The 63,227-nt window shown below is 42.0% G+C and overlaps 1 protein-coding gene across 3 annotated transcripts; it reads right to left on the reverse strand.

Annotated features, from left to right (window-relative positions):
- Positions 1-25,061: 25,061 nt before the first annotated feature.
- Positions 25,062-51,176, reverse strand: LOC123157340 (GDSL esterase/lipase At3g43570). 3 transcript variants are annotated; one of them, XM_044575603.1, is made up of 5 exons: positions 50,843-51,175; positions 42,027-42,157; positions 41,677-41,910; positions 39,963-40,153; positions 25,062-25,366 (listed from the first exon to the last, which is right to left on the reverse strand). In XM_044575603.1, the coding sequence occupies exons 1-5, from the start codon at positions 51,096-51,098 to the stop codon at positions 25,348-25,350; spliced, it is 831 nt and encodes a 276-aa protein (XP_044431538.1). In that variant the 5' UTR covers positions 51,099-51,175; the 3' UTR covers positions 25,062-25,347. The 3 variants fall into 3 exon arrangements, with proteins under 3 accessions (XP_044431538.1, XP_044431537.1, XP_044431539.1); XM_044575602.1 differs by having other exon boundaries at positions 39,901-40,153; positions 50,843-51,174; XM_044575604.1 differs by lacking the exon at positions 39,963-40,153 and having other exon boundaries at positions 50,843-51,176.
- Between the last annotated feature and the right edge of the window lie 12,051 nt (positions 51,177-63,227).

Raw genomic sequence — 63,227 nt, forward strand, 5'->3', positions numbered from 1 at the left:
AAGATGATTTGAGCAGATATGGGTATATCTACTTGATGAAACATAAGTCTGAAATAGTTGAAAGGTTCAAAGAATTTCAGAGTGAAGTAAAAAAAATCATCGTAACAAGAAAATAAAGTTTCTGCGATCTGATCGCGGAGACGAATATTTGAGTTACGAGTTTGGTCTTCAACTAAAACAATGTGAAATAGTTTCACAGTTCACGCCAACGGAACACCACAACATTATGGTGTGTCCGAACGTCGTAATCGTACTTTATTGGATATGGTGCGATCTATGATGTTTCTTGCTGATTTACCATTGTCGTTTTGGGGTTATGCATTAGAGACAGCTGCATTCACGTTTAAAATAGGGCACCATCTAAATCCGTTGAGACGACACCGCATGAACTATGGTTTAGCAGTAAACCTAAGCTGTTGTTTCTTAAAGTTTGGAGTTGCGATGCTTATATGAAAAAGGGTTTTTCAACTTGATAAGCTCGAACCCAAATCGGAGAAGTGCGTCTTCATAGAATACCCAAAGGAAATTGTTGGGTACACCTTCTATCACAGATCCGAAGGCAAATTTGTTGCTGATAATAGATCCTTTCTAGAGAAGGAGTTTCTCTCGAAAGAAGTGAGTGGGAGGAAAGTAGAGCTTGATAAGGTAATTTGTACCTTCTCCCGAATTGGAAAATAGTTCATCACTGAAATCAGTTCCAGTGATTCCTACACCAATTAGTGAGGAAGCTAATGATGATGATCATGAAACTTCAGATCAAGTTACTACAGAACCTCGTAGGTCTTCCAAAGTACGGTCCGCACCAGTGTGGTACGGTAATCCTGTTCTGAAAGTCATGTTACTAGACCATGATAAACCTACGAACTATGAGGAAGCGATGATGAGCCCAGATTCCGCGAAATGGCTTAAGGCCATAAAATCTGAGATATGATCCATGTATGAAAACAAAGTATGGACTTTGATTGACTTGCTCGATGATCAGCAAGCCATGTTAAATAAATGGATCTTCAAGAGGAAGACGGACACTGATAGTAGTGTTACTATCCACTAAGCTCGACTTGTTGCAAAAGGTTTTTCAACAAGTTCAAGGGGTTGAATACGATGAGATTTTCTCACTCGTATCGATGCTTAAGTCTGTCTGAATCATGTTAGCAATTGCCACATTTTATGAAATCTGGCAAATGGATGTCAAAACTGCATTCCTTAATGGATTTACTAAAGAAGAGTTGTATATGATACAACCAAAAAGGTTTTGTCAATCCTAAAGGTGCTAACAAAATGTGCAAGCTCCAGCGATCCATCTATGGACTGGTGCAAGCATCTCGGAGTTGGAATATACGCTTTGATAAATTGATCAAAGCATATAGTTTTATATGGACTTACGATGAAGCCTGTATTTACAATAAAGTGAGTGGGAGCACTACAGCCTTTCTGATTAGTATATGTGAGTGACATATTGTTGATCAGAAATGATGTAGAATTTTTCTGCAAAGCATAAAGGAGTGTTTTAAAGGAGTTCTTTAAAAAGAAAAGACCTCAGTAAAAGCTACTTACATATTGAGCATCAAGATCTATTGAGATAGATCAAGACGCTTGATAAGATTTTCAATGAGTACATACCTTGGCAAGATTTTGAAATAGTTCAAAATGGAACAGTCAAAGAAAGAGTTCTTGCCTGTGTTGCAAAGGTATTGAGTAAGACTCAAATCCCGACCACAGCAGAAAATAGAAAGAGAATGAAAAGTCATTCCCTATGCCTCAGTCATAGGTTCTATAAAGTATGCTATGTACCAGACCTATTGTATACCTTGCTCTGAATTTGGCAAGGGAGTACAATAGTGATCTAGGAGTAGATCACTGGACATTGGTCAAGAATATCCTTAGTAAGGACTAAGGAGATGTTTCTCGATTATGGAGGTGATAAAAGAGTTTATTGTAAAAGTTACATCAGTGCAAACTTTTACACTGATCCAGATGACTCTAAGTCTCAACCTGAATACATATTAAAAGTGGGAGCAATTAGCTAGAGTAGCTCCGTGCAGAGCATTGTGGACATAAAATATTTGCAAAATACATACGGCTCTGAATGTGACAGACCCGTTGACTAAGCTTCTCTCACGAGCAAAACATGATCACACCTTAGTACTCTTTGGGTGATAATCACATAGCGATGTGAACTAGATTATTGACTCTAGTAAACCCTTTGGGTGTTGGTCACATGATGATGTGAACTATGGGTGTTAATCATATACAGATATGAATATTGGTGTTAAATCACATGGTGATGTGAACTAGATTATTGACTCTAGTGCAAGTGGGAGACTGAAGGAAATATGCCCTAGAGGCAATAATAAAGTTATTATTTATTTCCTTATTTCATGATAAATGTTTATTATTCATGCTAGAATTGTATTAACCGGAAACATAATACATGTGTGAATACATAGACAAACATAGTGTCACTAGTATGCCTCTACTTGACTAGCTCGTTTATCAGAGATGGTTATGTTTCCTAGCCATGGACAAAAGAGTTGTCATTTGATTAACGGGGTCACATCATTAGGAGAATGATGTGATTGACTTGACCCATTCCGTTAGCCTAGCACTTGATCGTTTAGTATGTTGCTATTGCTTTCTTCATGACTTATACATGTTCCTGTAACTATGAGAATTGTGTAACTCCCGTTTACCGGAGGAACACTTTGGGTACTACCAAACGTCACAACGTAACTGGGTGATTATAAAGGAGTACTACAGGTGTCTCCAAAGGTACATGTTGAGTTAGCATAATTTAAGATTAGGTTTTGTCACTCCGATTGTCGGAGAGGTATCTCTGGGCCCTCTCGGTAATGCTCATCACCTAAGCCTTGCAAGCATGTAACTAATGAGTTAGTTATGAGATGAAGTATTACAGAACGAGTAAAGAGACTTGTCAGTAACGAGATTGAACTAGGTATTGGATACCGACGATCGAATCTCGGACAAGTAACATACCAATGACAAAGGGAACAACATATGTTGTTATGCGGTTTGACCGATAAAGATCTTCGTAGAATATGTAGGAACCAATATGGGCATCCAGGTCCCGCTATTGGTTATTGACCAGAGATGTGTCTCAGTCATGTCTACATCGTTCTCGAACCGTAGGGTCCGCACGCTTAAGGTTTCGATGACAGTTATATTATGAGTTTATGTATTTTGATGTACCGAAGGTTGTTCGGAGTCCCGGATATGATTACGGACATGACGAGGAGTCTCGAAATGGTCGAGACATAAAGATTGATATATTGGACGGATATATTTGGACACCGGAAAGGTTCCGGAGAAGTTTGGAGCCCCGGGAGGTTACCGGAACCCCCCGGGAGGTATATGGGCCTTATTGGGCCCATGTAGGAGGAAGAGAGAAGGAGCAAGGGAGGGGGGCGCGCCCCCCCAAGCCCAATCCGAATTGGGGAGGGGGGCCGGCCCCCCCTTTCCTTTCTCCTTCCCCCTCTTCCTATTACTACTACTAGTACTACTTCCTAATACTAGTACTCTTTCCTTCCCCCTCCAAATAAGATAAGGAAAAGAGAGGGAAACCTACTTGGAGTAGGTTTCCCCCTCCTCATGGCGCGCCCCCCTAGGGCCGGCCACCTCCTCCCTCCCTCCTTTATATACGGGGGTAGGGGGGCACCCTAGAACACACAAGTTGATCATTGATCGTTCCTTAGCCGTGTGCGGTGCCCCCCTCCACGATATTACACCTCGGTCATATTGTAGCGGTGCTTAGGCGAAGCCCTACAACAGGAGAACATCAAGATCGTCACCATGCCGTCATGCTGACGGAACTCCCCCTCGGCGCCTCTGCTGGATCGGAGATCGAGGGTGCGTCATCGAGCTGTACGCGTGTCAAGAACTCGGAGGTGCCGGAGTAACGGTACTTGGATCGGTTGAACCAGAGGACGTACGACTACTTCCTCTACGTTGCGTCAACGCTTCCGCTTCGGTCTACGAGGGTACGTAGACAACACTCTCCCCTCGTTGCTATATCATCACCATGATCTTGCGTGTGCGTAGGAAATTTTTTGAAATTACTACGTTCCCCAACAGAAGTTACATCCTACTTGTGGTGCATTATTCAGTGTTAGTTATGTTTAGTGCGTGTTTATAATCTTTTTTGTTTTTTGGTTGGTCGCTTCTCAATCTATTTGCTAGCCTTCATTTGTACTAAGAGGGAATGCCGCTTGTGCATCCAAATCCCTAAACCAAAGTTGTACCAAATGAGTCCACAATACCTACCTATATGCGATATTTCCATGCCGTTCCAAATAAATTTGTATATGCCAACTCTAATATTCAAAATGAATTTCCATTTTGTGTGCGTGTACCGATCATGAAGCGGCAAGGGGTGGCCAATATTTTGCATCCTAGGTATGTTGTTCTCAAGATGAGTGTTTATTCACTTATCATTGCACGAGAGTGTGGCAAGTAATAGGGATGCCTAGTCCCAAAATGATTTTTTAACATATGTTGTTCATAATAAATTCCTTGGGCAACATTGGTATGGAAGGCACCCGTGGATACGGCTAGCCATGGATTGTGTAAGAATGGTGGAAAGAAAATAAACTTTATTTTATGTTTGGGAACTGCCTATGATTTATCTAGCATGGAAGATATTGGGAATTCTTGGTCGTTTTTGTTGATAGCAAAAAGCATACTTCTCAAAATAATTTTACCTCTCAATTTAAGCTATGAGCTCTGGCACCTCTACAAATCTTTGCTTCCCTCTGCGAAGGGTCTTTCTATTTATTTTTATGAAACTTTTATTTTTATTGAGTCTTCATCTTCTCTTATAAAGCACCAACTAGGGAACACTATTGTCATACTTGTGCATTGGATGTAGTTAATATTTGAGTGTGTTTCATGAATGGATCAATGATTGAGCATAATGGGCTAGGAACAACCTTCTTTAGCATTGATATTTTGAAAAACATGGTTGCTTGTTGATATGCTTGATTATTGATGTCTTCATGTCAAATTATAGACTATTGCTTTGAATCATTTAAAGTCCAAATATCCATGCTACTAAAGAAAAGAATATGTGTTGAACATGTTAGGTAGCATTCCACATCAAAAGTTCAGTTTTCATAATTTACCTACTCGAGGACGAGCATGAATTAAGCTTGGGGATGCTTGATATGCCTCCAACATATTATTTTTTGATTGTTCCATGCTATTATATTCAATCTTGGATGTTTTATATACATTTACATGCAACTTTATATCATTTTTGGGACTAACCTATTAACTCAGTGCGCAGTGCCAGTTGTTGTTTTTTGCTTGTTTTTGGTTTCGCAGAATATCAGTACCAAATGAAGTCCAAATCCCAAGAAACCTTTTGGAGATTTTTTCTGGACATAAGGGACACTAGAAGCTTCGGGAAAAGATCAAATGTGGGAGCATGGGCCCACCACCCACCAGGGCGTGCCTGGGGGGCCAGGCATGCCCTGATGGGTGGTGGGGCCCACGTGGCTCCATTTGACCTAACTCCGCCTCTATGAATACCCAAAAATCAGAAAACCCTCGACGACGTCCATGATATACTTTTTTCGCCGCCGTAAGCCTCTATTCTCGGAGATCCCATCTGGAGGCCTTCCCCGGTACTCCGTCGGAGGGGGAATCAATCACGGAGGGGTTCTTCATCAACCTGTTGCCCCTCATATGATGTGTGAGTAGTTTACCATAGACCTACGGGTCCATAGTTAGTAGCTAGAAGGCTTCTTCTCTCTTGATATTTCTCAATACAATGTTCTCCTTATTGTTCTTGGAGATCTATTTGATGTAATGACTTTTTGTGGTGTGTTTGTTGAGATCCGATGAATTGCAAGTTTATGATCATATCTATCCATGAATATTATTTGAGTTTTCTCTGAACTCTTTTATTCATGATTAATATAGTTTCGTATTTCTTCTCCGATTTATTGGTTTGGTTTGGCCAACTAGATTGATTTATCTTGCCATGGGAAGAGGTGCTTTGTGATGGGTTCAATCTTGCGGTGCTCAATCCCAGTGACAGAAGGGGACATGACACGTATGTATTAGTGCTATTAAGGGTAAAAAGATGAGGTTTATTCATACGTGAGTTTATCTTGTCTACATCATGTCATCTTGCTTATTTTCCCATGAACTTAATACACCAGATGCATGCTGGATAGTGGTCGATGTTTGGAGTAATAGTAGTAGATGTAGAATCGTTTCGGTCTACTAATCTTGGACGTGATGCCTATATGTTTGATCACTTCCTTGGATATCGTCATAATTATTTGCTTTTCTATCAATTTCTCAACAGTAATTTGTCTACCCATCGCATGTTATTTTCTCGAGAGAAGCCTCTAGTGAAAACTATGGCCCCCGGGTCTATTTTTTATCATATAAAAATCCTAAAGATACCTTGCTGCAATTTCTTTTATTTCTTTTATTTTGTATTTTAGTTTGATCTATCTATCAAAAACTATACCATTTAATCTTGCTCGTAACCGTTGAGGGATTGACAACCCCTTTACGTGTTGGGTTGAAAGTATTTGTTGTTTGTGTGTGCAGGTGTTGTTTACGTAGTGTTGCTTGGTTCTCCTACTGGATTGATAACCTTGGCTTAATAACTAAGGGAAATACTTATCTCTACTATACCGCATCATCCTCTCCTCTTCGAGGAAATCCCAACGTAGTCAAAAATAGCAATGGTGTTGTGGCCAAAGGTGCCTGCTGGAAGGGAAAAATAACCTCATCAAAGTAAACATGCCGCGAGACGAACACACGATGGGACACGGGATCATAGTAGCGGAAACCTTTGGTGTTAGTTGGTATCCAAGAAAGACTTAGGCAAGAGACCGAGGCGCGAGTTTGTGTGATGCGGTGGCTATGATGTTAGGGTAACATAGGCAACCGAAAACATGAAGATTGTCATAGGACGGAGGAGAACCAAATAGAAGATGATGAGGTGTGTAGTTCCACCGCAGGTTGCAAGGCCGAATGTTGAGAAAGAGAGGCAGTGGCAAGAGCATCCAATCAAAACCGTGCAGGCATATGTGCGTGGAAAAACAAAGCACACACACTCTGATTAATTGTGCGAAGAACACGTTTGGAACAACCGTTTTGTTGTGATGTATAAGGACATGTTAGATGAAAAATGGTGCCGTGGGTGGATAAAAGGTTGCGAATAACGAGGTTATCAAATTCTTTTCCATTGTCCGCTTGAAGATGAGCAATGGTGTGATGAAAATGGGTGGCGACAAAGGCATAAAATGCATGAAGTGTCGAGGCGACGTCGGATTTATGGCGTAACAGAAAAGTCCAAGTGAAGTGAGAGAAATCATCCAAAATCACAAGGTAATATGAAAGACCCGAATTGCTAGGCACCAGAGAGGTCCAAACATCAAGTGAATAACATGAAATGGAAAAGTGGCAATTGATGATGATGATTAAAATTACAAACGAACATGTTTTCCTATGCGGTAGGCATGACAAGTATGACCCTCCGATTTATTACAGAAAAAGGGAACGCAAAATTTTATTAAGAGCATCAGTGTCGGGATGACCAAGGCGAGCATGCCAAAGGGATATGTCAGTGTGAAGGGTGACTGGACCGCTGCTCGCAGTTGGACCGCATGGGTGAAGATCGCTAGGGGAATCACATCGGTGTAGAACCTTCCGGGAGTAAGCGTACTTAACAGAAAAACCCAGTTTGTCAAACTCAATTATAACAGGGTGTTCACGAGTGAGAGTACGAACAAAACATCAGTTTTCGATCAAGGATGGAGAAGCAAGCACACTGTTAAGAGGTAATGACGAAGATGGAAGAGGAAGGGAGGAGGTGCCGTGGTGGGTGATGGGAAGATTGGTGCCATCACCGATGATGATGCGAGAACAAGGGATAGGGAGAGGCATGAGAGAGGATACCGGGGGTGAGATGCCATATGAGAGCTAGCTCTTGTGTCCATGTACCAGTCGTCGCCGCCATTGTAGTTGCTCAGGAAAGGGGCAATGGGGAGGGCGGCGAGGAGCCGGGTCCCAAGAGAACCACCAGGCGCAATACCATACGCGAGGCCGTGGGATCGCCATACATCGGAGGGCCGTCGTAGACTAGACCGCCATGCGCTGGATGACCAAGGGCAGGCGCGGTCAGGAGGGCCTGATGGCGGCTGTTCGTGGGCCGAGGAGGCTCGGAGCGGGGGCTTGTAGGACCGACATGGAATATGCATGGACCACACTGGTCCAGGGGTTGTACCCCATGAGCCAGGGAGGCGGAGACTCCACGACAGATGTAGTGGACGGGGCAGTGGCTTGGCGCGACGTGGAGCTCGGGTTGCAGGCCCACCCGTCACGCCCCTCCCTAAAGTGTGCTTCCTCTGGTGGCGACGATGGAGTGCGGCGGGGGCTGGGAGCAGGTGCGCGGGGAGTCGTCGGTGGTGCCGACATGGAGGGCTGCGTGAGTCTCCTGCTGGGCTGAGCGGCGGAGGCATTTTGCCTCCATTCGAAGGTAGGTGACCGCCTTGGCGAAGGTGGGCGTGATGGGGGAGAGGTTGACGGTGAACTGGCCGAGGTCGGGGTGGAGGTCGTAGAGGAGGTTGGTGAGGAGGATGGAGTCATCGATCACCATGCCGACGTCGCAAAGCTCATAAGAGAGTGCCTTCAGCTTCATGCAGTACTCATCGATCGTGAGATCATTTTACTGCAGTGTTAATAACTCGCCTTGGAGAAACACGCGACATTGGAGCTGGTTGTCGAGGAAGATGTCACATATGTGCATCCAGATGACCTGCGCGGAGGGGTCACAGATGTTCACCATGTCGAAGAGCCCTCACGATATCGTGAGGAACTACCACTTGACAATGCATGCGTTGATGGCAATCCACTCATCGTCGTCTTTCATGTCACGGATGTCGATGCTCCCATCATCATGATCGACGAGATGGTAGGAGAGAAAGAGCAACATGAAGTAGGTGCACCATGTGTTGTAGGAAGGGGAGCCGAGCTCGAGAATGATGGGAACATGATCCTTGTTGGGAATATCATTGATGCATTCAAAGGTGAAGACAAGGACGATGGTGGAGCTTGCATTGGAGAGGGAAGAGGATGACCCAACCATGATGATGGATGGGGGCAGCGGCGGCTTAGGGAAGAAGCAGCAGCGGCGTGGTAAAGTTTGGGTTCGGCGATGACGGCTTGGAAGAATAAGCAGCGGTGGCAGCAACGTCGGCAGGAGGGAAAGGGATGGCGGCTGTGTGGAGGGCGTGACGGCGGCCTAGGGCGGAAGTGATGGATATCGTTAGGAAACTGATACCATGTAGAAGACTATAGGATGCAACTCAATTGTATTCATCAAAGTCTGTGGCAATATATATATAGGTGATGTCTTGCGTGACAAGGCAACTAATCCCTACAATATCTCTAGTAGTTAGTCTATACGTGGCTAGAGATCATAGGAGAATTAATCGGAGATAAGTACAAACATGTCACCTTCAACAACAAGAAAGAGGGAAAGAACATACAAACCTTAGGTAGCTGGAAGGATGGCCAATGAAAGAGCTCACAGAACCCCTTACATTTCAGGGGAGCGAAGCGAAAGGAGGCTAGAGTGGTTTGCTAGATGTGAGATGGCGCGGACAAAGGAAAGCGACACATAGGTAAATACCCCCCGGGTGTTGTACCAACATTGAACAAAACAACCATAAATAAAACCCACACACAAACTGACGTGCGAACTAAGAAGATTACACCACAAACGCGTGGAGTAAGGCAATGCTAAATGAACAAGAAGACAACGTGCTTGTACCCACCGTATGAAACTGGAGATGCTAATAGATGGACCCGACGATAGCCCGGCGACAACAACCAGCCGGGTAAATCAAAAAAGTATGGAAGCAATAGTACAGAGAGCCACAAGGGAAGTTACATGTCCCATCCCACACCCACCTACCACGTATGGAGAAGAGAAGGTAGAAAATCCTATTCCCTCCACCGAATAAATAGCGCCTTGACAAACTGAAAAAGCACCCCTCCCAACTGGCTAGCCCCAATAGTGTGCAACATCCAAGCACACCGACAACAAGCGCTCTGCAAAACGGAAAGCCTTAGCATTCGGGTAACTGAAGAGAGAACAACCTCAAACGACCGACTAACCCCAGGATAATGAGTAGAACAACCGGCAGAGGAAGCCAGAACAGAAATACGATGGAATAAGCGACGAGGTAACCCTAGCCAGGGAAGCCAGAAGTTGGGTGTTCGGAAAGCCCGAGCAAGCACCTCTCTAACACGGGAAGAGTACCCCTCACAAACTGACCCACACATGCAAGGAGCCAGCTCGGCAGCACTAACAAGGTCTGACATTCAAGTACGCATGAAAAAAGTTGGGCAATAGTGACCCATACTATCCATCATAACCACCTCGACAACATCCACCATCCTACCATATGCAGAAAAGGCCACCGAGATACATGCAAAAAACAAAGTTAACAATGACCCATACTAGTGGTCGTGACTGCCCTGACAACATCCACCATCTGAGCATACACAAACTAGGATGGCAAGACAAGCACGCAGATAAGGCCTGTTAGACAAGCCCCTCACAACCACACATGCACACCCATACGAATGGCAAGGCCGGTCATGCAACGCTCACTGATGAGTGATATTTTCACACTCATTTCAACCTTGTTTAAACCGAGATATTCAATTCAAAGAGAGATATTCACTCCGATATTGCCACTAATGACTAATGAATGCAAAGGATTCCACAAATCCTCTCTTTAATATTTTTCCATAGGAAATGGGCTGAAAAGGGAAGATATCATGTGGGAAAAGGGAAATGAAGGAAAATGGAGAAGAAATAAATCACCAGGAGGCGTCAAGAGGCCTCAGGGCGAAAGATGATGTTCCATGCGACCACGCGCACTCGCATGAGTATTCGTTTGGCATGGAAACCGAGGTACGTCGTCCACCTGAACAACTTTTATTAAGGGGACCCCGTCAAAATGTCAACAGAACAAGCAGAGGAGGAGTGTTGAGCACAGCCACAACCCATTCATGACCATCTTCATCCACAAACCCTAGCCGCCGCCATTTTCACCTCCATAGCCATCTCCACCACCATATCCCTCTCTCATCTAGTTCATACTTGTAATCGTGCATCGCACGAGGCATCCATTGTAAGACATATTGCAATCAATCAATCTCAAGATGTGTTCTTCAATGTTTTCTTCTCGTGATCTGATCTCCATGTGTGAGTAGTCTGGTAAGGTATGGGGTGAGGCATGAGCTTTGCAACCCCAGGTATTTGGAGAAGGGATCAATGGAAGTCTTTGACACAACGTCTTGTATGTGTAAAATAAAATTCCATCGTGAAGTATCTCTTGTCTTGTCCATGATCTTCATCCATGCAGGTACCCAGGATCATGGAGATTGAGCACTGGTGAGGTTAGGAGCAAGGGGACCGTGAAGTGGTATACCGAACACCGGTGACAATAAGGTTTAGTAGGGTAACATGGATCCTATCCTTGGGGATTTAGGTCTAGTCATTGAACGCCCAAAGATTTTGTCTAATATTATTATCTTAATTATCGAGGCAACCCCACAAGATGGATAGGGCCTTCGGTAGGACAAATGATTCTTGATGTAGGACTCATGTCGGTCAAGATGTAATTTGGACACATCCCCCATTCCAAACGAAGCAAGCACCTCTTGATGGGTGACTTTCTGAGCATAAACTAATATCATTTTTGATCCTATCACCAATACATGGTTGTAAGCATTAAGACCTCATCCCCGTACCTTATTTTTATTGTAAGTGTTTGAATCAGTATTTGCTTGCTGATCCTGTCAAAAGCTGGATTTGACATTTGACATTCGACAAAATCTTACTAGAGACCATGGCTTCAAGGGAGTCTTTCTCTCGTGGGTTCGATACCCAAGGTCACCTCTCAGGAAATAGGTGCGGGATACCCTTTCTTGTTCCAATACTGGATCAATAAAAAGGAGATATCACTCACACCCAAAGCCTAGCGCATAGGGCATATTGTATGAACGCATATGAAGCAGCCAATAGGGGGCTAAGGACGCTGACAGGCCGTCCCGACCTCACCCAGCGCCAGCTGAGCAGCGTGTGACCCAACGCACACGGGCACGACAAAACCCCCATAGAGAAGTGGCCTCGCACACGCCCATGGCCCACCCATCATGGATCCCCGAGGAAAATCGACCAGGTGCGGGGCAGCTGCAGAGATTGGACGATGAAGAGCACAATAGAGAGCCATTGACGCGAGACAGACGAGATGCATGTCACAAAGGACACTCTCGCGCGCCGAAGCTCCCCAGGAGGCGGGTACTCTAGCAATGTTTATATAGGAGTAATACCTAAAATGGATATCTATAATTTGGTATTGTTGTTCTCTACTCCACAATTGTGTAAACATCCAAACAAACTATGACATGGTAATGAAACTTTGCAACATCACACCACACGTAGTCAACAACATTTCAAATCCAAGTTCAAATCCATAATATTTCATATTCCAATTTGAATTTAAGCCTAAAACCACAAGCATTATGCATGAAAAACACAACAAAAGTACAGAGAACATGAATGCATAGAGCTCTCAAATGTCATTGCCCCCATTGCGACCACTAGTGCTTGCATTCTCTTCGATTCCACCATTATTTCCATTTCCAAACATGCCTCACATGCAACCCATGACTCACATGCGGCCCAAGTATCACGTGCCTCCCTACCACCCATGCCCCCTGCCACTTCAAGGATTGGCATATTCATTTATTTTTTATAAATAAATTGAATATAGCAAATCTTGGTGACTCCATAAGAATGTGGTACAATTTAGACATCTAGATATGCATGCAAACATTAATTAAAGCACACATATATGAAAACCCTCTATTATTCCAAATAATAACTCTCATGTGTGCGGAAACTTGGGTTGGATTTTGTGTCAATTTTTAGGCTGGTAAACATGACTTCCCTGTGGACGTCCATGATTACCTGTCAGGTTGGTTAGGCTTCAAATGGGATTGTCTACCACCACATGGATGGCCAAGAGGCATCTTACTTGGGATACATACCACAACCATGGAATTCTTAGCTTTTTCAGTTGGTGAATTACATATCAAGTTTCACCTTCAAAATAGAGCTAATCATTTTACATGGAGCCTAGTTGCAACATATGGGTATGCCCAAGATGGGAATAAATCGGCCTTCCTTTGGGAGTTGGTGAAGCTTGCAAGGGATAACCCACATCCCGCTTATGGGTCGGGGGACTTTAATATCCCGAGGTACTAGGAAGAGAAAGATAATGATCCCTTTGATACTCACTAGACTCTCTTATTCAATGTTGTGATCGATAGCTTGAATCTACAGAAGCAAGTATGTCAACAGACAGTGCAATTGGGCTAATAATCATCGGTGCCAGACATAAGAGAAACTCGATCTTGTACTTATGGATACCGAATGGGAATTAAAATTTCATTGGGTAATCATGTGTTCCCTTGAGCATATCAAGATTCTTTCAGACTATGAGCCCGTCATTCTTGATTCTAACTCTCCTAGACCCACTACCACACCGCCGCCTATTCATATTAGAATTGGGATGGTCATAGCGGGATGACTTTGTAGACATATTAAGAATGCATGGGAGAGGCCCGCCACTAGTCATATATCGATTCAGAGATGGAAGTTAAGTTATATGACACAAAGAAATTCCGATCTGTTGGGCAAAACACACTAGTGGTATGCATAGAAAAGTAAAGCAACACCTTCCCACTATTATCGATGACCTTAGTAAGATTGCAGAGACTCACACTCGGTCTCAGTAGGAGATTGATATGAAAACTCAACCCAACAAGCAGAGTGCACCTGTATTGCTAGAAGAGAAAATTGAATGGTACCAAAGATCCAAATCCCAATTCATTTTGGAGGGATATAGAAATACATGATATTTCCACACAATGGACAATGAGCGGCACAAGCAGAAGTGTATTTTCGCCTACAACAAGATGAGTGATAGATTGAGGGTTAGGCAGATATCAAGAACTATATCAACATGTACTACAAGTCTCTGTCTAGGGCTCAAGACGAAGGGAACTACACCCTCAATGAGGCCCAAATGGATGATATTCCATAGGTCACAACTGAAGAGAATATTATCCTTACGACACCTTTATCTAAATATGAGGTGAGAGCCACTTTCTTCCAGAAGGAACATAACAAAGCTCCATGCCCTAATGGATTCTCCGAAGAGTTCTATTAGAACTTCTGGGATGTCATCAAGACTTTCCTAATGGAGTCACTCAATTTTCTTCACGCTGGCCAACTCGACGTATCTAGGCTTAATTTTGGGAAGTTGTTTTGTTGCCAAACATTAAGGAGGTTGAGTAGATGCAACAATACAAAATGATATGTCTCCTTAATGCCAGCTTAAAAAACTTTACCAAAGCTGCTAGCAATAGGCTCAATGCGGTTTCTAACCATGTTGTCCGGCCATCCCAAACAACTTTCATGCAAGGAGGAAACATACTCAATGGAATTGGTATCCTTCACGAGACCGTTCATGAGATGCACCTTAAAAACATGAGTGGGATAGAGCTCAAAATTTACTTTGAAAAGGCTTACGATAAAATCAAATGGTCGTTTCTCAAACTAACCTTGAGATTGAAAGGTTTCTTCGATAAATGGCAAGACCGGATCCAATTTTTTTACTAGAGGTAGTGTGGCTGTCAAAGTCAATGATGATGTAGATCATTACTTCCAGACAAAAATGTACTATGTCAGAGTGACCCTCTATCTCCAATGTTATTTAACATTGTCACTGGCATATTGGATATTATGATTGAATACCCCAAATAGGATGGTCACATTGTAGGAGTAGTGCCACATCTTGTGGATGGGGGTTCTTGATACGTCTCCAACGTATCTATAATTTATGAAGCATTCATGCTACTTTATTATCTGTTTTGAATGATTACGGGCTTTATTATACACTATTATATTACTTTTGGGACTAACCTATTAACTGGAGGCCCAGCCCATATTGTTGTCTTATTGCCTGTTTCAGTATTTCGAGGAAAAGGAATATCAAACGGAGTCCAAACGGAATGAAACCTTCGGCAGCGTGATTTTTTTGGAAGAATATGATCTTGGAGACTTGGAGTTCACGTTAGAAGATACTCGAGGCAGCCACAAGATAGGAGGGCCCCCCTGTAGGGTGCGCCACCCTGTCTCATGGGCCCCTCGAGCACCTCCCGACCGACTTCTTTCGCCTATATAAGCCTACGTACCCTAAAAACACCGAATATCAAGATATATCGGGAGTTCCGCCGCCGCAAGCCTCTGTAGCCACCAAAAACCTCTCGGGAGTCTGTTCCGGCACCCTGACGGAGGGAGAACCCATCATCGGTGGCCATCTTCATCATCCCAGCTCTATCCATGACGAGGAGGGAGTAGTTCACCCTCGGGGCTGAGGGTATGTACCAGTAGCTATGTGTTTGATCTCTCTCTCTCTCTCTCGTGTTCTCTCTCGTGTTCCCTCTATGGCACGATCTTTATGTATCGCGAGCTTTGCTATTATAGTTGGATCTTATGATGTTTCTCCCCCTCTACTCTCTTTGATGAATTGAGTTTCCCTCTTGAAGTTATCTTATTGGATTGAGTCTTTTATTTGAGAACACTTGATGTATGTCTTGTCGTGTTTATCTGTGGTGACAATGGGATATCACGTGCCACTTGATGTATGTTTTGGTGACCAACTTGCGGGTTCCGCTCATGAACCTATGCATAGGGATTAGCACACGTTTTCTTGACTCTCCGGTAGAAACTTTGGGGCACTCTTTGAAGTACTTTGTGTTGGTTGGATGAATCTGAGATTGTGTGATGCATATCATATAATCATGCCCACGGATACTTCAGGTGACAATGGAGTATCTAGGTGACATTAGGGTTTTGGTTGATTTGTGTCTTAAGGTGTTATTCTAGTACGAACTCTTTAATAGATCGATCCGAAAGAATAACTTTGAGGTGGTTTTGTACCCTACCATAATCTCTTCGTTTGTTCTCCGCTATTAGTGGCTTTGGAGTGACTCTTTGTTGCATGTTGAGGGATTGTTATATGATCTATCTATGTTATTATTGTTGAGAGAACTTGCACTAGTGAAAGTATGAACCCTAGGCCTTGTTTTCTATCATTGCAATACCATTTACGCTCACTTTTATCATTGTTACCTTGCTGTTTTTATATTTTCAGATTACAAAAACCTATATCTACTATCTATATTGCACTTGTATCACCATCTCTTCGCCGAACTAGTGCACCTATACAATTTACCATTGTATTGGGTGTGTTGGGGACAGAAGAGACTTTCTGTTATTTGGTTGCAGGGTTGTTTGAGAGAGACCATCTTCATCCTACGCCTCCCACGGATTGATAAACCTTAGGTCATCCACTTGAGGGAAATGTGCTACTGTCCTACAAACCTGTGCACTTGCAGGCCCAACAACATCTACAAGAAGAAGGTTGTGTAGTAGACATCAAGCTCTTTTCTGGCGCTGTTGCCGGGGAGGTGAGTGCTTGAAGGTATATCTTTAGATCTTGCAATCGAATCTTTTTCTTTCTTGTTTTATCACTAGTTTAGTTTATAAAAGAAAACTACAAAAAAATGGAGTTAAGTTTGTCTCATACGCTTCGTCTTTTTAATATCTTTCGTGAGTATGATGGAAAGGAAAATTGTGCTCAAGTGCTAGAAGAAGAGTGCATTAAAATGCTTGGTACTGAATCTTTGAATGATGAACATGATTACAATGTTGTTAGTATAAACTCCTTCAATATCCTTAGTACTAATGATGATTGCTCTAGTCATGATGAAAATATCTCTTATAAGCATGTCAACTTTTGTGGAGTGCATGTTTGCATGAACACACCAAATAGAGAAGATATTTATTGCAAGAGGCATAAGCATTTAGAAACTAAATGGTTGCAAGAAAGGCTAAATGTGAGTGCTGAAAATTTGAGTTTCCTTTGCCGTACTTGTGAACTTTGCAATGAACGTGGTCATTTACATCTCCGATGCAAATTGTTTCATGATCGAATCGTGTCCAAAAGTTGTGATGATTTGATCTCCCTTTCTCATTACAATGAACTTAGTTTGCTTTTGGGTTATGGAGAATTGAAACGTTTACTTAAGGACCTTCCAGAATTTGCCCAAAAGAAATTCCTTGATATTGATCTAGAGAAGATTTATTTGTATTGTGCGGAGAATTGGATTGAAAATCCTTATATTGCCAATTCCATAAAGAAAAGAAAGCAAATAGAGGAAGAAGAGAACACTAATGAAAGGGAAGAGATTTCCGAATATCCTCCTATTATTTCTTATGATGAATCAGGTAACGAGGAGGAGCTTTCTATTCAACCAATCTCGTCAATAAGGAGCTCAAAAAGGAAGGTTGAACCCACACATAATCTGAAGAAGAAAAGGAAAAGAAGGGGCAACAAAGGTAAAAAAGGTATCCCTTCCAAATGATGTTGCTCCTACAACTCATTGCGATGATGATAATTGCTATACTATTGGTGCTATCCATACTATTAATGATGAGAGTGATTATGCTTATGATATGAAAAGGCCCAAGCTTGGGGAAGCTATGTTTGATGAGGATGAAATATTTGAGAATATATTTGCTAAAATTAATGTTTGTCCCAAGCTTGGGGATGCTATGTTTAATGAAGATGATATTTTTAGCATCCCAAGTTTTGATATGCAAAGTTGTTATGATGATAGCATGCCTCCTACCTATGATGATTATATTGATGAAAGTGGGTTCGGAAGAGTGTCAACTTTAGGAAGTAGTGATCCCACTATTTTGGAGGATGGTGAATTTTATTGTGATGAATATGAAAGTGGATTTGGAAGAGTGTCAACTTTATTTAGTGATTCCACTATCTTGGGAGAGGTTTCAATCGATTATGATGAGAACAAAGTTGCTACTTATGATGATTATTGTGATGAAACTTATGCTATAAAAAGTAGTGATGATTATATTTATAAAACTTGTCATGATTATGATTATCCTTTTTCTGAACATTACTCTTTTAATGTGGAAACAATTTTTAGTGTTCAAGTCTCTTATGATACTCCCACTATTCCGAATGAGAAGAATTTTGCTTATGTGGAGAGTAGTAAATTTTGTATGCTAGTAGATCATGAAAAGAATGCTTTAGGTGCTGGTTATATTTTTGAATTCATTCATGATGCTACTGAAAATTATTATGAGGGAGGAACATATGCTTGTAGGAATTGCAATAATATCAAGTTTCCTCCCTATGTGCTTAAATTCTTGAAGCTATGCTTGTGTTACCTTCCTATGCTAGTTGATAATTGTTCCCATAGGTTGTTTGCTCACAAAATACCTATGCATAGAAAGTGGGTTAGACTTAAATGTGCTAGTCATATGCTTCATGATGCTCCCGTTACGTTTCAATTCTTATCTTTTTTGTGAGCATCATTGTCATCAGCATGCCTAGTTAGAAAGGCATTAAAGAAAAGCGCTTGTTGGGAGACAACCCAATATTTACCCTTACTATTTTTGTGTGTCCACATGATTATGCTACTGTAGTACTCATTTTTTATAGATTTTGTTTCAATAAAGTGCCAAGTAAGACCTTTAGGATAGCTTACGGTGATAGTTGTGTTGATCCTGCTGAAAATCAGAAACTTTTTCACCCAGTAAATTAGTTTTGTTAATTCACAGAAACGTGATCTTGATCTGATTCTTTTTGCTCTAGATTGGTACACAAATTCCTTAGGACTTGCTAATTTGGTAGGATATTTGGAGTTTCAGAAGTATACGTTTGATACAGATTACTACAGACTGTTCTGTTTTTGACAGATTCTGTGTTCTATGTGTTGTTTGCTTATTTTGATGAATCTATGAGTAGTATCGGAGGGTATGAACCATAGATAAGTTGTAATCCAGTAGATATTGCACCAATATGAATTTAGAATGAGTTCATTACAGTACCTAAGTGGTGGTTTTATTTCTTATACTAACGGAGCTTACGAGTTTTCTGTTGAGTTTTGTGTTGTGGAGTTTTCAAGTTTTGGGTAAAGATTCGATGGACTATGGAATAAGGAGTGGCAAGAGCCTAAGCTTGGGGATGCCCTGGAAGGCATCCCCTCTTTCGTCTTTGTTCATCAGTAACTTTACTTGGAGCTATATTTTTATTCGCCACATGATATGTGTTTTGCTTGGAGCGTCATTTTTCTTTTGTTAGTATTTGCTTGCTATTATTTATAATAATGTTTTGCATCTTTAGTTTCAATAAAAAAGTCAAGGATAGCCCTTGCCATGCTTATTTTGCTAGTATACATGTTGCTGTTTGAAAACAGAAAGTTTACCGCTGTTGCAAAAATTCCCTAGAAAAGTCAGAGCATGATATAATGTTGAAACTTTTTGCATAATGGGCTCTGATAAATTTACTACAGTGGGAATTTTATTTCATAATTTTTGGAGTTAGGGAAGTATTGATACTCTTGCATTCTTTATAGACTATACTGTTTTGACAGATTACTTTTATGGTTGCGTTGTTTGCATATGTTTGCTTGTTTAATGATTCTATTTGAGGATAGGAGTATTAAATATGCAGAGGCATTTAGTATGAAATGTTGAATAATAATTGTAGTGATTTGTTACAGTAGAATATGATAAGGTTTTGCATTGGTTTAAACTAACCTATCTCACGAGTTCTTGTTGAGTTTGGTGTGGATGAAGCTTTTGATAAAAAGAGAAACCATGATATGAGAGGAATTAAGGAGACACAAAAGTTCAAGCTTGGGGATGCCCAAGGCACCCCAAGATAATATTTCAAGAAGTGTCAAGCATCTAAGCTTGGGGATGCCCCGGTAGGCATCCCACCTTTCTTCTTCAACAAGTATTGGTTAGTATCGGTTGAGCCTAAGTTTTTGCTTCTTCACATAATTATTTAGCTACTCATTGATCTTCGCTTATATCTTTTTGGAGTAGTTTGCATTTACTCGTGTGCTTCACTTATATACTATGAGTAAATGGTTGAATAAGTTTAGTGTCATAAATCTAAAATTATATATGCTTCATTTGCTTATCCCATGGGGAGTAATGACTTCACATCTAAGAAGTAGAGGTTGTAAATTTATTGAAGGTTAGCAAACGTTGTATTGGTCATTTGAACAATTCATGTAATAATATTGAAGGAAGAGAGATTTCATATATAAATACACTATCCTAGACATCTTTTATAATTGCGAGCACTCATTAAGTATGACATGCTAAAGAGTTGATGTTGGACAAGGAAGACAATGTAATGGTTTATATTTTCTGACATCTCAATTAAAGTATATTGTCATGGATCATTCAAACATGTTGAGCTTGCCTTTCCCCCTCATGCTAGCCAAAATTCCTTGCACCAAGTAGAGATACTACTTGTGCTTCCAAACATCCTTAAACCCAATTTTGCCATGAGAGTCCACCATACCTACCTATGGATTGAGTAAGATCCTTCAAGTAAGTTGTCATCGGTGCAAGCAATAAAAATTTCTCTCTAAATATGCATGACTTATTAGTGCGGAGAAAATAAGCTTTGTACGATCTTGTTATGGAAGCAATAAAAGCGACGGACATCATAATAAAGGTCCATATACAAGGGGATATATAAAGTGACGTTCTTTCGCATTAAGATTTTGTGTATCCAACCCTAAAAGTGGATGACAACCTCTGCTTCCCTCTATGAAGGGCCTATCTTTTACTTTATGTCTTTAACTTTATGCAAGAGTCGAGGTGATCTTCACCTTTCCCTTTTTCATTTTATCCTTTGGCAAGCACTTTGTGTTGGGGTGATCCTGATATATATATCCAATTGGATGTAAGTTAGCATGAACTATTATTGTTGACATCACCCAAAGGTGAATATGTTGGGAGGCAACACTATAAGCCCCTATCTTTCTCAGTGTCTGATTGAAACTCCATAACCATTAGTATTGCGTGAGTGTTAGCAATTGTAGAAGACTATATGATAGTTGAGTATGTGGAGTTTGCTATTCCTGAAAATAAGATGAATTGCAATTGTTTGATGATTGAGAATGAAATTTGCTAGTTTTCAAGAAAGTTTATGGTCTATGCTTTGACATGTGAATTGCTTGTTACTTTATCGTGAGAAGTTTTATGAGATGAACTACTGTTATGACACTTATTATCATGCTAGAAAAGGTGATTGAAATTATCAATGATCAAACTTGTGCACCTTCTAGCATTCACACTTCATAAATTCTTTCTTTTATCATTTACCTACTCGAGGACGAGTAGGAATTAAGCTTGGGGATGATGATACGTCTCTAACGTATCTATAATTTATGAAGCATTCATGCTTCTTTATTATCTGTTTTGAATGATTACGGGCTTTATTATACACTTTTATATTACTTTTGGGACTAACCTATTAACCGGAGGCCCAACCCATATTGTTGTTTTATTGCCTGTTTCAGTATTTCGAGGAAAAGGAATATCAAACGGAGTCCAAACGGAATGAAACCTTTGGCAGCGTGATTTTTTGGAAGAATATGATCCTGGAGACTTGGAGTTCACGTCAGAAGATCCTCGAGGCAGCCACAAGATAGGAGGCTCCTCCCCCCTGTGGGGCGCGCCCCCTGTCTCGTGGGCCCCTCGAGCACCTCCCGACCAACTTCTTTCGCCTATATAAGCCTACGTACCCTAAAAACATCGAATATCAAGATATATCGGGAGTTCCGCTGCCGCAAGCCTCTGTAGACACGAAAAACCTCTCAGGAGTCCGTTCCGGCACCCTGCCGGAGGGGGAACCCATCACCGGTGGCCATCTTCATCATCCCGGCGCTATCCATGACGAGGAGGGAGTAGTTCACCCTCGGGGTTGAGGGTATGTACCAGTAGATATGTGTTTGATCTCTCTCTCTCTCTCTCGTGTTCTCTCTCGTGTTCCCTCTATGGCACGATCTTTATGTATCGCGAGCTTTGCTATTATAGTTGGATCTTATGATGTTTCTCCCCCTCTACTCTCTTGTGATGAATTGAGTTCCCCCCTTGAAGTTATCTTATCGGATTGAGTCTTTTATTTGAGAACACTTGATGTATGTCTTGCTGTGTTTATCTGTGGTGACAATGGGATATCATGTGCCACTTGATGTATGTTTTGGTGACCAACTTGCGGGTTCCGCTCATGAACCTATGCATAGGGGTTGGCACACGTTTTCTTGACTCTCCGGTAGAAACTTTGGGACACTCTTGGAAGTACTTTGTGTTGGTTGGATGAATCTGAGATTGTGTGATGCATATCATATAATCATGCCCACGGATACTTGAGGTGACAATGGAGTATCTAGGTTACATTAGGGTTTTGGTTGATTTGTGTCTTAAGGTGTTATTCTAGTACAAACTCTTTAATAGATCGATCTGAAAGAATAACTTTGAGGTGGTTTCGTACCCTACCATAATCTCTTCGTTTGTTCTCCGCTATTAGTGGCTTTGGAGTGACTCTTTGTTGCATGTTGAGGGATTGTTATATGATCTATCTATGTTATTATTTTTGAGAGAACTTGCACTAGTGAAAGTATGAACCCTAGGCCTTGTTTCCTATCATTGCAGTACCGTATACGCTCACTTTTAACATTAGTTACCTTGCTGTTTTATATTTTCAGATTAGAAAAACCTATATCTACTATCTATATTGCACTTGTATCACCATCTCTTCGCCGAACTAGTGCACCTATACAATTTACCATTGTATTGGGTGTGTTGGGGACAGAAGAGACTTTCTGTTATTTGGTTGCAGGGTTGTTTGAGAGAGACCATCTTCATCCTACGCCTCCCACGGATTGATAAACCTTAGGTCATCCACTTGAGGGAAATTTGCTACTGTCCTACAAACCTGTGCACTTGCAGGCCCAACAACATCTACGAGAAGAAGGTTGTGTAGTAGACATCAGTTCTCTATCTTCTAACACGCTGATCATACGATTCTTTTATGGAACATGACGTGGATAAGGTTAGATATTTGAAACTCTTACTTATAGATTTTTAGCAAATGTCAAGCCTTAAAATTAACTCCCATAAAAGTGAATTATTCTATTTCGGGGAAACCAAAGAAGTAACTGCACAATACACCAAACTATTTGGTTGTCCACAAGGACAATTCCCCGGTTAAATATCTAGGAATTCTGATTCATTATCAGCGTCTCACTAATGTTGAGTGGAAACAGGTCGAAGAGCGCTTAGAGAAAGATTAAGTAGTTGGAAAGTCAAGTTTCTCTCCATTGGAGGATGGATGGTTTTGATCAATTATGTTCCCACAAACATGGTTCTCTATATGCTCTCATTTTTCCAACTTCCAAAAGGGGTCATGCAAAGGCTATATTATTTTTGATCTAGATTATTCTGGCAAGGAGACAGTGAAAAGAAAAGGTATAGGCTAACCAAAGGGAGTGTGGTTTATCGACCTAAAGACCAAGGAGGTTTAGACATTCAGGGCCTCGAGGTCAAGAATGATGCCTTACTTAGTAAATGGTTGGTCAAGCTACTTACCGATGACGGCGTTTGGCAAACCTTGCTACACAATAAGTATCTAGGCTAAAATGTTGTGTCATGCACACATTGGAAGCCTACAAGACTCGCATTTTCGGGCTAGTTTGATGGTGGCAAAGAAACATCATTTCCTCTTTGGATCTTTTGGGGTAAAGGATGGCTCTGAGATACGTTCCTAGGAGGACAAGTGGCTTGGAAATAACACTCTCCCTAAATAGTACCCGACCTTTTACCACATGGTACATGATAAGAATGATACTCTTGCACAGGGCTTAGCTCCTCCCCACATGATATATCCTTTAGGTGGGATTTGATCGCCCCCTTCTTGTGTCATGGCAAAATCTTCTACCCCAATTGGATTTGATTTACCTAACACATGGACGAAAAGTGTTTAGCTGGATCTAACTACTAATGGGCCCTTTGTAGTCCAGTCTATGTACCGTGAAATCTCAACTCAAAGATTCCATCAGACAATAAAAAATAAATATGGAAATCGAAGATACCACTAAACTTAAGATTTTCATGTGGTATATTCGAAGGGGAATTTTGCTAACTAAAGACAACCTCGCTCGCCGCAACTGGCAAGAAAGCAAAAAGTTTTGCTTTTATAGTCACGAGATACAATCAAACACCTCTTCTTCTCATGCAAGTTTGTGCGTTCTACGTGGTTAGTCATCCAAATAGCATCCACTTTGCATCCCTCCACAAGTGTTGCCTATATAGATGCTCATTAGATTGACAGAATACCAAAAAAATTTAGTACGGTAATAAGGATGGGAGCGTCTACCTTACTATGGTCGCTTTGGATATGTAGAAATGATATTCTACTTGATGGAAAAATCTCTTCGTATGCATATGTGGTCTATGCTACATCAAATAGAGTACTAACCACTGCTAAAGGCAGTGTGTATGTGGTTGGAACGGGTGGCCATGGAGGTTTTTACCCAACATGGGTGGCGGCATAATCTCCAGATTGGTCCACCAACTCTTTCGACATAGGCATAGTTTCAATCTCATATGACTTTACTATTGCCAATATGTCATTCTTACTTTGTCATACTCTTCGTGTTGGTTGTGTTCATCTTTGTTATGTAGCGGAAAGGTGTTGCTCATCATGCTTGTATCTGCTTCATGATACATCTCGAGTTATTAGAAGTGCACTTTATCAAGAAAAAAGATTATAGTTAGGGTTTCTAAGACACTCTAACAACATGGAAACACAATGGGAAGATGTCACTACCATTTTGTTTAATTTTCCTCTACAACAACTAGAAAGGCTTCCCGCTCGCAACTCTAACTCCTCTTGTTGATCAAATCCCGAGTATGAACTTAATTGCTATAATATGCACATCGACACCCACATTAATGCATATAAATGTGATCAATTTGGTGGAATTTTTATTGCACAAATACGTTTTGGGGTAAATTATATGGAGATACAAAGATAGAATTGAAAGGGGCATCTTTCATATATGTCATAGTGCCAACATTCACACATTGTGGAAGGAGAAAAGTTTTACTTGCTATATTTGTTCAAACTTAGGTAGAGAGGATGAGAGTGTCTTCACATTAGGTAGTGTAGGTTTTGCTGGAAGATCTCATCAATCACAATGTTGTAGGCCTTTTCAGTACAATGAAAGCTATCCCAAAAAATATAGTCATAAGCGTTTGGACATGCAGGGTGGTATTGAATGAATATTGCCGCATTTAGCACATTGCTGCCACAACACCCCTCAGTTACCTCCTTGAAACCTACAAAATGGAAAGTTTCAAAATATTTAGTATTAAAATGTTATGATGATAACACATCCATATCACATATTCCTAAGCACAAAGATATGAACTATTGTGATTTCTTTAATACATCATATGGTCCACTATGCAAATTCTGTTACTTTAGTTCATATGAAGTTCAACCACACCACCGTAATGTATCCCCTACTAACCTGTGCTAGGAAAAGTGTTTATATCACTGACCAACCATTGGACGAGAAAATTCACGATAGTTGGTCAGGAAAACCTATGTACATTGACAAAATGTCGATCGGGAATGCATACATATTTGCTATCGAGCGGCCAATCAGGAATGCTTATATACCAATTGAAACTTTGGTTAGAAAATAACACCTACCAGCCGCTTGTGGTTAAATGGGCTAATGCACGTAGAGTAAGAGACTTAAACGCCAAATTTTGGCCCAGTCAGTGAAGCTTGCTAATCTTTCCCCACAACAATAATACATCAAAATCCCTAATTCTCCACCATGAAGCCACCACTCACGCCACACTATTTTGCCACCATGAAGCTTAGGGCATCTCCAATGACAATCAACAAATGGATGCCCGATCAATGATATTTTTGCGCTCATCACAGCCTTGTTTAAACCGGATAATCATAGAAAATCTAACAAAATCACTCTGATATCGCTACTAATGACTAATGAATGTGAGAGAACGTAAATACTTTCTTTAATTTGTTTTCATGGGTAAAGAGGCCAAATATGGAGGTAAATCATATTTTAGAAGTAAATAAGAACATGGAGAAAGAAGGAAGGCAATTAGAGGCGCAATGATCAAGTCGAAGTGCAAGACGACATCTGGTACACGCTAGTACCAACAGTCATATGACACGCTAGTGGTTTTGTAAGGTCCTACCCTCAAACTATTATAAAGGGGCCAACACCAGAATCGTAACAAAGGAGCATCGAGAAGACCATTCACGAACTGGAAGCCATATTCTAACCCTTGGCGCCGCCATTTTCCATCTCATCTCTATAACCACCACCATCACCATCACCATCGCCATAACTGCAGCAACTCTCCTCCAATTTAGCCATACTTGTAATCATGTGTCACATTCGGCAACCATTATAAGACATATTCTCAATAAAGCATTCATCTTTATGTCTTCTCCAATGATTTCTTCTTGCGATCCGATCACCATGTGTGGGTAATTCGGTAAGGCAATAGGTTGAGGCATAGCCATGCAACCTTATGAATTTTTATGAGGGATCGATGGAATGACTTTGAATTAATGCCATGTATGTGTTAGAATTACTATGTACTTGTCTCGTGTCTCTTTCTCGTTCTATGACCCTGTTGGTACCCAAGATCTTGGAGATCAATGAAGGAGGAGGTTAGGAGCAGGGAGGATGCGGAATGCTATTCTGAAAACCAGTGATAGAAAGGTTTAGTACTGTAGCGGAAATCCAATCCTTGGGGATACATGAATTATAGTGATTAAATACCCAATGCTTTTGTCCAAATTATATTCTTAACCACCAGAGCTTCTTAATAACCAAGGAAACCCCGTGCGATGGTAAGGGCCCACGGTTGGGAAACTGACTCTTGATGCAGGTCGTAGGATGGTCAGGATGTAATTTGGACACATCCCCAACTTCATCTTGTTGTACTTACATCTTAATGAGTGTCAGGACAAATTAAGATCATGGTGGTTCCTAGGGGAAATATATGGTTGTAAAAATCAAGTCCTCATACCCACACCTGTTTTAATTCTAAGTGCTTACACCCCTAAGGTTATGAAGGTCCGTTTACAAAACTAAAATTTCATTCTCTCGCAAAGACTTGGTAGAGCCTATGTCGTAGTGCACATCCTCTCGCGGGGTTGATAATTCAGGGCACTCCTCGGGTAAAGAAAGGGAAACATTCGCTATATAAAATGGATGTCAAAGGGCACATTGATGCCCCCAAATGTCCGCAGACACATCTGTACATGTCCATAGACATATGATTGGACACATCTCGCCCTCATGTGCAACTCTTGTCGTTTGATAGCTTTCAAGGTGCCCTTACAATTCTCTCCAGCCAACCTCTACGTCACACCATTATCCTCACACCCTGCTGCCACCCCACGAGCTCGAACCCTCCCCTCCGCCTAGATTCTCCTTTCCCACCCTATCACCAAGATCTGGTACCTTGTCGTCATCCTAGCATCAGTTAGATCTCATGGAAGACTAGGCTAAACTTGTACTAAAAGACTGTGTCAGCCTTGGCGGAGCTCTTCATGTGCCATCTTGCTTATCCATCGCCGCCTCCACGCCATCCAACCTCTTCAACAGTTCCGTATAAGGCCACATGCCGGAAATTCATCTTTAAAATACCATCCACTTTACATGCAACTACACTCCAGTGAGTTTTCCTACTCCGAGTCCCGACAATCTCCTATGCGGAGGTCAAAATATGTGTGTTGTTTTTGTACCATTCACAATCTGAAGAGACTAGGGTGAGTATGGGTTGAAGTATAGAGAAAATGAGATTAAAAACTCATAACTTAGTTATTCTTGCATTAGCTGAGTGTGTGTGATAGATTAGCTGGCTGTCGAGGTTTAGTTTCGGGAAAATGCATGAAGCATTCAATTATTATCCTACACTGCTGTAACTAAGATGCTCAAAGCTCCCTTGCATGGATCCATCACTGTAGATGATGTTTGTGGGCGCCACTAACCTCCTTGGAGGGCATCTTCATGGTCGTGGTCTCGTTGAGCTCCAAGGGAAACCTCAGGTTTGGCTTGCCAGACTGGACGGTGGTGGCATGTGGTGTCGTTTACCTCCTTCGAGGCACTATTTTGGAGCTTCACCAATGGGATCTCAGAGGCGTGGAGGTGTTCGACCACCACGGGGACTTGGCTGGAAGGTTCATTTGCTTCGAGGTATACCCTTGATCTCAGCCTTCCGGATCAGGCGATGGTGGCGTCTGGCTCTGCTCACCCTCATGGAGACATCATACTTGGAGCAAGTGCTAGCTAAAGGGGTCCAGAGGTGGAGTGATACGTCTCCAATGTATCTATAATTTTTAATTGTTTCATGCTATTATATTATCAATCTTGGATACTTTATATGCATTTTCATGCTATTTTATATCATTTTTGGGAACTAACCTATTAACCTAGTGCCTAGTGCCAGTTGTCGTTTTTTGCGTGTTCTTGTTTTCCAAAAAATCAGTACCAATGGAGTCCAAACGTTACAAAACTTTTGACGATTTTTCTGGACATAAGAGACCCTAGAAGCTTTGGGAGGAGTCCAGAGGACAAACAAGGAAACGACAAGACAACAGGGCGTGCCCTGTTACCTGGTGAGCCCCACAAGGCTCCGTATGATCTAATTCCACTTCTATAAATTCTCAAATATTGGGAAACCCCCACGGAGCCACCTGAAACACTTTTTCTGCCACCGCAAGCTTCTGTTCTTCTGCGATCCCATCTGGAGGCCTTTTCCGATACTCTGCCGAAGGGGGAATCGATCACGGAGTGCTTCTACATCATCCTTGTTGTCTTCCGATGATGCGTGTGTAGTTCACCACATACCTACGGGTCCATAGCTAGTATCTAGATGGCTTCTTCTCTCTCTTTGATCTTCGATACAATGTTCTCCTTGATCTTCTTGGAGTTCTATCCGATGTAATCTTCTTATGCGGTTTGTTTGTTGGGATTCGATGAATTATGGGTTTATGATCAGATTATTCATTGAAAGTAACTGAGTCTTTTCCGAACTTTATTATGCATGATTGTTGTAGCTTTGTATTTCTCTCCGACCTATCTGGTTGGTTTGGCCAACTAGATTGATGTACCTTTAGTGGGAGAGGTGCCTTGTTGTGGGTTCAATCTTGTGGTGTCCTCACCCAATTACAAAAGGGGTAGCGAGGCATGTATTGTATTGTTGTTACTAAGGATAAAACAACAGGGTTTATTCATATTTATTGGGTTTACTTTGTCTACATCATGTCATCTTGATTAAAGCGTTACTCTGTTTGTCATGAACTTAATACCATAGATGCATGATAGATAGCGGTCGATTAGTGGAGTAAATGTAGTAGATGCAGGAAAGAGTCGGTCTACTTGTCACGGACGTGATGTCTATATGTAGACCATTGCCATGGATCGTCATAACTATGCGCTTTTCTATCAATTGCCCAACAGTAATTTGTCTACCGACCGTATGCTATGTGTTTGAGAGAGAAGCCTCTATTGAAAACTATGGCCCCGGGTCTACTTTAATCATATTATAAATCCAAAAATACCTTGCTGAGATTTATTTAGTTTTATTTTATTTTGCAATTTATCTATCTACCTATACAAGATTTGATCCTTGCAAGTGACAAGTTCAAGGGGATTGACAACCCTCTTGCCTGCCTTGGGTGAGAGTATTTGCTTCTGTGTGTGCATGTGTTGTTCACGAGGCTTTACATGATTCTCCTATTGGGTCGATAAACCTTGCTTCTCACTGAGGGAAATGCTTATCTCTACTATACTGCATCTCCTCTCCTCTTTGGGGAAAATCCCAACGGAGCTCACAAGTAGCAGGAAGAATTTATGGCGCCATTGCCGGGGAGACATCATCAAGACCTATCAAGTACCTTCACACAAACTATCATCTACTTGCTCTACTTTTTATTTGCCTCTCTTTTTCATCTCCCCCACTTCTCATAAAAAACAAAAACACAAAAAATATTTTATTTTGTTGCTTCGCTCATTTGCTAGCTTTGTCGCTACGTCTCAAGAAAACACCAAGTTGTGTGATTTTTCAAACACTAATAATAATGATTTTATTAGTACTCCAATCACTCCTCCAGCTACTAGTATGGAGTCTTATGATATTAATGCTATTTTGCTAAATCTTGTTATGAAAGAACAATTTTCTGGAAATCCTAATATGGATGCTGCATCCATCTTAATACTTTCATTGAATTATGTGATATGCACAATAAAAAAGTGTGGATAATGATATTAAGTTGAAATTATTTCCTTTCTCGCTAAGAGATCGTGCTAAAACTTGGTTTTTATCCTTTCCTTGAAATAGTATTGATTCTTGGGATAAGTGTAAGTATGCTTTTCCCGCTAAGATTATTTCTCTTAGAAATCAAATCAAGAATTTTAGGCAACCTGAGCATGAACATGTTGCACAATCTTGGGAGAGAATGAAATTAGTGATTAGAAATTGTCCTACTCATGGTTTAAGCCTATGGATGATTATACAAAAAAATTATGCAGGACTAAAATTTGTTTCTAGAAATCTTCTAGACTCTGCTGCAGGTGGTACTTTTATGGAAATCACATTAGGAGAATCTACAGAACTCATTGGTAATATTATGACAAATTACTCTCAATGGCACACCAAATGAGCTCCAATTGGTAAGAAGGTAAATTCTGTTGAAGAAGTCTCTACGTTCGGTGTTAAAATGGATGCTCTTATGAAAATGCTTTCTAGTAAAAATACTCATGTTGATCCTAATGGTGTGCCACTATCTACTTTGATTGAGAAAAATAATGAGGCTATTGATGTGAATTTTGTCTCTAGAAATAATTTCAACAACAATGCTTATAGAGCCAATTTTAGTCCTAAACCGTATCCCGGAAATTCCTCTAATGATTATGGTAATTGCTATGGAAATTATTACAACAAAATAATAGGATACCTACTAATCATGAGAACAACACTAAAGAATTCATTAGTTCTCAAAATATTTTCAATGCTATGGTAGAAGAAAATTTGAATAAAGTTGATGATATGTTTAGAAACATGGATATGATTGCTCATGATGTGGAAACTCTTAAAATTAAAAAATTTCCACCCAAGAATGATATTAATGAGTCTATTAAATCTATCTATGTCTCCATTAATGAAAGTAAATAGAGAACCACTAGGTTGAGAGCTAAGAAAGAATTCCTAGAAAAAGCTATTCCACCCGGTTTTTATCGTAATCATGATGAAGATATTAAAATGATTGGTGTCACCTATTGAATCATTCTTTAGTAATATAAAACTTGATGAAAAAGGGACTGGAGATGAGTCAACTTTAGCTAGAAGGCATCGGGTGATGATCTTAATGATAAAAGTGGGTTTGGAGAGGTCAAGACTTTAAATAGTGATGTGCCCACTACTTTGGATTACAAGGACTTTAATTATGATAATTGTTCTTTGGTTGAATGTATTTCCTTGTTGCAATCCATGATAAATTCACCTAATGCTTACGGACAAAATAAAGCTTTCACTAAACATATTGTAGAAGCTATGATAAAATCTCATGAAGAAAAGCTAGAGCCGGAGGTTTCAATACCTAGGAAATTGCATGATGAATGGGAACCTACTATTAAAGTAAAAATTAAAGATTATGAATTTAATGCTTTCCGTGATCTAGGTGCTAGCATCTCTACTATACCAAAATCTTTATGTGATGTGCTAGGTCTCACCGATATGGATGCATGTTCCCTTAATTTGCACTTGGCAAATTGAACTATTAAGAAACCATTGGGTACAATAAAGAGGTGATCATACTCGCTAATAGAAATTATGTGCCCGTGGATTTCATTGTGCTTGATATTGAATGCAACCCGTCTTGTCCTATAATACTTGGTAGGCCTTTCGTACGAACCATATATAGGTGCTATTATTGATATGAAAGAAGGAAACATAAGGTTCTAATTTCCATTAAAGAAAGAAATGGAACACTTCCCTAAAAAGAGAATTAAACCACCATATGAATATGTTATGAGGGCTACCTATGGAATTAATATGAAAGATGACAATACTTGAAACAATGCCTTACACCTAGCTAGGGGCGTAAAACAATAGCGCGTGTTGGGAGGCAACCCAATAGTTATCTTAATTTTTTTCTTTTACTTTATGTTTTGGTGTGTTGACACAATTTTTGCTACTGGTATGATTGTGTTTTTATGTTTTAATTAGTGTTTGTGCCAAGTAAAGCCTTTGGGATGATTTGGATAATAGTTGACTTGATTCTGTGAGAAAATAGAAACTTTTGCTCTCAGTCCAGGAATTTCTAAAAATCACTTGAACATGCTTTTGATCTGAATTTTTTACACATGATTAATATACCAATTTCCTACATTTTCTTATTTTTTTTAAAACATAGAGTTACATAAGTATGGTATTTGTTCAGATCATTACATACTGTTCTATTTTAGACAAACTCTATTTTTTATTGCATTGTTCACTTGTTTTTATGATGCTATGGATTAGATCGTGGGGTATAAGTCATGTAGAAGTTATAATAAAGTAGGTATTATGCAATATTAAAATATGAATGGGTTCATAAATGTACCTAAAGTTTATGATTTGCTTATTATACCAACGGATCTCATGAGGTTTCGGTTGAGATTTGTGTGTTGAAGTTTTCAAGTTTTGGGTGAGATCACGAAGGATGAAGGAATAAGGAGCGGCAAGACCCTAAGCTTGGGGACGCCCAAGTCACCCCAAGGTAATGTTCAAGGAAGACCCAAGCATCTAAGCTTGGGGATGCCCCGGATGACATCCTCTGTTCCGTCTACAATCTATCAGTATGTTACTTGGAGCTACATTTTTATTCATCACAGGATATGAGTTTTGCTTGGAGCGTCTTGTGCTATAGTAGTTTTTGTTTTTTTAGTTGCTACAATCATTGTTTTTTGGACACAACTTTTGAGAGTGACACACGCTTATACGCGATTCATTAGAATACTCTATGTGCTTGACTTATATCTTTTGAGCTAGGCAGTTGCTCTAGTGCTTCACTTATATCTTTTAGAGCACAGCAGTTGTTATATTTTATATAAATACTTGCAGTCTCATGCTTCACTTAAATCTTTTTTAGAGTTTAATAAATAGTAATAGAAATTTTCACGGGTTATAAGACTAGTCCGTAAAGGATAGGTATTCAAGGGGGATATAATAAAAACTTTCATATAGATCACTGAATATGATATGTTTGATTTCCTGCAATAGTTTTGCGATATTAAGACGGTAATATGTGGGTGTACTAGTGGATGATTATGGTTTGGTAAAAACATTTATGTTGAAGTTTGTGATTCCCGAAGCATGCACATATAGCCTCTAGTTTTGCGACGAAGTTGGAGCATGATTTATTATTGAGTGGCTACCTTATGAGTGGCGACCGGGGATGAGCGATGTTCATTTCCTCTCAATCTATCCTCCTAGGGGCATGCGAGTAGTACTCTTATTTGAGGGCTAATAAACTTTCACAATAAGTATGTGAGCTCTTTATGACTAATGTGAGTCCATGGATTATACACACTCTTACCTTTCCGCAATTTGCTAGCCTCGTACCGTGCATTGCCCTTTCTCACCTCGAGAGTTGATGCAAACTTCATAGGAGCATCCAAATCCCATGAAATGATACACTCTATCACACATAAGCCTCCTTATATCTTCCTCATAACAGCCACCGTACCTACCTATTATGACATTTCCATAGCCATTTCGAGATATATTGCCATGCAACTTCCACCATTCCATTTTTCATGACATACATGTTCATTGTCATATCGCTTTGCATGACATATAGCTGACATGGTATTTTTTGGCTCAGCCACCGTTCTTCATTGTTATACATGTTATGCTAGATCATTGCACATCCTGGTACACTGTCAGAGGTATTCATATAGAGTCATATTCTCAGTTTTATCGAGTTGTAAGTAAATAAAAGTGTGATGATCATAATTACTAGAGCATAGTCCTAGTGAGGAAAGGACGATGGAGACTATGATTCGCCCACAAGTCGGGATGAGAATCCGGACAAAAAAAGAGAGGCCAAAAAGAGCCCAACAAAAAAATGAGAGAGAAAGTGAGAAGGGGCAACGCTACTATCCTTTTCCACACTTGTGCTTCACAGTAGCACCATGTTTTTCATACAGAGAGTCTCCCGAGTTGTCACCTTCATATACTAGTGGGAATTTAACGTTATAGAAATTGGCTTATATATTCTGATGATGGGCTTCCTCAAATGTTGAGGTCTTCATGAGCAAGCAAGTTGGGCACACCCACTTAGTTTCCATTGAGCTTTCATACGCTTATAGCTCTTAGTGCATCTGTTGCATGGCAATCCCTACTCCTCGCATTGATATCGATTGATGGGCATCTCGATAGCCCATTGATTAACCGCGTCGATGTGAGACTTTTCTTCCCTTTTTTGACTTCTCCTTATTGATCTCTATCACCGCATTCTATTCCATCTATAGTGTTATATCCATGGCTCACGCTCATGTATTGTGTGGGGTTGAAAATGTTGAAGCACGTTAAAAGTATGATCCAATTGCTTGGCTTGTCATCTGGGTAGTTCATGATTAATATCTTTATGCTAGGTAGACTAAGCATGATGGGCTATATGATTTTCTAGGGATGACATTCTTTACCATTCTTTATTTTGAAGGGCATGATTGTTTGTTAGTATGCCTGAGTATTGATGTCTTTATATCAAATGGTAGACTATTGCCTTGAATCAATTGTATCTTAATATTCATGCCATGATTAGATTAATATTTTTGCCATGATTAGATTATATGACCAAGATTATATGGCCCTTCATTTACCACCCGAGGACGAGCATGAATTAAGCTTGGGGTGCTGATACATCCCCAATGTATCTATAATTTTTGATTATTTCATGCTATTATACTATCAACCCTAGATACTTTATATGCATTTATGCTATTTTATATCATTTTGGGAACTAACTATTAATTGAGTGCCTAGTGCCAGTTGTTGTGTTCAGCTTGTTTTGGTTTTCCAGAAAATCAGTACCAAATGGAATCCAAATGCTATGAAACTTTTTGACGATTTTTTATGGACATAAGATACCCTAGAAGCTTCGGGAGGAGTTCAGAGGACAAACGAGGAGATAACAAGGCAACATGGGGCGCCCAGGGGGCACCCTATTACCTTCTGGGCCCCACGAGGCTCCGTTTGACCTAATTCCACTTCTATAAATTCTAAAATATTGAGAAACCCCCAGGGAGCCACCCGAAACACTTTTTTTGCCGCCGTAAGCTTATGCTCTTTCGTGATCCCATCTGGAGGCCTTTTCCAGTACTCTCTCGGAGGGGCAATTAATCACAAAGTGCTTCTACATCATCCTTGCTGCCTTCCGATGATGCGTGAGTAGTTCACCACAGAACTATGGGTCCATAGATAGTATCTAAGATCGCTTCTTCTCTCTTTTTGATCTTCAATAAAATGTTCTCCTCGATCTTCTTGGAGTTCTATCCGATGCAATCTTCTTTTGTGGTGTGTTTGTTGGGATCTGATGAATTGTGGGTTTATGATCAGATTATTCATTGAAAGTAATTGAGTCTTTTCTGAACTTTATTATGCATGATTATGATAGCTTTGTATTTCTCTCCGATCTATCCATTTGGTTTGCCAAACTAGATAGATTTATCTTCAGTACGAGAGGTGCTTTGTAGTGGGTTCAATCTTACGGTGTCCTCACCCAGTGACCGAAGAGGTAGTAAGGCACGTATTTTATTGTTGCCACTAAGGATAAAACGACGGGGTTTATTCATATTGATTGGGGTTAGTTTGTCTACATCATGTCATCTTGCTCAAAGCTTTAATTACTCTGTTTGTCATAAAATTAATACCATAGATGCATGCTGGATAGCGGTTGATTGGTGGAGTAATGGTAGTAGATGCAGGTAGGAGTTGGTCTACTTGTCACGCATGATGCCTATATCTATGATCATTGCCATGAATACGTCATAGCTATGCGCTTTTCTATCAATTGCCCAACAGTAATTTGTCTAGCCACCGTATGCTATGTATTCGAGAGAGAAGCTTCTAGTGAAAATTATGGCCCCGGGGTCTACTTTAATCATATTGTAAAATTCGAAAATACCGTGCTGCAATTTTATACTTTTATTTTACTAGCACATATGCCCGTGCATTGCAACGGGAGAGATAATATTAAACACATAATTTTTTTGAAATTTACAAACTTTTTTTGGAAAACATGAACCTTTTATAAAATCACTAATATTTTTTCAATTGGTGATTTAAAAAAAATCACGAACATGTTTTCAACATTCAGAACAATTTTAGAAAATGGGTTTTTCAAACGCGAACAATATTTCCAATTTGTGAATATTTCAGTAAAACATGAATGTTTTTCAAATTTTTAACATTTTTTAAATGCAATTGTTTTTTTAAATCTCAAGCAAATTTAGAAAAAAAACTATAATTTTCGAATTTTGAACAACTTTTGGAGCAAGAAAAACAAAATTCATAAATAATAATTCCAAAAAGTATTTGTTTCAAATATCTGAAAAGTTTTCAGAAATTGAACCAAAATTGAAATTCTGAATATTTTGTATTTACAAAAAAAGTTGAAATAAAAAGGAAAATAATAAGTAAAGAAAAAAAATAAAATGGGTCGGCCTAGTCTTGGGTGCCCTATGCGAAGCCATGACTATATGGCGCACAGTGCGGCAAATAGTGTTTTCCCCACTACGTGGGTAGTAAATTAAGTGGGCAGGTTTCACTGGGCCAGAGCGCACGTGGCCCAGATACGAAATTCTAGACAAACCATTATTCTTTTCTAAGAGACAGATGCCAGGGGTTTGAAACTCCTTTTCAAAAAAAGATCCTTGGATGTAGCATATATTTACTTGTATGTAGAGGCCAGGGGTTTGAAACTCCTTTTCAAAAAAAGAAAAGAAAAAAAACTAAGAAATAGCTCCCTAGAAACAGATAATTACTTGTAGCATATAATTGTACTTCATAGTTGTATTCTTCCTTGTAATTACTTTTTTCTGCATTTGTATGTTAGTATAATATTGCTATCCGATCACTGCCATCAAAGAGTGCAACTTGTATATCTAGAGTACAATTTGTTAGATAAGGTTGGGGTTTAGCCAATAAGCTAGCACTGGTAGTAAAATTGCTCATGCATGTGCATTTACTGACGATAGTAGTCCTAGTCACAGTTATGTCAATATAAGGGAAATGTTGACCTACTCCTAAGCATCAAACTATTTTCTGGGAAGGCACCAAGCAAGTAAAAAACTAAAACTTTGTTACAAATTGTAATTCTATTAAACCACGAAAGCTACCAATTGTACATGTTCTAAGACAAACTTTAGATGAAGGAAATAACAAAGGGGTATATGTTCTAATTCTTGGCAAGTAATGAAGTGTTGCGACTTTTGTTCATTTAATTAATGGTTCATCATCCATGAATGAGGCTATTTATATATTGTTGCTTTACATGACTCAAGAGTTGAACCCAAGGAAGAAGAATATGCCAAAGAAGATGCTAACGAAGGGGTATATGTTCATTGAACAATTTTTGTAAAGCTCCCTGCAAAAGCTCCTCTACCCACCTAGATGAAAGCATTGTAATCTTCTCATTCTGACCTATATTTTTTTCATGTTTTTGAAGTAATAATTTGTCAAATTGGTATGGATGTTCTTATATATGCATGTACATGTCCTGAAACTCATGTTGCTGAGGAAAGAATTCTCCCGATCAACGAAGAAACTATTGTGGGCAGGGAGTCCCTAGGTCTGGGGATTTATGAGGTTCTTGTCAATGTTGCAATCATAAGGGACGCCATGCAGACTTATCAATATGATGGTTTATGATATTTCAGTGATGTTGTCACAAAGTCCATTGCATGGGCATCTAGCAAAGTAATCACCAACCTATTTGTTTTCAGCACTTAGCTTGTATTATTTGTTGTGCGATGTTGTTTAGTTATTAATCTACTATAATAGTTGATCCCCATTAAGTCTAGTTCTCTGAACATGTGTCCTTCCATCTCACAAGTATGCCATGCCAGCATCCACTAACACTAGTTTACGACCCCATGCAGATCACATGCATACTCTTTGTTCACACATAGTGCAAGTATGCAATATTTCTACGTTAAAAACAACAACTCTTGATTTAGATCATTTCCTTCATTTATAATACATTTCAAATTAATCTCAAGTTCCTGCCACAACACGCGGGGAAATCGCCTAGTTTCCCAAATGAAGCCCTACAAGCCCGCATTATCTTACTTATCCTGGCACTAAGGTATTTCTATCAATTAGCTACGGAATTTTGTCTATGCGTACCAAACCCACTAAGGCATGGTACCATGATTATCTTATTAACAAGTAAGAGAAAGCTAGGGGTTCCCAGAGCTTAAATAGTATCTAAGTGGCTACTAAATGCACTCATAAAATTAACCTCCTTACTTAATATTTTAACATTTTGCTTTACTGTCGTGGTGTATGTTTGCTAATGAATTTGATCCAATATGATGCTTGTCAAAGGAGAATCTCCACCGCCTCCACCTTGCACTAGATTTGTAGACAATGTGACATGATTATGTGTAATTATTAGAAAAATGCGACATGATTATGTGCGTTGTGCTTTGTTGTGATCTTGTTATAATTCTAAATTAGTTTGGTTTGGTTGCTAAACATATACTATAGTTGTTCTTTTACCAGGTGTTTGACTTGCTTTGTGTTGTGAATAGCAATAGAGACCATTATTCTTGATCTTTTCTAGTGTATTCGTTCATCTTCCATCCTCCCTCTTTTGTACCGTTGTACTATATGGGATTAAGGGCTCTAGTGCAACATATGTGCTCCTAAATCACTTTTTATTGTTGGAACTATAACTCCTAAAATGAAACTGGAAGATATATTCAATAGTGTCTTCATCATCCATAAACTGGAACAAGATTGAAAGTGACGTGTATTATGATCTGCGAGCACGAGGAGCTACCCATCATTTTTGGTATCATCTGGATGGTTTGTGTAATGGAGAAATTCTATCTCATTGGGCATGCATATTTTGCCTATCATTTTGTAAACCTGACGTATGTGGTGAACATGTGGAGAAACAGATGAACAATATGTGTGAGAATTAATGTATGCCCATTATCATTCGGTTGTGGTTTAATATTTTGGAGGATATGCATACTAATATTTTGAATCCATACTATTTTGGCATAAAATTTCATGGTTGCTTGGTCAGTGTGGCCATTACCAAATATCTAGATGTAAATTTAATGTTATATTTGCCTGTGAAGGTCAATGTTTGTTGGCAAAGAAATCGATGTCACACAGTCATCCAGGAAAATCTCACAACTAGACAATAGAAGGTTGGTTGGTCAAGGTTATGTTGTCGGATTGTCGATCGACAAATGGTTGAAACTAATGTCCATCGCCAAAAATATATTGGTCGGGAAACCTGATACACCAATGAAAAATTGCCGGTCAGTAAAGAAATGTCGGTTGGGAAAGACCTTTCCCGACTTTACTTTCACTAACAGTATGGGTCGGTCGGCAGAACCCTTCACCTACCGACTTACTCTATGTGAAAGTTGTTTTCCCGGCCAATGTGAATGTCGAGGATCTAGTGTTGTGGTAGTGTTTTTCAGTTTAAAAAATTTAAGAGGTTAATGTGTCGCTGTCTTTCTACTAATATGGTTCTAAGACATCAATACTCTAAAATAGTAACAACTGAGGGAATAGTGTACACTCACCATAAAAATCATGTTGTTTAATGAGATCAAGAAGGTTGTAGTATATATCAAGATAAGCAAACCTTGAATCATGAACATTTCGTTCTGCATTTAATCGTTCAATTTCCTTTTCTATTCCAGAATTGAATAATTCTGCTGCTTGATTCTGAAGCGTGTCACATTCTCTTGATCCATGTTTTCTTTGGGACGGACAACATCCAATTGGCGGAATGCCGAAGAATCCAATCCTCTTTGCACCAAAATCATTTAATTTCTATATAGAAGAGAATGTCAGACTGATTTCCTCTTAAATATAGGTGACCCAGTAGAATTTAAATCAATGGAAAATATAGGAACAATGAAAATGCAAGTAGGCACGTGTAAATCATTTATGAAACCCTTATAAGGTAATAATTATAAAACATTCCTATATATGCTGAAATAATTTCTCAGAGAATTCAATGTTACTCAAAAATCTAGTAAATTCACAAGTACATAAATTATATATACTAGATGACACCCCACACGTTGCATCGGATTTTTGTAGAAACTAAAAGCTCTAAGCAACATGAAGTAAATGACCGTGTGATATGCATTCAATCCGTCAGGGTAGATGTGTTAGAAACATTGATTAGCAAACAGACATATTATTTACTTGGAATGTACCTTGAAGTACCATACTATTTGTTATTTCCAGGTCCAAATAACCATGACATTCCTAAATAAAAATTACCTAAGTTCATCATATGTGCCCTCACTTTCCAGTTGAAAGGGAGTTAGAGAAAAAATCACATTGTGGTGCGGAAGATGGGAAGTGGGTACGGACTGGAGGAGGCATGCATGCAATTAGTTACTAAAGCTAATAGGGAAGGACAACATCCAATTGGCGGAATGCCGAAGAATCCAATCCTCTTTGCACCAATATCATTTAATTTCAATATAGAAGAGAATGTTAGACTTACCCCCCCCCCCCTAAATACATGTGACCTGGTTGAATGTAAATCAATGGAAACTATTAGGAATATCGAAAATGCTAGTAGGTGAGTGTAAATCATTTATGAAACCCCGATAAGGCAATAATTATAAAACATTTCTATATATACTGAAACAATTGCTTAGAGAATTCAATGTTATACAAAAAGTCAACAATCTAGTAAATTCACAAACACATAAATTATGTATACTAGATGACACCCTACATATTGGATTGGATATTTGTAGAAACTAAAATATCTAAGCAACATGAAGTAAACGACTGTGTGACATGCATTCAATCCTTCGACGTAGATGTTTAGAAACTTTGATTGGCAAATAAACAATATTATTTAGTTGGAATGTTTAAGTACCATACTACTTTTTATTTCCAGGTAGAGCAAACAACTGTGACACTCCTAAATACAAATTATCTAAATTCACCATATGTGCCCTCACTTACCAGTTGAAAGGGAGTTAGAGAAAAAAAATCACATTGTGGTGCGGGAGATGGGAAGTATGGACTGGAGGAGGCATGCATGCAATTAACTAGTAAAGCTAATAAGGGTGATGTGGTAATTGTGATGAGGTGCCATAGCTGCATGTGCTCAAAAACAAGTTAGCGAGGGCTATCTATTTAGATATAGAATATTTGTGATGGAATTGAAGGGAAGCTTTACATGTACTATAAAAGTAATGGTTCATAGGAGTCTCGTGGAAATATGCATAACTTTAAAAACTTCAATAACATTTTTTTACGGAGAAAGAGAGAGTCAACTTAGTTTATGTCGAACAACTATAACCTCAAAATTTAATATCCCTTACCATAGTAAAATTTACCGCGGAAGAGATAAGAAAATTCACGTAGGAAGGAAGATCATATTGATGGCGCCTCAGTGGAATTGAAAAATAATTATTTGCAATGTCATTTGCACCCATGGCAGTAAAGTAAATGCCTTCAGAGATAACACGTGTGGCTTCCTCCTCTCCGACTAAAGTTTTTAGCTTCTCCTTATATTCAAGAAATAATTCAAGTTGCCCAGTACTTGAAGTAGCAGTCTGAAGCATGAGAGAATAGTATTTCCAAATTATGATAACAAGATTAATTTCAAGTTAAATTGAAAATAAATATAACAAAAACTATATTTTGAGGTGCATGTGTTACGATTGTTTACTGCGGGTATTGAAGTTAAGGGGTCATATCCACTGCCTCCAGAGGCAAATGCGACACCAGTAAGTAGGTCACTTAGTTCAAGATCATCTCCATTGTACGGTGGTAAGAACTCTTTGACTCCTAATTTAGAAGCTGTTTAATCAAGAAAGAAAATTTAATTAGTGATGTTTTTACATGATCTAATACCGTAATCTTTGTGTATAGATAAATTTCCAGTCTATTAGAGAGTTTAAATTCATAAATAGTTCTTCTAAAAAGTAACCCTTTTAGGGGCATAAAACTTGCATACATAGGTAGGTACATCTTTGGATATTGTGAAAACTAATTTCAGTCGACATCATAAGCATTAAGAATAATTTGGAAGGAAATCATTATATATTTTGGAACGGGTCGTGTGGTTTCAACAGAAACTTCAAACGATAAATTATTTTTGATGAGTACAATTTTATGTTGCGGGTGGATGACTATGATTTATGAAGAAGAAAACTGCATATTTTTCATTAGAACTTTTAGTGTCACACACACATGCATATTTAGACGATACCCCACACAATGGTACGGGAATCCTATTAAAAATGCATAAATAAGCTCTAGAAAAACTAAAAGGAATGTAAAATTATTTTACATGGCTTAGTTCCCCTAAAAAATGGCATGCATGAGGTAATGAGGTGGCATGTTTTGTATGAACAAATTAATGCAAAAGATGACTATATCATGACTTGGAGATGTGGAATTGTTGCATGGAAAGAAAATTTAGACAATCGATTGCAAATATTTAAGAATAGATGATTATGTGTGCACATTTTCTTTTAGAAATAAAGTTGTTTACCATGAATGAGCTGAGTATTGCATCCTCTGAAATGGCAAAAAACCAACAAGGACAAGAATAAAGCGAGAAGGAGAGAGAGCGGGTACTCCCAAATCTCCGATAGCGAAGTTTTAGTGGACGGGTGCATCGGATGGCTTTATTTCAAATGATTCAGAATTATATTTGCAAGTTTCAAAAAAATAAAAATAAAAATCTGTGAAAACTTATACATCTTCGCGACGGATCTGTAAAATTTCGTTCAAAAATGTTATAATTTTCAAGCTACAAAAAAACCAGCACAACAATAAAAATGGCCCATATTCATGTACACATTTAATTTTTTGTCTACGCTACATATGGAAGTATATTTTTATGAAAATTCCCCTGAACGTGTTATATATGTATTTGTGCATGTACAAAAAAGTTTTGGTTTTTTGTAATGTAGAACTATTTTTTTGAAGTCCTCCAAGTGCACCTATCTACTGTTTGCATTTTGGCAAATCTGCCACCTATGTAAGTGGCTTTGTTAAAACACGTGTTTTCCTCACATGGCTTTGTTGCGGCTTTCTGCTCGAAATCAAAATGAATACGAAATAAACATATTTGGATGGTATGAAAGAGGGAAAAAAGGTTGCTTCCCATGCTTAATTCCAGGACTTTTTTGTTAAAACAAATCAGGGTGGACACAACTGTAGAACCAATGATGAAATGTTTTTTACACTTTAATGGTTTAACCAGTAACTATGACTATTCTTTTTATGCATATATGAGGAAATTATGTTTCTTAGCTATTATATTGAATAAGTACTGTGGGTTCATTTTTTATACAAACATGTGTAAGGAGTTCAAGAATATATTTTTCCTAATCAACATATATATTTTTGCAAGTATTCCTGCCTATAAAAAAAGTGGAAACTCAAACTACCTCTTCGAGTGAAGATATTTCCCTGATTTTTAATGGAGGTGTGATCTTAACTAGCATAGTTTGACGCACCATAGTTGGTAAGGTAGTAAAAATTGTTTCTTGCCAACATGACGAGACTATTAGACACCTATTTTTGAGTGTAAGTTCGCTCTGCAGTGTGGGTCATAGTTCAAGTGGCTTCAAACCTTTGTCCCTCATGTAGTGCGTGTAATATGTTCGACGACTAGTAGCATGGTATTGGCAAACAAATTTCTGCACATAATTGTGAGGGTGGCAATCTTATGTTGGGCACTATGTCTTACTAGGGCTGGTGTGTGTGTTTTTAACAAGAAAGGTGTTTAATTTCCTATCTAGGTTAATCATTTCATGTACATGATGACTCTTTACTTCTATTTTGTAGAGGACGGAGGACAGAGACCTTTTGATGACGGCTTCTACCCAGTTAGATCATATGACTAGGCATGTTTTCTTCTCATCATAGATGGTGAGTTAATCTTTGGATATGATTTACGCCATCTTAGGCTACCTTTTATTTCGCTATACAATGGAACTTTGCGTTATGTTGAACACATTGAATGTGTGCATCATGTTATGCAGAGGTCGGGCATTCGTTTAGTGTAGTTGTATCATTTTGATATATCGATCAAATGAAATGGTTCTTAATAAAAAAGAATGACGGAATATTTTACGTGCAATTTAATGTTTTTCTATTGTAACACTAAACTAGGTTTAGTTGGTACTTGCATGGCAAGGGAGTTCATATCATTGAACAAGGTGCCTCGGTTTAATTGGGAAATGAGCAAGTTGCATTTAGGTCCTATTTTTCCTCCATAATAATGCATGGGCATTCAAGTATATCATCTATATATTTTTACTTAAACAAATACATGCACTACACATATATTATGTTGTAACAATAGGAGGGAAATGTTGAATGAAATTTCTGGTTGACTTGATTTTCCATAGTATCACCTCAACATATCACCCATGCATTGAGTGGGTTTCCGTTGTAATGCGTTGACTCTTACCTAGTATGAAATAAACACTTCTATGATTATGTACCATGCATTAATGAAATTTCTACGAAGATGTCGACCGACATGGGTTAGATGAAATTTTGACGGAGCATCATACTACAACAAGCCCATTAAATGGTGCTCACTGTTGGAATTAATTAGGATGTGACATAAGAACCGCCGACTTCGGAATTCCTCCATCAAGTTGCTTTTGTTTTAATTTCTTTGCAATTTTTAATTTAAAACTCTGGTACACAAGTGTGTCTGCTACCTTTTCATCTCATGTATATGCTAACATTTTCGAAAATCGGTAAAATTTGCAGGGGTTACTTTGAGACGGCAGTAAAGCCAACGAATTTAAAACACACTCGTCAATTAGGGTGCGGTCGTGTTAGCATGTGTAAAGTGTACATATCCCACATTGCTTGATCCCACTCAAACTCCGTTATAAAAACTTTAACAAGGTAGACGATTAAACTGTTGCAGTAGGTATATTGTTCTGTATACCTCAAAATTATGTAAGAAGTCAGGTTTCCAACCTTTCTCTTTTCCTTCGTAATTGTCAGGCTCCAACCTGGAATGTTTATTCACCAATGTAGAGAGGCAACCATAGTTTTTGAAAGGTGGCAAAAGATTTGACACATTCATTAATTAAGAAGAGAATTAAACAGGCTGTACATCCGAAGGTGAAAAAGGAAAAGAAAAATAAGTCTACTTTCCTGGCAATATAAAACCCAAGTGTTTCGTCTATGCGGCTACCCACAATACAGACTACTTGAGGGTATGCGAGAAAATGATCTAAGTGAGTGAGTGCTTGTTGTTGAAGACCCTTGCGTTATACTCGTTCCATATGTCCCAAGTTACAAGCATGGCAACAGAAGCCACCGCTTTACGCTTAGATATATCTTGATAGATGAGAGAGTATTTAACAAAAAGAAAAGTACCACAATTCATGGAACTGTGACTACAAACTACCACTTTACAAATTTATGCCGAAAACTATCATTTTCTCACTAATCCTTGACTAAAAACTACCAAGTCTGAAAAAAGCCCGATTCGCTTCTTTTAAACGCGTTTCTGACTAGTTGAACCCACACGTCAGTGTCTATCTTCTTGCTCCTCCTATATCTCTCTTAGGCATTTCAACAAACACCTCGTCTTCGTGCCCCACGGCGGGGAGCTCGCCGGCGAGGTAGTTGTTGGCGAGGCCCAGCACAGCGAGCCCGGGCGCCCTGAGGAGCGCAGCGGGGAGCCAGCCCGCGAGCGCGTTGTCGGAGAGGTTGAGCTCCTGGAGCGCCCGCGCGTAGGACGCGTCGGGGAGCGCGCCGGAGAGGTCGTTGCCGGCGAGCGAGAGCACGCGCAGCTCGGTGGCTGGCTCATCCAACCCCCGGCGGACCCTCCTCCTCCTTCTCCCCCTCTGGCCGGAGCACGGCCTCCAGCAGGGCGGCGGTGCGCCCCTCCATTGCACGCGGCGGCGCTCCTCTGGCCAGAGCGCGGCGGTGCACCCCAGAGCACGACGGCGGTGCACCCCTCGGCGCCGGCCGGCAAGGCAAGGAGCAGCAGCAACGGCGGCCGGCAAAGAATAGCAGCAGGGAGCAGCGGGCGCGGGCGACAAGGAGTAGCAGGGAGCAGCCGGCGCGGGTGGCAAGGAGTAGCAGGAGCAGCAAGCGCGGCCGGGCGCGACCATGGCTGAGCTCGAGCCGGGCGCGGCGGCGGCCATGACTAGCGCGGCCGCTGTCCAAACCTGGTTTTGGGTGATGAGCCACGCAAGAATCTTGCACTTTGAAGGCTCCCAAATTTTTCAGGAAACCATAGTAACTTTGTGCAGCCCAGGAATATGGTAGATTTTACCTCGGGATCCACAAGAAATGCACTTAATTTTCTCCCTCAATTGCAGCTTAATTAATGCAACTGCTTGGTCGATGTTCAACGTGGATCATCTGGCGAGGGATGGAGGGAGAGTACTCTACGAAGGTAGGGAGAGAGCTAGCTCGATGATGAGCAAGGACTGGCGCCCAAAGGAAGAGTTGGTTTTTTTCGTCCATCTTGCATTTGGTGGTCCATCTACGAAATAATTAAGATGGTACGTCCGTCCGTGGACTAATCGGCGATGCTGGACATGCATTAGGATTTAGCTGCTGCGATTTGTTTAAATTTCCACCTTCCATTCATGTGAGTAGGACTTGAGTGCACAAAAAATCCATCACGTACGGCATTTTGTGAGGGCGTGGCGTGTTGGAAATTTACCAGTCCTGCTATGTTTCTTATTTCCGGAAAAAAAAGAGGATTTGTTTTTAACTTTTTTAACACATTATAATCATAGATGCTCACATACAAGCATATCGCTCCAGAAAGTTTGAAGTAAATCCAGAAAAATAGGAGCGCCAATGTCAAATTTAGAATTTGAAATCTGGTGGATTAGATCAACCGCAAGGATCTAACCATTTCTGAGCTATGCTCAATTTTGTCGCTGGGGATACCAAGAAGCAAGGCTAAAACGAAGCTAGGGCTGAAGAAAATTGCGTAGCGGAGTAGCGACCGTGATTCATTTGAGTTGCAGAAGACATCAACGCGCGCATGGATTCAGAGTAACAACAACGCAAAGAGCCAAGGGACGGAGGGGCCAGCGGGAACGTCGGAACAAATGAGGAGAACGTGCATCTTTTCATGTTCAGAGCATGGTTAATAATATAGTCAGCTGCCGGCTATATAATAGTGCTACGTCATATATAGCCAAGCTTATAGCCGGCAAGTACAATAGCTGGATATAAATATATACTACTTTGTTGATACATGGCTCACCTCGCTCTCTCACAAAGTGTCTAGGAGCACGTGTTACAGCCGGTTGTTAACTAGTAGCATGCTTCTCTTCTCTTTCCTCTTCTCTCTTTTTTAACTAAGTAAAAATATAATATTTAATGTCTTACAGTCCGTCTACATCATTTTATTGTAGTTGCCCTCATGTGAGGATAGAGCCATATAGAGGAGTTCTTTTACAGTATCCTTAGTTTAATATGAGGCATTCATTTGTTGAGATCCAACGGGTGCGCTTAAATGGTCATTAAAGAGGCAGTACTCCATAGCATCAAGGAGTACTGCAACTAAATACCACGGAGTACCTTAATTCATCTACAAGAGCTAGCGCTAGATCAGATCCAAAATTTTATGACTAGTATGTTGCTATTCCCGTAGTTAGCTGCAGCTAGTTCTTTGATGGTGCACCAATTAGAGTGCTTTGATCGTGCTCCAATGTATACACCTTCGATAATGTGTCTGCGAGTTCTTCGATCATGTACCAACGTATGCTCCTTTCTTCCGCTAGTGAAGAGAAACACAAAATCATGCAGCCATGAACGATTCAACAAGGATTTCTGAATCACGTTACTTTATTACCAATCAATACTTGGTCATATGGGAATTCATGATCAGCAAACCACAGGGACGGCCGATTTGTGTTCAGCAACGCCGTCAGATTCGTTTATAACAAAGGCGACCGATTTCAGAAACCTAGATGGCGGCGGCGGTCATTGCGGCGGCGCCGTTACCACAAGTTGATTGGGATTAGGTTACTCAACCACCACGTGGACTGCAGAAGGTCTCTAATGCCCTTCATTATTAACGGCTGGATTTAGTTGGTACTCCACATAGACCTTGGGAAGTACCAGGGTACGTGTACAGTTAGGATTAAAAAAAACTTCCGTAAAAAATAATTAAAAAAAGAATGTGCCTAGATTTGAGTCTATTGAGATTAACCAAGTCTCAGTCAAATGACATATAAAAAGAGAAAAAATCTTTTTAGAAAAATGTACGGATTTCCGCATAAAATCTCATAAATATAGCATCCACTGAGACTTAGTTAACTCTCAGTCGATAAAGATTTAACAACTTGAGAAGCTTGTGCACAGCCATGCGAGACGACGCCAAATTCTAGTTAGCTAACCGGGCTGGTGAAACTCTGCTCTACGTCAAGTTCAGACCTCTTTCCCCCAAAATGGGAAGTTCTCAGACCTCTTTGTGCTGGCCTCGGTGCTGGACATTCTCACCAAGGATGCTTTTAGGGGCAGCAAGCAAACATCACCTTCAAGCGCCACCCCAATCCCTGTGAAATTAGCTTTGCGGTAAGCTTTCAAAACGGGCCTTGCACACTAAATTTATCATCGGTATGGTGCTAAGAGGTAGAAACCTCGGGCTTCTTCTCGCCCAAATCCATGTACACTAATTTATCACCTGTCCTTCCATGCGGCATGGTAAAACCCTATGATAGATGGCTATGTTTTCTGCCTTTCATTGGCTGTGTTGCTGATCTGCCACGTCTTTCGTGGCTTTAGGGCCATGGGTGCGCGGTGAATTCCGGCCCTTACCGAAGGAAGGGCTCTATTTTTAGGTGCTTCTTCAAGTTTTATTAGGATTTGTGTCATGCTCAGAAAGACGAGACGGCGGCGGCTTCTTGTAGATGAAATAAGGTCCTCCCCGCCTAGCCCCGCGGTGGTTCATCTAGCATCGTCGGAGGGTGTGTGGCGGCGTGTCACTAGCGGATCTCGCGAGAGTCGGTCGGTGGTTGTCTTTGGTGGATTTGCTCAGATCCAGTCTTTGTTCGTCTTTGTTCATGTGTCTTCAGGTTGGATCCTTCCGATCTAACCTTCTTTCCATCAGCGACGGTTGCTATTTTGATGCGTTGGTCCTATGGGACCTTAGCACGATGACTTTTTGACTGTCTACTACAACAAGTTGTGCCCGGCTCCAGCAAGGGAGGGGCGATGACTGTGGCGCACCTTCGGCTCACTTTAGTGCGTTTAGTCCTTGCTAGGTGGTCTACGAATCTGAATGTAATTTTTTATTATTTCTGATATCCGTTGTATAGCCATGATTAATAATTAATAGATGAGCAATGCTAGACGTACGGGAAGTTACATGGAGTTTACAGGGCTGATGGGCTGTGATTGGCAGAGATTTAATTAGGTGGGCGGGCCCACCCATGAAAATCAGGGGGGGAGGGGCAATTAGATGAGGCCACATTCTCTCCCTGTGAAGTATTGTATCAATCAGCCTGTACATCTAGTATTATTGTTAATAGATTAAAAATTTCTCAAAAAAGAAACCTGTGATAGACTAGTAATCCTACACCTACGGAACTGTTACATGCAATTTACGTAACCTTCCTCCGAATTCATTCATACCTGCTTTGGATACTAACGGGTCTTCAAAGGCAAAACTGTAGAATTGCTTGGAGGGTGTTTGTAGCATTTGCTTGGTCACTTTTTTTTGGACCTCGACCATGCGGATCTCAATTTCTTTAAAAAGAAGAATAAAGTTGTCCGGTTAACCAACAGAAAACCGACAAAAAATGTTACGAAACACACACACCCCGACCGACATGGTGTTCATAAGACCTATACACACCGCCGAGGAAAAGACACCGTCAAAATTGTTTGCATTGTGTCATCATCTCTCCCCGAGCAAGCGACTCAAAATTTGTCACGGAGGACCCGTCAAGACCTCCAAATGAACGGACCTTATCGGCCAAAGCCAAACAATCAGCCGGCAACATCGGGGACAAGGAAGCTTCGACTTTGATGACCACTTTGGACATGTCGTAATAAACTTGTGGCTGAAAGAGTTATTTCGAATCAACCCGCTAGCTACTTATTTACACCATCTATTTTCTTTCAGCCGTGGTTTTCGTTGGAAAAGATCAATGATTAGACACTGGCGAGGACGGTGCTGAACATGATCAGAGCCATCCACGGCTAGAGCATATAAGATGCTTAGCTTGTTCTGCTCGTCACCTTTCTGTTTTTAGTTTTTTTTAAGTTACTGTGTACACTATTGCTCCTTTCTTGAGTCATATCTTGTAATATGTTTATTTTGTATTCTGGCCAGTGTATAAACTGTTCAATGATACTGGTTTATGAGTGATGAATAGTTCGTAAGTTTTCTCAGGAAAAAACAACCAGCCTTGCATTGTTGCGGCATGGTCGAAACAAAACATTCATCTCGGTCAATGGATTTATATAAATATTGTCTTGTAGCAGGGCACAGAGCGTAGTTATAGTTATGTCCGTACGTACCTAGCATGTCCCCAGGAACCCTGCCATTGGAGAACCTCCCGGTGGCCTTCCCGCCAGGGAAGTCCTGCCCGTACGGCGGGAAGTTGGCCCTCGCCTCCGTCAGCCGGTTGTTGTTGTTGCCTGGATCGACGATCGAGTCGCCGAACATGAAGACGGCTGAGATCTTGCTCTTACCCGTGCCTACTGCTCCATCGGCGCGCGAGAGATGCGCCATCACCACCAGCAGCATGCTGCTCAGCAGCGCATGGCCAGGCATTGTACTTGCGTGCGTGCGTGCGTGTACAATGTATTAGCGGTATATGCTCCGGAGTCCTGGCACAGGCGCGATGGATCGCACTGCACGGGAGCATTTTTATATAGCGAGGTATGGAGCCGATCGGAATACATGCGCGCGCGCACCGATGATGGATGCATACGGTTGGTTGCTCATCGCGTGCATTGAATAGTAATGCTCTCTGTCGTAGTACTCCTACCAGACGGGCCGATTTAATGTATGATGGCGAAAAGAAAAAAATTATACTTCCTCCATTCCATAATGTAGTGCTTTCTCTATCTCCGTGCTTCAACTTTGACCGTAAATTTAACTATCAAGACCAATTGCGGCGGGAGCAAAAGTTATATCAGTGAATTCGTATTCGAAAGAAGTTTTTAATTATGTAACTTTTTCTCCCGCCGCAGTCGGTCTCGTTCGTTAAATTTATGGTCAAAGTTCAACCTTGGAAAGCGCGGGCGCACTATATTTTGAAATGGAGGAAGTACTACCAGGCCACCAACCTCCATGATATGCTCTACACTGTAGTGCAAGCTGATCGGTAGCTTATCGCGATCTCATCCGTGGAAAGGGACTCGCTGGCTACCAAACCTACCGACCGATCGAATATAGCGGTGCGAACCGACCCAAGGAGAACCAGTCGGTCAGCCGTCGACCCATACAGCGGCGGCTTGGGCTACAGGCGCAAGAGCTCCGTCGCCTGACAGCGTTATCCTCTTCTCATCCTGTAGACTGTAGTATAGGAATGGTCCACCGCTCCACAGGGTACGTCGACACCACCCTACTGATTAGTTTCCCGAAATCACTGATTGAATGATACCCTTTGCAAAAGATTATTCTCATCTTCCCTGGTGACTACAAATAACGTTTGTACGTGAAGTTTTGGAGATATTTCATTCCCTGCCCATGAGGGATGAGAAAATGGACGAGTGAGTTTATCTGTGTGTTTTCCGTAGATTTGATTTTTCAGAACGACGTCGCTTGAATCTTGCGTTCAAATCACAAACAGTTTCTCTTGATGTGCTCCTCATATCAAGATTTTCAAAATCAAAGCTCATGTTAAATATATTTGGAAGAAGAGGAGAAAGTACATGCCCTAGGGCCACCATCAAGAGTTCGGGCAGTGCTGCATGTTGCCACACAAAACGCAACATGAATCAGATAAGAAAGTGCCTGGTTAGGTTCTAGGGGTCTATGCATCAGGTTGTAGATCTTGCACTTCTGTGCTGCATTCCAGAGCTCGATGTCCTTTTTTGATTATCAGGTGCTGCTGCGCCGGAGTAGAAGAGATGCCCTAGAATATCCGATTGTTGCGCTCCTTCAAGTGTGCCACCAGACGAGGTTTAGCAGTGATGTTATATATATTTTGATAAATCTTTTTCAGAAAATGCTCTCAAAGTGAATTAACATGTGCTTTTGAATTGTATTAATTCGTGCTTTCTAGTGAAACTAACTTGTGCTATCGTACGGTGAAGCACAACAGTGCTCTCCGAGAAAGCACACATGTGCTCCCTTCCCAAGTAAACTGTAACTTGTGATTTCCCGTGCATGGTGAAGCGCACAGGTGCTCCACCCAAGACAGACATGTGCTCCAGCGTGAAGCACATAAATCACAATATACCACTACTTCAGCGCGAGGCATACATGTGCTTACCAAGTAAACTAGTGATTTCCCACGCGTGGTGACGCGCAAATATGCTTCACTTGGAAGCCACAATACACCCGTACTTCCGTGCGAAGCACATATGTGCTCCATGTGAAAGCACATTTGCGCTCCATGCAGGAACACAATACACCCGTGCTTATACCTGGCCATACCTCGGGCCGGGCCTAGACAAGCCCAACGAAAAAAACCCAGGCCCGAGCCCGGCCTGGCCCGGCCATTGGGCCTGTTTTCTGGGCCCGAGCCCGGCCTGAACACGTAAAAGCCCGTCGGGCTCCGGGCCGGCCCGGCCCGACCTTCAGAGAAATGCGAAAACAACGGGCCCGGGCCGGCTCGGCCCGGCCTTCGAGCTCAAAATCTAGGCCCGAGCCCGGCCCGGGGGCAACGTCGGGCCGGGTCGGATCGGGCTTTTTCGGGCTGGGCCGGCCGGGCCGGGCTTCCCATGGCCAGGTCTACCATGCTCCTGACAGGTGAAACCAAATAAACCTAGAAAATAATATCAGAAAAATGAAGAAAAACTAAAAACCCAAAGAAAAGTGGAAAAAATAATCACAATAAATAAATAAATAAAAACTTAAGTGGGGAAGCGACTAGCACGCAACACGTGACGACACTGGGACGCACCGTGTGGAGCTATGAAGTGCTCCCACAACCATAAATGACCTCTCAAAACCAACATAGAGAGTGTCGGCGTTCTGGGAACGGGGGTCCCCAGACTTGCCTGCCTGCGGCCTGCGGCGTGGCTCGAGTGGTGGCCCAGTACGACCCATCTTCATCAACGCAAACTCAAGACCCTCGCGAGGGGCCAAGCCTCGCGGGGCGGACGACGCAAGGCTTCCTCAGGGGCGGCCTCGCCAGGCAGGCTCGCGAGGAGGCGGAGAGATCAAGGCAGGGGTACCTCGCGAGGTGCTCGTGACGCAAGCCGTGACGATCGAGACCAGGCGGGAGCCAGGCAGGCGCCGGCCTGCGCAGTGTCCTTATTTCCTCTTTGGTGCAAAGGGGGCAAGCACAGGCGTGGAGTACCGAGGCATCAGGCAAAGGTTGCCATTTCGGTGCAACGAGACCAAGACTAGTAGAGCGGCATGATGGAGGTCACTGTGGAGCCCAAGACGGCGTCATTGCCAGTGCCTTTGGCAGCCGAAGACCAACTTTAGTCAGGATAACTTATACTAGATGTTCCCCTTCAAAATGGCCATTGTTGGCGCCATTCCCGCTTAATATTTGGGAAGAAGACCAGGGCCTCTATATATAGGGCTAGCCACCACAGTAGAGGAGAGTTATCATTAGAGGAAGAGGCGATCGAACTCATCCAAGCAGTTCATCGCACCAGCTCAAGAACACCTCTCGCGAGGCAGTTCTTCCCTGTACTGTTCATCATCTGCCCCTGAGGCAATCCACCACACCACACACTAGAGTAGGGTATTACACCACAACGGTGGCCCGAACCAGTATAAATCTTGTGTCCCTCATGTTGTTCATCGTTTAGCTTAGATTCTCGCGAGGCGATCGGACGTGGAGTGGTAGGGGGGAGATCTTTTCGCGCCCCAGAGTTCGAACCTTAAGGGTCTGCCGGAACCCAACATCCGACATTTGGCGCGCCAGGTAGGGGTGCGCCGAAATCTTCCTTCTTCCGTCCTGCATTCCGCCACTTCACCGCCTCCATGTCTGGCGACCCGACGGCCAACTCCGACCGCTGGGCGGCATGGCCGGCCCATGCCGTGCCGCCTGCCCAAGGTGACCTCAACCCCGCACCTCAGGCAGCCCGCGCCCCGAGCGCTGCTGGCCGCGGGCGACGCGGCCAAGCGTCGCCTGCCCTCACTCCGCGGCAGGTACGATCGGCAGCGAGGGCCTCAAGCCATGTTGCGGCCTCGGCGCCGCACACCCGATGGGAGCAGGCGAACATGAAGGCCACGCTCACAGTGCGCGAGAACTGCTGCGGTGCAGACTGCAAGAAAGCGGCCACGACGTGCTGCTGGAGCGCGTCGCCGAGCTCCTGGATGCCGCTGCTTCAGGGGCACCCCCGTTCTGCGTCCAGTTTCCACCCCAGGCCCCGGGCGGATCACGCTGCGGGCCAATCCGTGCCCACGCGCCCCCGGGCGCACCTCAAGGCTTCATCAACGCCAGCCTAGCCATCGGCGCCGGGCGACAAGCCGCGCCGGCACCACCCCTGGTAAGCGAGGGCATGCGCACCACCGCCCACGGCCCTAGCGGCCGCCGCCCTACCGCCCCCAAGGTGGAGCTTCAAGTCGAACTGCATGGCGCGTGGAGCACTACGGCGAGGCCTTTGGGGTGGTGACCCCGGAGGCCTATGTGCCCCACATGGTGGATCGAGAGTACGCACTGGAACAAGACCATGGCTTGTTCCTCGGGCCAGGCTGGGAGGAAGAGGCGCCAGAAGCCGAGCTCTTTCAGGAGCCTCACGGAAGCCTTGACAACCGTGCCAGCGGCAGCAACTATCGGGTACCGCTAATTCCTCAGGAGCAAGCTTATGCTAACCATGGGTCGCAGGAGGTTCAGGTGGTTGCAGCGGATGGTTGCCCCAGTGCAGCAGCCTCCCACCCCTCAGGAGGAGGGCACTGGAGGCAGCAGGAGAGGGGCCGGGAGCCATGCTCCTCCCCATGGCATGCGGAGCAAGGCGTTCTTCGGAGGTAGGCCCTCTGCCGGGGAGGTGCCCCAGGGTCTGCCCCTGGCAGAGGACCCGTGGTCGTCGGAGGAACCGTTGGCGTCCCCTTTTCCCCATTGGCGTCGTCATCGTCAAGGGTGGCGCAAGGCGGGCCCCTCATCTGGCTATATGAAGCAAGGCCGGTACCTGTGAAGAAGGCCCAGTGCCTGTGAAGCTCGCCGCCCGTGACACTCTCACGTAATAATGAGTTGGGGTTGTACACGCCCCGGAGTCTCCGGAGAGCCGCCCTCGGGCCTCGGCGGCTCCCTCCCACGCCCAGTGGCAGCACTTAGCTCCGCGCTGGGGAGAAGACGTCGAAGACTAGACTAGGTGCCGGACGCAGCCTTGTGCTTTTGCTTCTTTTCGTGTGAACAAGCTTTCCCGTTTCGGATCTAATTTGAAGTCGAATTTGTGTTTGTGTATGCGGGAGGGGTGTCGTGTCTTATTCGTGTGCTTTCTTGTGCTCCGATTTCTGTTCGAGTTGGAATTCACACTAACTGCCTCCCTCTCACTAGCCCCTCGTGAGTAGGGCAGGGCCCATCACGTGCGCCCGCCGTCCCGCGGCCGACGTTCCCTCTCGCCAGGCTCTTGCCGCATGGTCAAACGGGACCCTCATGAGGCCCTCGGATGGACGCTGCGAGCCTACTCAAGGCCCACCAAGACAAAGGTAAAACCACGACAACCTACTCATCGTGAAAATCATGACAGCGTGCAGGCGCCCATCCAGCGCCGATCTCGACAACACATAGGCAACAATCTTTTTACATGAGGGGCTTCCCCTCCCAAAATGCTCTCACAACCTTTAGGGCCACGCCCGAGTCTCTTCCTGCGCAGGACAAACAATAGGGGGAAGCATGGGATCAGTCAGACATGTCGCTCACTGCATCCCCCAGGGTGCCCCCAGAGGCGACGCTGGCACCGCTGTCGTTGCCGCTGGCCTCCCCATCACCGTTGTTGGCACCGTCTTCGCCACCGTTCACCATGTCGCCTTCGTCAGCAGCAATGATCACCCCGTTGTCATCAGAAGTGAAGGCTCGGACGAGTGCATCTACATTGTCCTCCACCCATCGCGCTAGGTTGCCTCGGACGGCCTCAGGCACCGGGGCGATGGCGGCATCGAAGTCGAAGAGGGGGTCGATGTTTTGGAGGTAGATGAAGACGCAGGAGAATGCCCGCGCGAGTAGGCCGCAGCTCTGTTCCTCCACCAGCTGGCGAGACCTCTCAGAGCGGCTCTCCACATACGGCACCACGTCAGTAAAGAATTGGAGATTGCCGGCGTAGTTGGTCACATGCGGCTCCTCAGCACCTGCCTCACAGATATTGCCCAAGGCCGCGTTGGCCCTTTCCCTGACAGTTCGGAGCATGGGTACATGCATGTGTTCCAGCGTCTGCCGCTGACGGATCTCGTCCGCATTCCGCTGCGCAACGGCCTCGGCATCATCAACCCGTCATTGAAGAAGAAGCAACTCAGCGCGGGAAGAGGCCAGCTTAGCCTGCGCCGAGAGCTTAGGGTGGCTGCAGAGGCGTCAGCTCGCTGCATGGCTTCGGTCAGCCTGGTCCTGAGGGCAGCAGTTCTGCCCGCAGCCTCGTCCTTGATCAGCTCCAGCCTCTCTTCATACTCGCGCTCAAGGCTGGCGCGAGCCTCCGCCACGCGACGGACGATCTCCTCCTAGATCCGGGCCTCCCGCGCACCGGCGTCGTCCTCAGCTTGGGTGACCTGGCGCTCCCTCATCTCTAACTGCTCAAGATCGAGGTTGCGTTCGGCAGCCTCCAATGTCAGCGCTTCCTCGCGCCTCCGGAGCTCCTCCTCTTCAGCGGGCTCCCCTTTTAGTGACGCAAGGGCGGCTTGGCGCAACTCCACTTGCTGCTCCAGGGAGTTGCACCAGTGAAAGATCGAGGATGTCACCTAGAGGGGGGGTGAATAGGCGCTTTAAAATAATTACAGTTTAGACTTGAACAAATGCGGAATAAACCTAGCGGTTAATTTGTCAAGCACAAAACCTAAAACAACTAGGCTCACCTATGTGCACCAACAACTTATGCTAAGCAAGATAATCAACTATGTGATAGCAAGATATATGACAAAGAACAATATGGGTATCACAAAGTAAAGTGCATAAGTAAAGGGCTCGGGTAAGAGATAACCAAGGCACGTGGAGACGACGATGTATCCCGAAGTTCACACCCTTGCGGATGCTAATCTCCGTTTGGAGCGGTGTGGAGGCACAATGCTCCCCAAGAAGCCACTAGGGCCACCGTAATCTCCTCACGCCCTCGCACAATGCAAGATGCCGTGATTCCACTAAGGGACCCTTGAGGGCGGTCACCTAACCCGTACAAATGGCGACCCTTGAGGGCAGCAACCGAACCGTACACTTTGGCAACCCTTGGGGGCGGTCACCGGTACCCGTCAAATTGCTCGGGGCGATCTCCACAACCTAATTGGAGACCCCGACGCTTGCCCGGAGCTTTACACCACAATGATTGAGCTCCGAACAACACCAACCGTCTAGGGCGCCAAGGCACCCAAGAGGAACAAGCTCTAGGGTGTCCAAACACCCAAGAGTAACAAGCTCAAGGGTACCAAGCACCCAAGAGTAATAAGCTTCTCAACTTGTAACTTCCACGTATCACGTGGAGAACTCAAACCGATGCACCAAATGCAATGGCAAGGGCACACGGAGTGCCCAAGTCCTTCTCTCTCAAATCCCACCGAAGCAACTAATGCTAGGGAGGAAGATGAGAGGAAGAACAAGAAGGAGAACACTAAGAACTCCAAGATCTAGATCCAAGGGGTTCCCCTCACATAGAGGAGAAAGTGATTGGTGGAAATGTGGATCTAGATCTCCTCTCTCTTTTCCCTCAAAAACTAGCAAGAATCCGTGGAGGGATTGAGAGTTAACAAGCTCGAAGAAGGTCAACAATGGGGAAAGAACACGAGCTCAAAGGATAAGGTTCATTGGGGAAGAAGACCCCCTTTTATAGGTGGGAAAAAAATCCAACTGTTATGCTCACAACCCGCACAAAGCGGTACTACTGCTAGGGTGGTAGTACCCTTTGAAACACAACAGCGAGGAGGCAAAAAGGCCAGAAGAACCGTCGGAGCAGTAGTACCGCTTGACCTCACGGTACTACCGCTAGGGGTAGCGGTACTACTACTTGCGAGCGGTACTAAAAAATTACATCCGGGCCTACCACCGCAGGACTTGGGACGAGTTTTTGGTCCGGAGCGGTACTACCACTGTAGGAGCCGTGGTAGTACCGCTCTGGAGCGGTAGTAAAAAATTACATCCGCTCCAATTCGCGGTAGTACCGCTGCAGCCTTTTCAGAACACCAAAACTGTCACAACTTTTGCAAACGGACTCCGAATTCGATGAAACCAAGTTTGTTGGAAAGCTAGCGACAAGGGCTAGCACAATCTTTAAATAAATACCAACAAGAAGAAAATTAGAAAAGGCCCATAAGAAAATGGTGAGGTCCCTTCCTCGGATAAGACCGGTAAAACCTCCAACACCGAAAACATCATAGAAGACGCATGCGAACTCCATTTTCGATGAACTCAAGCTTGTCATCAAGATGACCGTAAGCTCTAAGACTCACAAAGAGAACCAAACAAGAACCAAGAAACAATATGCAAGGATGCAATGGTTTGAGCTCTCTACTAACGATACGATCAAGCTACCAACTTGAGAGCCCCCTTGATAGTACGGCAAACGATCCTATAACCCGCTCTCCCAACTACCACCATGAGACCGGTAAAATAGAAAACCTATCAAGGGAAAACCTTTGCCTTGCACATGGTCCACTTGAGCTAGATGATGATGATCTTGACTCCCTCAAGTTGGACAACCTTTCTTGATTGCGTGGCTCGATGAAGACTAGATGATTGCTCCCCCATAGTCCACTATGGGTGAGCCACTCTTCGGCTCATCTTCAGAAGTCCATTGTCACCACAATGGGCAGCAAGCTTCAAGCACTTGATCTCTTCGTGATCCATCACTTGAACTTGCACACCGCATCCTAGCCCCACAAAGAACTCTCACGAAGACCATGGGTTAGTACACAGAACGTAATTAACAATGCTTACCATACCATGGGATCACTTGACCCCTCTCGGTACATATTCTACGTTTTGTGAGTTGATCAACTTGATTCACTCTTGACTTAGTCATGATCAACCTTGAATCTTTCCAACTCTCTTCATTTGGATGATGTCTTGAAGGTAAACATGAATGATCACACAATCTTCTTCTTCAAAACATGCTTGCAATAAGCTCAACACTCACATGACCAATCTTTGGATAATTCCTTAATAGCACCTTGGTCAACTCATAAACTCCTTGAAACCAACACATGGACTTCAAGAAAAGCCTATGGACAAAACCTTCAAATATAACTCAAGGCAACCATTAGTCCATAGAGATTGTCATCAATTACCAAAACCAAACATGGGGGCACCGCATGTTCTTTCAATCTCCCCCATTTTGGTAATTGATGACAATCACTTTCAAGAGAGTTTATACAAGGAGTTATGCATCACCATGCAATGCAACAACCAATGATGCATGAGAATGGGATGCAAATGCTTAGGAACCAAAACCAAAGCAAGGAGAAAACTCTGAAGACTTCTCCACAAAACTCTCTGAAACTCCTCCCCCATTGGCATCGATTGCCAAAATGGGTGAAAAGCTTAGAAGGCCAATATAAAGAGTGTTCCTCCATAAATTGTGTATCTCTCAAAAAGAGAGTGGAATGCAATACACATATCCAATGGTAAATACTTGGAGGAAGACAAACTATATTGAGGCCCAAAGATTGCAAAAGAATAATATGCCACAAAGACATAACAAAGAGAGAAACAAGAAATCAAGCAATCAAAAGATACCAATTGAAGCAAGCAATCAAAGGATATCAATTGAACCAACTAGACCAAAGATCCTATGAGCCACATGAATGAAGGATATTATGATATGAGTATTCTGAATAAGCTAGAGAAGCTCCCCATGATTTGTGCACACATAATAACTTTTGTATTTGGATACAAAGTGCACAAAATAGGATCATAGCTCCCCCAAAATCAATAGAAACAAACAACAAGTGCAAGTGAGCATAAAGGAAAATAAGCCTAGCACTTGCAACAAACACATGGTTGAGCAACATGTAAAAGAGGCAACTTAAGAATAGGCTCAACCAAAATGATGTGTGTGAGTCATGGCAAAGCACATGAGAAGACTAATATACGGATGAGCATAAGCATCAACATAGTCTCGAATGAATGAGATACATGGTGCAAAGCCTTTCATTCTCACACACAACTAAGCAAATTGGTTCACAAGAACACTAAATATGCAAAATGAATAACCAACACTTGTGACAACCCAAGGTGAAGATAGAAAGCATAAGCATCATCAAGACAGGGGATACCAATTAAGATGGCAAAAGCCTCGTCAAGACAAGCATGAGGAAAATAATCTTCACCACACAAGAGTGCATCAAGATGCAACGAGATAAGACACACACTCAAGGCAAAAGCTTTCACAGAGCCACCAAAGAAATAACATAAGAAAGACAAGGTGGACGTGAAAGAAAGGATATCATCTAGAGATGTAATTTCTCTCAAGTGTATAAGGGTCTAGGTAGACGAAATCATGACGATATATATCTACAAAGAAGGATGTACACCCGAAATAGTTACAACACGAAGGAACAAGATATCCAAAAGGAAGTCATACATATACCAATAAGATATGTGCTTGGAAGCATAGCCCAAGGCTAGATATGGTCTTATTGTATATAAATGAATTCCTACCACACAACCATCAAAGACATCACAACTAGCAACAAGAGATCATTGTTGGGATGCTTTGAGAAAGGAAACAAGTATCACAAGAAAGAAAGAATAACATGCCATGATACAATCTACACACGATTGATGCAATAATGTGTGCATGTAGTAGATGATGATACTTGTTACCGAGATAGCATTGGAAGGATGTAGTAGATACCAATTGAAGGTATAAAGTAGTTCATTGATCATCCTAGCTTGACTCCAATAAGCACATGGTGACAACACCTTCCTTTTGAATGAGCCGAGTATCCAATGCATCTCCAATTGTTCCTAGAACAACAACACAAACAAAATGGTACCCAAACTCATTGGGACCAAAGAGTTAGAGAACCAACAATACATAGGACAAACTCCACATAGATGTGTGCATATAGATATGAAAATGAATCTCATGCACATCTCATCCAATTTGAGACTTGGTGGAGTTTCCACTATATATTGGGTCAAAGAAAGAAAACATGCCAAAGGAACTACATGAAGTTAAAATGCATGCTCAAGACTTTCAAGAACCGATACCAAAATAAAAGGAAAAACCAAGTGAAAAGGATACCAAATGGAGAAATCATCACTTGGAAGATATCATTAAAAGATACATCAAGGAATGAGATATCCATTGGAACACACAAAAAAGATGTCAAACTCCCAAAGGAGAGGATGGTTCCAAACAAACCAAGCTCTCTACAAAGTTTCATGTTGGCACAAAGTACCAAAAGAAATGACTTGCCATCCACCAACACACACTTAATATGGATCACAAGATGAGTGTATTATAGAAAATAGGATAGCTCCCCCAAGACTAGTGCATTATAGAGAATGCACAAGGTGGGATCACCACTTTCACTATATCTAGAAAACACTAAACAAGATCAAGAAAATAACAAGATCCACAAGTGGTATGGAAAACAATGAGAGTTGACACAATCCTAGGCACGAGATAAGGCAAATAAAAGCAAAGGCCAATGTAAAGATGATCAATAATTTCTACCACACATAAGTGAGTACCAATTGTCATAAGACAAAAAGTAGGAAATAATTCCCGTTGGTAGATATCAAGGATATCCAACATCATCTTCACACCAAACACAAGCAAATTGCAACTTGTAGAGCTAACATGCCACCTAGGAACAAGATAATCTACAATATCAACACTAGGTGACAAAATCTCAAATGTACACATTTTCTAGGCTAGTAATATACATAGCATATTACTCCCCCATAATGTGATACCAATGAAGAAAACTTAACAAGAGGCAATAATAGGATCCAACAAGAGATAATTAATGGACAATTTAGAATTTGAATTTCTCATGAGAAGACATACCACATAGCAACTAGATAATCTTGAAATATCAATACTAGATTGTATTACTCATGTACATACATTTATAGGAATGTGAGGTGCACAAAGCACATCACTCCCCCATAATGGGATATTCCATTAATCTCTGACAAGAACCAACTAAGAAATAAACAAGATGCAAAAGGCTCAATGCATGACACACACATACATGATGTGCAAACCAACACACACATACTTGATTGATCAAGATAATCAAGTTGGAAGCACAACATATACAAACACATGCAAGGAACAAAACCAAACATGCAAGTGGGCAAGTAACTTTCAATGTAAACAATTTAAGTACAAGTTACCGCAAGGAGGCACATTGGATATAAGATATAAGCTTGATGATTCAATTGACTTGGCTTGAGGCAATAAGAGTGATGAAGTCCCCTTAATTCTTCATAATGTAGCCAAGTGTCCAATGCCCTCCAACAACACCTATTGATCAAGTTTGAGCTAGTTGGTCCCCAACCAAGTTGGGTCCTAAGAGGTTAGTCACAATAGGCTTGGCTACCCAAATGGTTCTTTGCTTCAAACCACTTTGAGTACCAACAAACTTGGCAAACACATTGCCAACCTTATCCTTCCCAAGATA

Source organism: Triticum aestivum, chromosome 7B (genome assembly GCF_018294505.1).
Source record: "Triticum aestivum cultivar Chinese Spring chromosome 7B, IWGSC CS RefSeq v2.1, whole genome shotgun sequence".
Lineage (NCBI taxonomy): Eukaryota > Viridiplantae > Streptophyta > Magnoliopsida > Poales > Poaceae > Triticum > Triticum aestivum.

Bases quoted from the DNA above. Each gene is read 5' to 3' on its own strand.
- LOC123157340 (XM_044575602.1), bottom strand. From the start codon at position 51,098: ATGCCTGGCCATGCGCTGCTGAGCAGCATGCTGCTGGTGGTGATGGCG. The intron at 42,158-50,842 runs GTACGTACGGAC...TTGATTAAACAG, and splicing joins GGTTCCTGGGGACATGCTAG to CTTCTAAATTAGGAGTCAAA. The intron at 41,911-42,026 runs GTAAACAATCGT...CTCATGCTTCAG, and splicing joins CCTTAACTTCAATACCCGCA to ACTGCTACTTCAAGTACTGG.